The 72,089-nt window shown below is 35.4% G+C and overlaps 1 protein-coding gene, 1 long non-coding RNA gene and 5 other non-coding genes across 8 annotated transcripts; all 7 read left to right on the forward strand.

Annotated features, from left to right (window-relative positions):
- The first annotated feature begins 25,110 nt into the window (after positions 1 to 25,110).
- Positions 25,111 to 28,170, forward strand: LOC145086109 (uncharacterized). The gene is made up of 2 exons (XR_013700300.1): positions 25,111 to 25,244; positions 26,191 to 28,170. It is a non-coding gene; the product is annotated as an uncharacterized LOC145086109 (long non-coding RNA).
- On the forward strand, positions 25,292 to 25,397 carry LOC145090974 (small nucleolar RNA Z161/Z228). The gene has a single exon (XR_013701893.1). It is a non-coding gene; the product is annotated as a small nucleolar RNA Z161/Z228 (small nucleolar RNA).
- LOC145090940 (small nucleolar RNA Z105) lies at positions 25,464 to 25,535 on the forward strand. Its single transcript, XR_013701861.1, has one exon. It is a non-coding gene; the product is annotated as a small nucleolar RNA Z105 (small nucleolar RNA).
- On the forward strand, positions 25,615 to 25,687 carry LOC145090941 (small nucleolar RNA Z105). Its single transcript, XR_013701862.1, has one exon. It is a non-coding gene; the product is annotated as a small nucleolar RNA Z105 (small nucleolar RNA).
- On the forward strand, positions 26,319 to 26,423 carry LOC145090945 (small nucleolar RNA Z103). The gene has a single exon (XR_013701866.1). It is a non-coding gene; the product is annotated as a small nucleolar RNA Z103 (small nucleolar RNA).
- On the forward strand, positions 26,514 to 26,616 carry LOC145090944 (small nucleolar RNA Z103). The gene has a single exon (XR_013701865.1). It is a non-coding gene; the product is annotated as a small nucleolar RNA Z103 (small nucleolar RNA).
- Positions 28,171 to 47,334: 19,164 nt separating the features above from the next.
- On the forward strand, positions 47,335 to 54,596 carry LOC145086111 (protein PSK SIMULATOR 2-like). 2 transcript variants are annotated; one of them, XM_079023844.1, is made up of 12 exons: positions 47,339 to 48,054; positions 48,191 to 48,504; positions 48,567 to 48,659; positions 48,775 to 48,865; positions 49,735 to 49,828; positions 49,942 to 50,039; positions 50,195 to 50,264; positions 50,929 to 51,038; positions 51,260 to 51,376; positions 52,491 to 52,567; positions 52,861 to 52,905; positions 53,906 to 54,596. In XM_079023844.1, the coding sequence occupies exons 1-12, from the start codon at positions 47,767 to 47,769 to the stop codon at positions 54,336 to 54,338; spliced, it is 1,830 nt and encodes a 609-aa protein (XP_078879970.1). In that variant the 5' UTR covers positions 47,339 to 47,766; the 3' UTR covers positions 54,339 to 54,596. The 2 variants fall into 2 exon arrangements, with proteins under 2 accessions (XP_078879971.1, XP_078879970.1); XM_079023845.1 differs by lacking the exon at positions 51,260 to 51,376 and having other exon boundaries at positions 47,335 to 48,054.
- The last annotated feature ends 17,493 nt before the right edge of the window (positions 54,597 to 72,089 follow it).

The following is a 72,089-nucleotide window of genomic DNA, read 5'->3' on the forward strand; positions in this document are numbered from 1 at the left end:
AATTACGAAGGAGTGATATTTAGCCTTAACGATCTAAACGAAAGTCGTAGAGTTCGTTAACCGAGAGTGTGCATAAAAAGATCGTCCAAATCTGGCTTCGTATGAGGAAGTTATGATTTTTCGAAGTTTCAGCTTAGCTGTAGACAGCCCAAAAGTTCGAACTGAGATCGAGCGAGTTTTAGCCGAAACTTTCTAAACGAGAATCGAAGATCTCGTCGATAGTAGTCCAACGGTAAAAAGACAGACGAAAACGGACGTCGGATGAAGAAGTTATGAATTGCTAACGAAGTTTTTCTGTCCCGGCCTACTAAAAATAAATAATAAAAATAAAAGTCAAAATTAGCCGATGGAGTCTAAACGAAAGTTGTAGAGTATGGTCTGACCTACGCATGGATATAAAGAACGTCAAAAACGGAGCTCGTATGCGAAAGTTACGCAATTTAGAAGTTTGACGAGTCAAATTACGCCGAGCGTAATTTGAGTACGCCCAGCGTACTCAGAGGAGTGCAAATTGTCTGACCAATACTCGAGTGCCACCAAATGACGCATGCAGTGACGTCGAAGTACGCCCAGCGTACTTGGAAATTACGCCCAGCGTAATCCCAGACCCAGCAGCCTATAAATAGAAACCGAGATCAGCCATTTTCCTTGCCATTTTTCTTCCTTTCTCTCTAGTTTTTGCCTCGATTTGCGTGCCAATTATATCCCGAAGCCCCAGTATCATTCCCGAGTCCCGAAGCAAGTTCTGAAGTCCCGAAGATCCCGAGAAGTGAAATTTCCGAGTCGAAGCCCTGCGCGCGAGGAGCCCGATTTTTTGTGAAGATCTTCCAGATCTACCGAAGAATACTACTTCTGCAAGTCGTAGTGTTGCCTGATCATCTTCTGATCAAGTGAGTGTATAGTCCCTTTCAATACACGATATTATACAAGTAATCGTTGAATGTATTTAGGAATACGGGTTGTGTGAGGGTATTATTATTACCTTCTAACACATAGACTTATATGACTCTCCTTGAAATTTCTTGTTATGTGTTTATGTATTACTTGCTATTTGGATGGGGTATTGAAAGAGCATGCTATATAGTTTTTCTTTTAAAAATTATGTATAAAACATGTATAGTTTTATCTACTAATATGTTGGGTAGAACATGGGTAGACAGTTGGTGTGCAATGAAATAAATTGATGAGAGGCCTCGTTGTTGGTGTTATTCTAGTCATTCAGCAGAGTGTGGATGACGACCACAGACTATTCTAGACAGTCCTGTGGAACGCTAGCAGGCTTATAACCTGTAGGTGTTGTGAATGATGTGTTCACCGGTGTACTCTATCCCCCACATGGTTGCCTTTAGGACACTTATTGTAGAGGAAGCCCCTCTGCAGTAATGTCCATCCCGATGAAAACCCTAAATTAAGTTCCTTATAATAGATGTTGTTTTAGGGACGTAAAGTGAGGATAATGGGAATGGGTAATCGGGTTATTTTTTATTGTTAAAATTAAATATAATTATTTATTGTGGGTTGAAAACCCTATATGCTCACCAGGCTCCCAAGTCTGACCCACTCAGTTTATTTGTATCACAGGTAGTGGCGCGAGGGCATAAGATGGATGAATCATCAAGTTGTTTTGTTTACAAGTCTGTATATGTATATATTTGTTGAATGACTTGTAATGTTATCGTTTATGCTTTATGGTCTGTATCGGAACATGACATCCCGAGTTTTGATTATATAATGAAAATGCATCTCTTGATGAAATGCTTTGATAAATATTATTTTATCATATTTTGTTTTTGGGAACAAATTCTGCATCCCTTTTAAAATTAAAACGATTTACTCTGAAAATGTTTAAAAAGCATAAATGAAACTGGTCTTTTCTGGCCGAGATTTTGGGGATGTCACAGTTGGTATCAGAGCATTAATTTAAGCGAACTAGGAATTTGTAGGATTTCTAGACTTAAACTTAGAATGCTACGTGGAGATTGTGAGATGTGTGTATGTTATAATATAGACACGAGCACTAGTTTATTTTAGGAAAGTTGTCTAAAATGCTTTTATGTGCTAAATGTTATATGTTGCCATACATGATAATATTTGTTCGGATCTATGGTCTGTTGCCGACCGGATCTGGAAACCTTATGTGTGTAGGATTCTAAGCGTACGTCTACGGTATTAGATCTAGCATGTAAACGTTTCGGAGTGATAAAGATGATTTGAATATCTATCATGGATGAAGATCTAATGTCACCTTATTCAGTATATAGATCAAAAATGGTGAGAACAAGGAGTGGCGTTGGAAACGCGGATGAAAACAGGAATCAACCACCCGTGATTGAGCAAGCACCTGTTGTAGCAGCAGCACCATAACCAATAAGGATGGCTGGGGTGCAAGCCATGATTTGGGCTATGTTAGCCGAACAAAGGGATGAAATGCGACAGATGTTGCATGATAATAAGGACGAACCTATCATACCTATTGAGGAACCTGAATTGATTCCCGAGCAATCGGAGGAGGGGAACAATAATCGCATTATGAGTCAAGTTGGGACTCAAGGAGAACGAAGGAACGACCCGAAAATGAGAAACAACAAGGATGGGCGAATGTACAAGAACTTCTTGGGCGCCAAGCCGCCAAGTCTTTCTGGAAGCCCGAAGCCTGTTGAGATTATGGATTGGATCTCCGAAATGGAGATGGTATTTGAAAGTTGCGACTGTAGCAACAAACAGAAGACTGTCTTTGCAGTTAGACAACTGAAGACTGGAGTCTTGAGTTGGTGGAAGTTTTTGGCAGATACTATGCCACAAGGAGAAGCCCTGAAAATGTCATGGGAGGAGTTCTTGGAACAACTAAGGGTGCAGTATTGTTCAGAGATAGATCTGATTGATCTGAACAATGAGTTCCAAAACTTGAAGAAGGGGAGGATGAGCATAGATGATTATGCTACTGCATTCACTGAGAAAATGAAGTTATTTCCGTACCTAGTGCCAACGGAACTCTCCAAGATTGAGAGGTTCGCTAATGGACTGCCTGCCGACTTTGGCCCGACAGTCAAGATGGCAAACACTCTGAAAACAGCTGTTCGAGCAGCTAAGAATGTGGAGGCCCAGCAAAAGGAAAAGGGTCTGGAAAGGATAGAAGTTGGTGAAAAGAGGAAGTTTGATGGACCTTCAGGGTCCAACAAGAAAAACAAGTTCTCGAAGTCTAGTTCGAGAGGAGGAGGAGGCGAAGCGAAATGGTGCGACAAATGTAAGAAGAAGCATCATGGGAAATGTGAAGTGGTGGCCACATGTTTTAAATGTGGAAAGTCAGGGCACTATGCCAACGAATGCACCCCCACTAAGAAAGTTTGCTATGGTTGTGGTGAGGAGGGACACATGTCCGAGGGACTGCCCGAAAAAGAAGGAGGCAGCAAGACCCAACATTCCGCCAAAGCCGAAGGCGAGAGCATTCCAGATGACACTGGAAGCTGCTAAAGATGAAGTTGATGTCACTTCAGGTACCTTTCTCGTAAACAAATTGCCTGGCCAAATTTTATTTGATTCTGGAGCCAACTACTCCTTTATTTTGCATTGAATTTGGTAGAAAACTAGCTTTGCCTGTCGATAGACTAGATAATGCTTTATTAGTCGAAGTTGCTAGTGGCAAGTTTGTACCTGTTAGCCATCGTATGAAAAACATCTTAATTGACTTGAATGGGAATAAGTTCCACGAGGAATTATTGTCTATAGAACTTAACGGTTTCGACATCATGTTGGGAATGGATTGGCTTAGTGCCAATGACACCAAGATTTTGTGCAAAAAGAAGATAGTCAAGGTAAACCCACCCGAGAAAGAGTCATTTATGGTGTATGGGGACAAGCGCAGAGTTCTGGGATCATTTCTCTAATGAAAGCCAGAAAATGTTTGGCCAAAGGATGTACATCATATTTAGCATTCGTGATCGATGCTAAGAAGGAAAAGAAGGTGATGCAGAATATTCCTGTCGTGTGTGATTATCCGGAAGTATTTCCCGAAGATCTTCCTAGATTACCACCCGATCGGCAAGTAGAATTTTGTATCGACTTGTTGCCCGGAACGACGCCTATAGCAAAAGCACCTTACCGACTAGCATCGACAGAGATGAAGGAACTGATGATGCAACTTCAGGAGTTATTGGACAAAGGTTTCATAAGACCTAGTTCATCGCCCTGGGGAGCTCCGGTGTTATTCGTGAAGAAGAAAGATGGAAGTATGAGGATGTGCATCGATTACAGAGAGCTGAACAAGGCAACGATAAAGAATAGATATCCGTTGTCGAGGATTGATGACCTGTTCGATCAACTACAAGGTTCAAGTTATTTTTCAAAGATCGACCTAAGGTTAGGATATCATCAGCTAAAAGTAAGAGAGCAGGATATAGAGAAGACTGCATTCAGAACACGATATGGACACTATGAGTTTTTGGTTATGTCGTTTGGACTAACCAATGCTCCAGCAGCATTCATGGATTTAATGAACAGGGTTTGTAATTTGTTCCTAGATAAATCTGTGATAGTGTTCATAGATGACATTCTGATTTACTCGAAGAGCCAAGAGGAGCATGGCAGACACTTGCAAGAAGTGTTAGAAGTCTTAAAGAAGGAGAAGTTGTATGCTAAGTCCTCCAAATGTGATTTTTGCATTCGAGAAGTCCAATTCTTGGGTCATGTGGTCAACCAAGAAGGTATAATGGTTGATCCAGCAAAGATTCAAGCTGTAATGAAGTGGGAACAACCAAAAAGTCCCACGGAGATCTGAAGCTTTTTGGGATTATCCGGATATTACCGAAGGTTTATCCAAGGCTTTTCTTCGATCGTTAGTCCATTGACAGCTTTGACCCACAAAAGAGCTACTTATGCTTGGAGTGATAAGCATAAAGAAGCATTTGAGAAACTAAAGAAGAAGCTATGCGAGGCACCGATTCTTTCTCTACCCGATGGGGTTGAAGACTTCGCTGTTTATAGCGATGCGTCTGGTGTTGGATTGGGTTGTGTTTTGACCCAAAGAGATAAGGTGATCGCGTATGCATCTCGACAGCTAAAAGAGCATGAAAAGAACTACCCGACTCATGATTTGGAGTTGGCAGCGGTAGTTTTCGCTCTGAAAATTTGGAGGCATTACCTCTATGGCACGAAGTGCAAACTTTTCACCGATCATAAGAGTCTCCAATATCTCTTTAGTCAGAAGGAATTGAATATGAGACAACGACGCTGGCTAGAGTTACTTAAAGACTACGACTGTAAGATACTTTACCACCCTGGTAAAGCAAATGTTGTTGCTGATGCTCTCAGTCGGAAGGTCAATCTTGGAAGAAAAAGGCCAAGAGCGTTGAGAATAGAAGTTTTCTCGACAATCGTGGAGAGTATAAAGAAAGCTCAAAGCGAAGCTTCTGAAAAGAATGACTAGAAAGAGGAACGTTTGGGTAAAACGTTGGTGTTCAATATAAACAGTCATGGACTGAAGGTGTTCCAAGATCGTATTTGGGTACCTAAGTCAGGAGGAATAAGAGATCTTCTGATGGAAGAAGCTCACAAAACCATGTACTCCATTCATCCCGATAGCACAAAGATGTATAGGGAGCTAAAACCCTATTACTGGTGGCTGACGATGAAGCTCGACATTGCGAAGTATGTGGCGGAGTGTGTGACTTGTGCGAGTGTCAAGACACAACATCAGAAACCATATGGGAGTTTAGAACCTTTACCAGTACTTATGGGTAAGTGGGAAGACATTTCTATGGATTTTATCACTAAACTGCCCAGAACAAAAAGTGGTCACGACATGATTTGGGTGGTCGTTGATCGATTCACTAAGAGTACGCATTTCATAGCAGCCAACAAGAAATGGTCTATGGAGAAGCTTGCGAATTCTTATGTGAAGGAAATTGTAAGGCTTCACGGTGTTCCTCTAACGATTGTGTCGGATCGTGATAGCCGTTTCACCTCAAGGTTTTGGAAAAGTCTACAAGAGGAATTGGGTACCAAGTTGTGTTTAAGTACAGCTTACCATCCGCGAACTGATTGTCAGAGCGAACGAACGATACAAACACTTGAAGATATGCTAAGAGCATGTACCTTAGAATTCCAAGGTAACTGGGATGAACATTTACCATTGGTAGAATTTTCCTATAATAATAGTTTCCACTCGAGCATTAAGATGGCACCTTATCAAGCTTTGTACGGGCAGAAGTGTCGTACGTTGTCTTGTTGGCTTGAGGCTGGGGAAAAGCAATTTATGGGACCAGAGATAGTCCATCAAACTGCTGAAAAGTTGAAAATAATTAGGGGGGAGAGTGTTAGCAGCTCAGGATCGTCAAAAGAGCTATGCTGACAAAAAGCGAAGACCGATGACTTTTGAAGTTGGAGATTCGGTTTTGCTTAAAGGCTCGCCGTGGAAGGGACTTATAAGATTTGGTAAAAAGGGGAAAATTAAGTCCAAGGTTTATTGGACCGTATAAAGTTCTTCAGAGAATTGGGAACCAAGCTTACAAGCTCGAATTACCCGAAGAACTGAATGGAATTCATAACACTTTTCATGTGTGCTACTTGAGGAAATTCACGGGAGAAGTTCCCGACATGATTTCACTTTCGGAGTTAAGAATTGATGAAAACAAGAGATTGATCGAAGAACCGGAAGCAATCGTTGACCGAAAGACTAAGAAGTTGCGACGAAAGATGGTTGAGTTAGTGCTTGTCCGTTGGAAACACGCGAATGGGCCAAATCTCACCTGGGAGACGGAGAGTGACATGATGAGTCGCTATCTGCATTTGTTTGTTGATGTGTGATTCCGGGGACGGAATCATCCTAAGGTGGGGAGAATTGTAACGACCGTGTTTCTGGGCTTTCCATTTTTTTAGCAATGTAATAGTCTAGGTTAAACTTTGTAACCCAATTTGAAAAAATAAGAATGTATTATTTGTGAATTATGTGAATTATGTGAATTATATGAATTATGTGTTTATTTTCTTAATTATTATAACTTAATTGAATTAAGAATAAATATAAGCGTCAAAATGAAATGTTAGATAAAGTCGATATCTATGGATAATGTTGTAGTAGTTGAAACGAGGTTTCCGAATATATAAAAAATGCTGAAATCCGAGTTATAACGAAGAAGTTATGACCTGTCGAAGTTTCACGACAAAACCGGTGTGGCACAGCGTGACGTAAATAGTGAAATTACGAAGGAGTGATATTTAGCCTTAACGATCTAAACGAAAGTCGTAGAGTTCGTTAACCGAGAGTGTGCATAAAAAGATCGTCCAAATCTGGCTTCGTATGAGGAAGTTATGATTTTTCGAAGTTTCAGCTTAGCTGTAGACAGCCCAAAAGTTCGAATTGAGATCGAGCGAGTTTTAGCCGAAACTTTCTAAACGAGAATCGAAGATCTCGTCGATAGTAGTCCAACGGTAAAAAGACAGACGAAAACGGAGATGATTTTGGGGATGTCACATTTATTCACCACTTAAATCCTCCTTAATGGAAAAGGAGATGATTATATAGAACAAAGGCACTATTCCAGTTTTCAAGCCCTTCCATTTGATTGATTATCCAATGGGTGTTTTGATGAAAATAAATCAATGATAACTTTTCCAAGGACCGAAAACACTATGAATTCGGTGGTGATGGGACCGAAATCATTGAGTGATTTCGGTTGGGCTTTGGGTTGGGCCCTTGTAATAAGGTCTAGGTACATATATTGTATTGATTCAGCCGTGTTGAGAGTTAGTAATTCTAGTTGTTTATTTTTGAGATTTGAAAGAGACGGGGAGAACCGAGAGACATAGAGAGTCTTATGTACTAAACTATTGATTAAGATAATGTGCACTGAAGATTCAACATTGTGTTCTTATTTCATATTTAGGATTTGTATCATTCACTTGATTGAGATTCCGCACCAATTTAGTGATTTGGATTGATAACTAGATCGGGGTTTTACAATCAGTATCAGAGCAAGTATTGGTATCAATCGAATTGGAAAAATATTAAACATTTCTTGGAGTTTCTGGTGTTTTTGAGTTCTTTTTGACGAAAATTGTTGTTGTTGTTCTTCGTGTTCTTCACTACATTGGAGACTTCGATCGAAATTGGTCTTGATAAATTACCAATTTCATGTTTCTAGTGTTTGTGGGGGTATTCGTTTAGGTTTGGACGTTTTCGGCGACAAACTTCAAGTTCTCGGTTAGGTTTAGAAGTTTTCGGCGACCAGCTGATCAAATTCGGTTAGGGTTTTCATATTTGACTTCACATTTTCTCGGCTAGCTCCTCGGACTCAACTTCAGAGCTCTCGGTCACAGCCTCGGAGTTTTCGGCGGCGACTCTATGCTCTAGCTTAGGTCAGTTTCACTTCTCGGTACTCTTTGAGTCTTCGGTCAACGTATCTGGTCTGCATATTTGGCTCCGCATCTTCGGTTTAGCTTCTCGGTTATTGAGATTTCGGCTAAGGTTCTCGGTCAAGAAACCCCGTTCTCCGGGTGTTGACTATTGGTGTTTTCGGTCGAAGAGTATTTATTTTTGGTTTTCGGTCAAGATCAAATTGCACAATCAGATTTTTTTCTGTTAGTCAATAATGAGCTCTTACAACTGTTCAATCACAACTCCTGATACCAAAGAGGTAAGTAGAACCTCATACTCTCAATCTTGTGAAGATAAAATAAATAAATATTGTGAACAAAATGAATTATTTGTTAGAGAGGTTTTTGACCTTAAAAATGAAATTTATGAAATTAAGAAAGTCAGTAAACCTCTTAAAGAAAAACTAGAAGCACAAACTAAAGATTTAAGCAGGATTAAGGAAGAACATATCTCCAAATGTGTTCACCATCGTTATGATAAAGAGGAAATTACCAAATTAACTGCCGAAATTGATGCGTTAAACGCTAAATTTACAGATGTTGAATTTAACTTTAAGAAATTTGATGTGTCAAGTGAGATAGTTGAATCTATGATAGAAAAACAATTGAAATGGAAAGATAACCATAAAAATGGCTTAGGGTATCATAGTGTTCCACCTCCTTTTAATGATAATTATGTTTCTACCTCTGACACTATAGAAAGAGAAAAACCTTCCCAATATGGCCAGCCCCCTATATCAATTTCAGTTAAGGCTGAACAATATGGCCCCACTAAAAGTGCTGAGGTGATCTATACTGATGTCTCTGCCTCATGTACACATCAAGTATTAGTGGAAGATGAGGACAAGGAGGCATTAATAATGTTAGCTCTGTTGAAGACCTTTCAAAGACCAACTTTTCATTTTCTTCTGTTTCAAATAATTGTGTGAACAAAGATACTAAAAATGTTGTTTTAGATTCTTTTAAAAATTATGGTGATGTTGCTTTTAATTCAAATTCAAATAGTCTTGTTTTTGAAAAATTAAAGCCACATAAAGTTGTGAAACAATGTGTTAAATGTGCTTTGTACCAGTGGAAATTCAGTTGGACAGGGACCAAGTTCTAAACGTATTCCTTTTAAAAGACAAACCTGTTTTAACTGTGGAATTTCTGGTCACATTGCCAGAAATTGTCCAAAATGTGCATATATTCCCTATTATGCCCAAGGTAGGCAGAATGTATCTCGAGGAAGACCTTTCAAGAGAAACTCCTCTAGATCATGTGATGGTGACTGGAATACTACCAAGACCAAAAATAGACTCTCAAGTGGAAGGGGAACGAAGGAGAGAGCGTTTTACGGTGGGAGGGTTGTTTAAAGATGAAGTTTTTGGGTTTTAGGTTTCAACCATGTATATCTTTGCTTTAGGTGTTTTGTGATAATTGTATCAATTTTAAACCCAACTTCATTGCAGAGCTCATTATTTGAAAAAGTGGTGGAGATGAGTATGAAGATGATGAACTTGATGTTGGGAAAATGATAATGGCTAAAAGTGTTTGACTTTTTGTTCTTAAGGAAAAAGTGAACGGTGGAAGGGGTGGATAACATTTTTATTTTATTTTTTATTTTTTTATTATGAAAATATTAAAATAGATAGTAAAAATACAAAAAGGAATTAAAAGGGTATTATAGTCTTTTCAAGTCATTTTAACTTTATCAGGGACCAAAACAATAAAAACGATTCAATTTTGGACCAATGATACAAGTTGGAAACTTTTTTCGGACCTTATCCACATTTTTTGACAAACCATAGGAACCAAATTTATAGTTGACAAAACTTCAAAAATGGTCCCTGTGGTTTCCGAAAATCTGAAGTTTATTCCTAAATTTTTAAAAACCTCACAGATGGTCCCTGTGGTTTCAAAACCTGTAACAAATTGTCCTTTTCGCTAACTCTGTAGCTTTTGGCCGCTAAGTGAAGGTCATTTCTGTCATTTCATTACCACAGGGACCATTTATGAAGTTTTTCCTTATTTAAAATAATAAAAAAAAAACATATTTAATATTACAGGGTCCCACATCTCTCTCTCTCTCTCTCCTATCCTCGACAAAGCTCAATCCACATCTCCATTTCTGCTCTCCTCATCTTCCTGATCACTCTGCTCTTCTTCACCCTCTCCACTTTTGAAACCAATAAGAATTTCATCAGATCCTCTCATCATCATCATTATCGATGGCACTTCTCACAGGTCTAGTTTGCACATAAAATCAGACCTTCTCTTCATCTTTTCCTGTTAGTGATGGCTACAAATCTCACCCGCGTCAGTAGATATCTAATGTTAAAATTAGCATTAAAATGTATTTAAGAAGATATTTATCGCATTGTTTACACCATTCTATTTGAATCTGATGAGACCAATTATGTGGGTTTGTATGTATTCTTAAAGAACAGAGGTGTTGCCGTTCCCCCAAGAACTTCAAAAAATCAATAGAAAAACTTCACCCTTTTCTGAATCGTTCACCCAGAAGGCTAGGTCTGATCTTGAAATCTGATTCACAACAGGTGTGGTGATGGTTGGTGTTAGTGACTGCCTAGAAACGAAATTGAAATTGTGTGTGCCAGAAAATGAAATAAAAAACAATTACCCTAAAACCAGTCCAGAAACTCGATGAGGTGCCATTTGCTTGGTTCCTAAGCTCCGGTAACCAAAACAGCAAAGTCGATCGGAAATTTACATCATCCCATCATGAATCGCAATTGTTTCGGTTATACCTAGGAATTCCGGTAGAGGCAACTCATATCACCCGGTTCCAGTGTCTCTAACTCCGGCACCTCCTCTTCGTTCCCAGATAGAGGCCCTATTGTACTCCAGAACCATACCGAAGCAAAGTTATGGCCTCGAGGATGGTAATGACAACAAAAATCGAGAACTACGACACCTAATTCTACCAGAAAAATGAGCGACAAGAGAGGTTTTTTGGGGATATTCTGAATTTCTGAATGTTTTCTTCAAAATCACCGTCTGCTCTAGCGGAAACATGACGAGATGGAGTGAAAGCTTTAAATTTTGCTCGAGTAATGATTTATATGGAGTTTATTTGTGTTCCAAGAGAGAGAGAGAGAGAGAGAGAGATGTGGGACCTTGTAATATTAAATATGTTTTTTTATTATTTTAAATAAGGCAGAACTTCATAAATGGTCCTTGTGGTAGTGAAATGACAGAAATGCCCTTCACTTAACAGCCAAAAGCTAATGGAGTTAACGAAAATGACCATCTATTAAAAGTTTTGAAACCACATGGACCACATGTGAGGTTTTTAAAAAATAGGGACTAAACTTCAGATTTTTGGAAACCACAGGGACCATTTTTCAAGTTTTGTCTTTACAGTTTAGTCTAAATGGAATAATATTAACCGACAATGACAAAAGTACCCTTGTAACAGAAAATGTACATAGTTTATACATTTTACAACATAATTGAGTAAAAATATATCTTCTATCTTTTATCATAATAAATGCCTAATAAATAATTATATGTTACAATTACTACATTAACATAAAACATTATATAAAGGTCAATATTTTTTTGATAAAACATTTAAAAATATATATGTTCTATAAATGATATGTTAGCGTCTTCCTAAGATTAATAACAAACTTACAATATTTTATACACTTGTCAAACAAATGCACAGAAGAGGAAAGAGAAACATGAGAGAATTTGACATGATATCTAATAACATTGTGTGTTATGCAAAGAGAGTAGCATTATATCCACATCCACATGTACCAACATGGATAAACTTAACAAACAATCAAATCCATTATCATTGTCTAGTATAATATTACATTGAATAATTATTGTGGTTGTGGTTTCGTTTGCAAGTTTACCTTTTTATTGAACAATTCATTGTCTAGTATATTTTATCCCTTTGGAGATAAAATATTGGGATAATGACAAAAATGATCACCATATGATGGGAAATTTCATAAATTGTCATCCTTTTTTTTAACTAATAGCACAACTATTTCACAATGGCTCAATTGCAAATTTACCTTTTTATTGATAGAAACCTATAAATAAATTATGAAATCGCGTCATTCTTTTGCAAGTATATATAAATAGTTTCACAATAAAATAAGTAGGGACCCTTCTTAAAGAATGTTGCAATTCGAACTAACCAATTGCAAAATAGGTGTTATTTTGTGCTATTTGTCAAAAAGATGGTGTATTTGTTAAATGTAATCATATGTTGGTCATTTTTGTGATTATTCTGAAAATATAAGTTAAAGTTTAATTATATATAAATATTTTTTGTTTTTGTCTCTTCTTAGTGCACCATGGATGCAATCCAATTTAAAACCAAAGACTTGATTGGCAGACGCATCAAAGTTTGGTGGCCTATGGACAAAGTGTAAGTTTCTTTTCAAATTTTTATACAAAGTTTCATGAAAATGTGATATTTTTTTCCTACAAGAATTGTTATTGATGCATGAAAGTATAAATTAAAGGTTTTATGAGGGCTTGGTGAAGTCTTATGATCATGAAAATAACAAAGAGGTGGTGAGACGAGACTCCTTGTTTTTTAGTTAATTTGTCACATTTGCCTTATTACTCCATGGTCATAATAGTTGACTTATTGATATAGAATAGTTGACTTATTGATATGGATTGATGTGCATATCTAACAATCTTATCATGTTGAAGGTATTATATGATGATGGCGATATTGAAGTGCTATGTTTGGATAAGGAAAAGTGGAAACTTGTAAAGAGTGGGCACAAACTTGTAGAGGTATGTTTCCTTGTGTTTATGCGTAGGTTTTGTTTGGTTGGATGGAATGGAATGAACCATTCCATTCCTTTCCTGATTCCATTCTACCATACACTACAATTGATTTCTGATGATGTTTCACTCCAACCCTTTATAGAGGAAGCTCATGACATATATTCCACACCCTAAAGAAGGGTAAGTCGCTATACTCATGGTATTTCAAACTTGTAATAAAAAAATACTAATTCTATTTGTAGTTTATAACATACATTCAAGGATTTCACATGCTCTTAAGTCTTAATCTTTTCACTTCTCTTTTCTAGAGCATCTAAGAAACTTAAGTCATCGGGTATCTTCAAGCAAACTAAGGATTCAACTGACACATGAGTAGGATATAATGATATACTACATTTTCATTAATTTGTCTCTTTATAAAGTTTATTTATCGAAGTTTGTTGTAATGGTAGATCACCATCATCTGTTGTAAGAGGAAAAAGAACCCCAAGACAGAATTTGAACCAAGGGCAAAAAGGGGTATCACAAAGAAGTGCATATTTGGAAATTCGCAGAAGCAAAGATCCTGATGCATCCATGTCTGCACTACAAGAAAACAGACCTTTAATGACATGCAATTTATGACACGCAGTGGTTTTTGATACGCAAAAGCGTGTGACCTAAAAATAATGTCATCTTTTCATAAATTTTAAGGTTTAGGTTGCGCGTTTTTGCGTGCCCTAAAATTAGTGTCACAAAAAAACACAGAGGGCACTTATTATAAAATGTGTGTCATCTGAGCATGTCGCTTTATAATTTTTTTAATGAAACACGCGTTTTAATAGCCAAGGCAGGAAATGGAATCCCAAAAAATTAAAACCCCCGCCTGGTCGATCTCCTCTCTGTTTCCCTTGTTCCCTCTACTGATGCCATCGACACTGATCTTTGAATTAGCAACAAGAAGCCCTAGGGCCTCCGCCTTCACCCACCTCCGGCGCCTCCAACCTTTCTTCGTTTGATCTTCTCTATTTCCTCTCTCTCTCTCTCCTCATCATCATCATCCTCTCTCTCTCTCTCTAACCTAATATTTTAAAATGGGAAAAAGTTCCTTCATCTTATCCTTAAACTCATCCCCCTCAGCCCAACTAGTTCGTATCTAAAACACAATCGCATCCTCAATATTCTTGTTAACCAGAGTCAACTTCTCACCAAGATTCTCATCTCTCACCATGTTCCTCATGCTGTAAGTATAATTCTCCAAATCATTCTTCACCCCCAACTTCTTCTTGTGCTCCTCATCTTCAGACTCATACTTCCCATCTTCCTAAACCATTCTTCACCTCCAACTTCTTCTTTTTCTCTGTACCCTGCAACATTATCTTTCAAGAAGAGCATTCACAAGCTTTCCCGAATTGGAGCGATACTAGATGTAAGTTTGGACACCAAAAGCTGCCACTGTCCCCCTTCCATCGGTAGTACTTCATTTTTTCATCATTCGCCATTAATCAGAATCAATTCCAGTATTATTTGCTATATTCCCCTTTGCGGCTGTGTTGGACAATGATACAATCTTTGATTGATTCGTTTTTGTTAGAAAATGTCATTTGGTTTCGTTTCTTGTATTTATTTCTCAATTTTTTTAGGTTATGTGAGAGTTGAAAGGCAATGTATTCTGATCAACAGAATGTGCACCTTATGTGTTTGTTAAAATGTCTAAACCAAATTTTAAGCTTTATTAGACCACTTAACCTCAAATCGAAGCCAAGTTCATAATCTTTTACCAGGTTTGTTTTTTTGTTTTTTTTTTTTTGAGTTTTAGCCCTAAATAGGTTTGATTTTGTTGAAGTATGTTCTATTTTTATTGCTTAATGTAGTGCCTATGTCATGCTTAGACCTAAGTCGATTTGATTCACTTGAAACATGTTCAATTTTATGATATCTCATGTTTGATTTTTTTTTATATTTGAGGTTTGATTTTTGGTGATCCAACTGACAGTTAGTTGGGAGGCTTGGTGTAGTGGCTATATCATGTTTAGACCTAATTGGTAGGGCTTGTTTGAGAAGATTGCACCTTTTCAATATTGAACAGATTGATAATACTGCTCTCTTGGCATCATTATCAGCTTGCCCTTCTCTCATTGATCTGGAAATTGTTGGCCTGTAAGATCCTTTTCGTAATGCATGCTCTACTATAATTCTATTTCCCAAGGGCTTTAAGAGTATATTTACAAATAGGCATGTTCAATTGAGGCATACATTGGAATTAGTGAGCAAGAACTATCCCTTAATAGAGCGTTTGGTCTTTGAATCTTCAAAAACATATATCTTTCTGTTTCATCATTCATCTTTGCTACAAATCTTGCAAGATATTAGGATAATTATGATTACCATTTACAAGTACATATGATGGTTTGAAATATCCAACCTACAATGAATTTGTGCGCAACTGCCCTAGCATAACTACCTTGGCACTAAAGGGATTCAAGTTGCATGACTACAAGGCTCGAATATTGGTGAAGGTATATTTCTGGAATTATTTATGATCCATAAAATATTTATCTGAAACTATAATCAATGTTTCAAGGGATTCACAAATTGAAATATGTGGACTTCTCAACGTCTTACTCATTCATAGGTACTTTTTTAAGGTAAGAAGTGTCATAAAACTTACAGTCCAACTACTAAAAGTTATGTATGATTTACTTTTCTGATCATTGGCTGTAATCCTAACTACAAATTATTATTATTTTATTAAAAATAATTCAATACTTATAAGACAAATCATTACATTAGAGTAAATACAAAAAACCTGTATTACTTCAATACTTATAAGACAAATCATTAAATGAGAGTAAATACCAAGAACTTGTATTACTTCACTTTGAGATTCTAATTCTCCATTGGCGACCATATTAGTCGAGTCCTTTCACTTCATCTATTCCAGGATTGCCAAACAAGCAATGTTTGCTTCATAGTATATTAGAGAGAGAGAGAGAGAGAGTCAAGTCAACATGCTTTGCAGAGCTGGTTAATTATTGGTTGTAAAAGAGCATTGTTCTCTAATGGGACTTGTAGGTACACATAATCGGCTCCTCTTGGGTTCTGATATTTTGACATGAGAGATTGGAACTGTAAGTGCATCAACCAAACCACTATCATTATCCTCACCCTCAACCTGTTCTTCAGAAACTAAGCTTCTAGATGTTAATAATATTAGTGGAGATGATGATTTCTTCATTCCATCATCTATCATCATCATCATCTTCTTCTTTCTACTTGATTCCAACTCCACTATAGTTGATGTAGATGTTGTGGCTGTTATCAAATGTTGTTGCTTTGACTTTGACTTGAATGATAAAGACCTTAAATTGTGCTCCGTGTAGAATATAATCCATGGATGACTGAATGAAACAAAAGCAACCACCCTCATGAGTGTTATATATTGTATTTTGGGTTTTTTTTATTTAGTGAAAATTAAGAAGCTACTTACTTAGTACTTCCTCGGCTGATATTCTGGAATCAACATTCCGAGTGAGAATGCGTTCGAGCAAATCTTGTGCTTTGTGACAATAAAAGGTATTTTTCAAATACTTAATAAATTCATTTCCACATGCCTATTAATTGTAAATTTACATTTATGAATTATGATCAGGTACATGATGGGGTTCTTGTTCATGACCCGGGTTAATTTTCTATTAACACTGGTCGCAACAGTGTTATGTGTGTTTTCCGCACCTACTACAGCGGGGCTTGACATTCCCGAATTCAAAGCTTACTTGAACGGGGTGGATACTCCCAATATGTATGGGAAAAAAATACAATATATTGTGTTACTTTAGGTACTGGTTCTATAACTTTAAACACATTCAACTTTATGATAATTAATAAGATCAAATAATCATTTCACAATAATTTTTAGTATTTACTTTATTCTGGCAGCTAAGATTTGCAACAATTTGGCAATGGCTGTGAGTATGCTTGGTATTTCTAAAGACTTTGTTCTTGGCCAACCTTTAGGAATTACAACCATTAGTTTATCAAAAATATTCAACTCTTCACGTGCTCATTGTTGGAGTAGGTACTAATTTCTAATTACTGCTTTAAATTAGTGTAAAATTACGTAAAATCCATTATATTTTGGTCATTTTTGTGTCATTGATACGTATAATCTGGTACCTGGTGTGATGGATGGAGTACCCTCATCAAGAAATTATGATGGTGGATTTGCATCTACACTGATGGTAAGTGATCTGACCTGGTTTTCCTGAGAATCGGAATCGGAATCAGAATTGGAATTGGAATTCAATTCCATTCCAATCCCGTGTTTTGTTTAAGGCATATATAATTGATGTATGGTTGAAAGAATGTTATCTGAAAAAGACTTTGGATTACAAGAGTACAATCATTTAAGTGCCCTCCAGGTCTTAATGCAGGTTCTGAAAAAAAAAAGTAGTTAAAAATTGAAATAAGTCAATAACTGAATAAGTAGAATGAGACGATTGTCGTGTAATTTTAGGGAATCAATCTCACGTGTTATTCACACTAGATAAATTAATTTATAAACTTGCCAAACAGGTAATCTTACGTGTTATTCACTTTGGATAAATCAATCTTACGCACATGTGCTTCTTCATGATGAAAAGATCTCCAAATTTCAATGTGTGTTATTCACTTTGGATAAATCAATCTTACGCACATATATAATTGATGTATAGTTTTTTCTTTTCTTTTCTTTATTTGTTATTGACTTTGGATAATCATTTGGTTTGCTAAAAGAGAAGGGTCAAATTGTCCCTTGTGTATCCTAATTTATGACATAAATATAAAGAAGTATCAATCTATTTTCATGACATATATAGTTTCTTTTTACAAGTATAACAAAATGTCTGGAAGGAATCGAATGCCATGAAGCCCACGTGAGGGCCCAATACACCGGGCCCACGGGCCCTCCCTCCTCACCCGGTTGCACTTGAAGAAGAACTTGAACTCCAACATAGAGACATCCAACGAATCATGGCTGAAAATGGTCATGTAGTAAAAGAAATGTGACTCTTCAAAGGGAATTAGCTGCTGTGAAAGATGAGATTCATAGATTAGTCAAATCATCCCTAAATTACATGCTTAAAAAGATGCAAGAGCCACGAATTTAATTGACGGAGGAATGAACAGGTGGTTACACTTAAGACTGATATTGAATTCCAGAAATTGACTTCATTGAGGCAAGATCTATGTAGTTAAATCCAAGGTTTGACCAAAGATACAAGTATATTGAAGGCTGAAAATGAACAGGTGGTTGCACTTAAGACTGATATTGATGGTATGCATAAAGACCTAGCTTGTGGATATGAGGTATGAATTTGTACTTTGATGTATTCAAAATTGTTTTTATTTTGAGATTTCAATGAGATTTATTTAATTATTTATTTGTATATAGGAGAGATTATGAATTGCTGTTTTTGTTTCCTTGATGAGAATGTTGTTTTTGTTGAGATGTGTAGAGGACATGGAATCAACTTCATTGACCCAAATGTAAGTAACTTATTATTACTATTACTATTATCTAGATTATTTAATATTACTATTATCTAGATTATTTAATATGCTATAATCTGAACACCATTTTTGAACATCATTTAAGGACCAACATATAAGTTTCTATTAGTACTATTACTATTATTTAATATCATTTTTGGTTGAAATGATCAAGTAAACCTATCACCTACTTAACCAAAAAAAGAAGAAAAAAAAACTTTTTACATGTTCATATATTTCATGTTGCAGGTGTTTGTTTGTTGGTTTAATATATATCAAACATGCAGTATGCAGTCACCTTAGATGTTTTACACATGGTATATATGCAAAATTTTGTTTTTTCATATTTGAGCATGTGCTAATACATTTCATGTTGCAGGTGTTTGTAGTTATGTTTTTTTTTTTTTGCAGGCAATATAGATATTGTGAGCAAGTTCATAGATTTAGAGTCCTTGAGTGGTGTTACTAAGGAAGAGTGGAGACAAGTGAGGCACACATTTAAAAAAAATCAACACAAATCTTGTTTACTTAAAGGCACACATTAGGTTATTAGAACAATTAGTTTGTAAAATTTTGTTGCAACTTCTATTGATTTATTTTATCTTTCCATGGAACGATTATTTGTATTTTTTGTATATGATATTTTATTTTTTATTACGAGACATTAAATGCAAATTTAATTTGAAAATTAGTAAATCTATAAATAATATATTTTTTTAAACATTTAAAATTACGATACGCAATAAGGTGTGTCATCTTCATTTATGACATGGCCTTTCTTGACATGAGCTTTAATGATACGCAATGCAAGTCCTAAGGTTACGACACGCAAATGCATGTGGTCTGTATTTATGGCAGGGCCTTCCTTGATACGCATTGTGTGTCGTAAATGTGTGTCGTAAATGTGCATCTTCTATAGACGACGCACAAAAGCGTGTCGTCTCTCGTTATGACAGGGCCTTCCTTGACACGCATTTGTGCGTCGTCTGAGCGTTTTACGACACGCATTGCACGTCGTAAAAGGCTGTTTTTCTAGTAGTGCTGAGGCCATATCCTCTAAAATCAACAATTTGGGCGCAGTTAAAGGTATAACACGAATCCTCCATGTTTCTTGATTGTATATGGAATGAGGGTATTTTGGTCTTTTTGTAATATATGTCTCTTTGCTTGTTCAGACAAGTTAGAAAAGTCAAAATCCAAGGAGAACAAAACAACAGGAGATGCAGAGAGCAGCTCAAATGATTCCATATCTAAAAAACAGGTTTGGTAAATATATTGGGTTTGTTTTAAAAACCATTTTTGGTAAATATAAAAAATATATTTAAAAAAAATCACCTATACCGACAACCTTTTGTCGGTATATGTTTTAGCCATTCAAACCGTTAGGACCCTTTCCAGACGACTTATCATCGGTATAACCGAACCTTTACCGACGACGTATCGTCGGTAAAGGTATCATTTTTGCCGATGATTAGTCATTGGCATAAATTTATATTAAGACCTTTTTTCCCCTCGAAAATCAATCCCGCCGACTCTTTTCTAGACTACAAGTCGTCTGTATTGCTGAATCTGTACAGACGACATCTATCCCGACGACTTTTTTTACTTTTGCTGACGGAGCTATTATGACGACTTTGTACGGACGACAAGTCGTCGGTATAGCCTATGTCGACGACATGTCGGTATAGGGATATAAAAAGTCGTCGGTATAGGCATCGTTCCTTGTAGTGTTATCTTGACAAACTCTCCCGAGGGTTGTGAACTCCCCATGGTACATGGTGGGCGTTGAGGGTGGCAAAGTAGGCAGCTACACAGGGCCTATTTTTTTCATTATATATTTTTATTTAAAAATACAAAATTATAATAAAGATAAGGACCCTTTTTTCTTGTTCATCCTGGGCCTTTAAGAATATTTAATTTTTCAGGACTGACCCTGCCATGGTAGCACACAATGAAGGTTTCACCAAATCACCTTATCATATAATCTATCCCAGCTCATCCACCATATCGTAAGTTTTGACAAAATAAAGGTCATGAGAAGATCCGACATGTATTAGCAACTATGTAGAGAAAATGTGTGTACATACATTGTATATTATCCACCTCATTCATGAAAAAGCAAAGATATAATGGTACAACAAAATATCATCCTTCGATCCTAAAAGGAAATTCACTATGACATTTTATCAAACATATATGATCTGAATACAATTTAAAGAGGAGAAAAAACCAACCATCAATATTTTTGCACTTTCACAAACAAATTTAATATGAAATCACTAAATCGTAATATCAACAACTCAATAAACATGGCCTTTAATTGGAAAAAAAATCATTGAAGCAACTAAACACAATGTAAATTACATACATGTTCAAGAAAAAGTAAACACATTCCACTACTAGAAAAAGCGTAATATAATACGGTTGAAAGTTTGAATATAGTACATACATAGAGGGCGTATTAGTAGAGGGGTGTATTAGATTACATGCCTAATAGAGTACGGCTATTTAACCGTACTCTATATGTATCATATCTATAGTATTACAACCATCGCATAAAAGAATCTAATATTAGCATCTAATACACCATAAACAACCATACTTTATGTCACATTCCCCATTCCTGCAATCAATTCCTGATTGCATTCCAGCCTTATTCATCATCCAATTCCACTCCATGGATGCTGTTGTGGAACACATGAATCGCCATTCCAACTGAAAAGAACTCTTCAATTTTTGCAAAGCTTTAATTCTTTTCAAAGCTTTAAATTCCAAGAAATGTTTTAAAAGTACCTTCATCAATTGAAGTATTGGTCTCAACTCTAACAATTTCAAAGATCTCTATGGTCTCTATGGCACTAATTATGGTATGACTTGTATGACTAACTTTTACAAGCTGCAAAATTATTGTCAAACTCCTCCCGCTAACATGGACTGTTATATTCAGCACAAGAGCACTATTAATATCTCCACTCATTTTGACAATATCAATCTCTTGAAACATGTTATCACCATTTATATTGATGTCAAAAACTCATTGTCCCTCCCATGCGAGTTGTGACTGAAGGATCAATCTCTACAAATTACAAAGTAGTTGATAAATTTTTCAAAGGATAATGTCTAAAAAACAAAAAGAAAAATTGAAAGTACGATACTATAAACGGTAAATTTTGAAAAAATACAATGCCTTAATAAAATCTTGCACACAAGGTGCATTAAACAAGATAACATCGGTAGCATGCTATGGTTATGGTGATAAAATTCCTTATTTCCTATATATAAAATTTGTATTTTTAGTTTTTTACTTTAATCAAAAACTATAATCTTGAGGATGTGTCTATGATCTTCCATCAAAGTAATACTCTTAAGTATAGTGTAGAAATTAAGATATCAAAATCAGATGTTTACTTTGAACACAACCATCAAAATTTTTTGCTATAATATAGATCAACTTTTGTTCACGAAATTAATAAAGTTCCTCTTTAAACGTGTATATTAATTAAAGATAGCCTTCACCCTCCAAATTTATTAAGAATATATGATATTTACTCAAAAAAAGGTATGAAATGAAACCAAATAACTAGTTAATAAGAACATCACAATAGGAGCTTTTCATGTAGAAAAAAAAACTCATGAAAATTGAAGAAGTTATCGGCTGATCTTTTTCAAAGAGCTTGTTAATTAACAAGCTTTCAATGATTTGGTGGATCCATGGGTTTTCAACCAATTGTATATAGACAACATATACAAGGGTCCCACAAATAACAAACTAAAATAACGTTTCTATTGTGGAGATAAAATGAGCTTTTTCATTTAAAGTTTTATAATGAAAAAATTCCACCAAAAAGCTCTCTTGTTATAGATGTTAGGTAAAAATTTTACCTACCTACCAACATCATTGGCTTTAACTAAAACAGAATTAACTCTGAGACAAGGCAAAGAAGCTGTTGTCTTCAACATTTTAGGAGCTTCCACTATGATGGTTGTTGACCCAATCTTTAGTAATTCAAATGCTTTTGATGTGAGCCATGTTTCTGCTGGTGGCTCTTTTGATGAACACATGATTCTATGAACAAAACTCTAATTATTTTGGATGCTCCTACACTATTCAAGAAACCATAGCCATCATTCAGTTCTAGAATGTTGAAATCAACAGTCAAATTTTAGTTATGCACTAAGATAAACAAAGTTAACTCCAAGGGGTTTATACCACATTACCAACAACAATCTCCATTTTAACATTAATCAAATCCGATAAGGATATCAAACCTAGTGGCAGATGTAACATCAATCTCATTATCCATTGAAAATCATTAGAATGAGAATACTTTCATTTGTAATCAATATAATCAATTAATATTATCTATCAGATACGTAGATTCATACCAATCTCAGGTTGGCATCAGTTTGTTCGTTTCAATTAATTATTTCAATTTATAAAAATACATAGGTTATATTCAAACCATAGTGAAAACATGTAGCTAAAACCTAAAATTTTCAACTGGTTATGTAAAATGATGTTAAGAAAATCAAAAAATTAGGAAAAAAGTCAAGAATTAACACCTTCTTTCTCTTAGAAAATCCAATTGAAGAAATGTTGCTAAAGGAGAATGGATTTGAAGCTGAGGAGATTGGAATCGTTATTGGAAGGTGCAGAGATGAAGCTGACGCCATGGGAAATAGTTACGGAAGGTTCTCCGATGAAGGCCGGAGATGAGGGTGAGGAACTTGAGCTGCAAAGAACGAACCAGAGGAAGAAACGTAAGTTTCACGCATATACAGTTCCCAATGTACTCCAATAAACGGAAATCAGATGACCAAATATGCAATAGAATGAACAGTTTGAACACTGAATTAACTCTATCAATTGCTAATGTATTGTGACATTAATTAAACAATTCATTAGAAAGAATACATGGTTGTTCAATACTAAAGACTCAACGAATTTAATCTGAAATCGATTTTGAATCGGCAATGAAGAGACACTGAATTAGTTGGATTGACGATGAGTTTTGAAGAGGTGCTCGCCGGTGAAGAGAGGCAACGAAGTATGTCGAGTGTGTGTGTGTGTGTGAGAGAGAGAGAGAGAGTTTGTGTGTGTATATATGGGTGTAAAGAAAACCCGAACCCGATCAACCCGACCCAACCCGAACCCGAACCCGAATAAGGTAATTAGGGTCGGGTTTAATAGGGTTAGAACTCTTATTCGGGTTAGTCGGGTCAACCCGAATAACCCGATTAAGAATTTATTACCAAAAATTTTTTTACTACGTTGAATGACATGAATTCAAGATCCTATGAGATTTTACAACTAATACATATTTCTTATTTAAACAAACCAGATAGTAAAATTACTATGTATAGAGATGTATAAAATGACATAACTTTCCTCTCTTTTTAATGCAATATGGTTGTGTTGTAACAGTTTTACGAATTTTATTCACTGTTTACATTACTAATATGGTAAAAGAAACTCCAAAAATTCATACCAACTTTACAATTTAAGTCCCTATACATGTAAATTATGTATTAAAATAGCACAACATAAATTCATCTTACATTTCAACCTCAACCCGAGTAACCCGAAACCCAATTAACAACCCTAATGATGAGTGTTGAGTTTATGGTGGAAAGGATTTTTCAATTCTGTCCTTTTTTTTAATGAAAAAATCAAAAATATAGTAATTATATAAAATTATTAATGTTTATTATCAGAGTCAATTGTATCTACGTAAAATTACAAATTAATTACATTTTGACAAAAAAAAAAAGATAAAACTGTCAATTATTTACCGGTCAAGATAGCTATTTCGCCTTGATATGAACTTGCTGTAAAGTTGGTTCCCTCTCTCCTATTGCATTTTATAAAAGTCTTGTAATAAGTCGTGATAAATTATCAACAATTGTTAAAGAAATGATGTATTCTAGAATAAAATGAAAACTTAAATGTAGAGTACGAAAACTATAATTTACTCAAATTAAAATAAAAATTTCCCATAACATATTATTACCTCCTCCGCAACAGATATCTATAACTTATTTTTTTCCACTGAAGTGATCTCAATCTATTGCACCATCTACATGTGATTGAGACGAAAGCAATGACAAACGTAAAATAAAAGCACGTAACACCCATGTTACTGTTTTGATGCATCATCTGGACAATATGATGACGGAGAGTGAGAAAATAGCTTTGTAGATAGCATGGACAAAACTGTCAAGGCCAAAAATTAGTGTTTCTAACTTACACCTAGAATTAAATTAATTTCTCAATAACACTACTAAAATTTGTAAAATATAATAATTTTATAAATTAAATTAATTTCTCAATAATACTACTATACCTTGTAACAAGAAAATCATTATGTGTAAAGAGAAAAGATATTCGGTAGCATTATTGAGATGGGCCTTTGAGATTTGGGTCACGCAACAGAAAGTATTGTGGGCTTTAGTACGATTTCAGTTTAAAGGGGGGCGATGAAACCCTAACTACGACACCAATGCTCCCTTTATAAACAACCTCCTCCTAGTTCCTACCATCGTCAAAGCAATTCATCTCAGTCAATGCATATTTTAGGGTTTTTAAATCCAATCAGGTATTCCCAATTCATTCTTTCTTTCTGTTTTAAGCTTTTAGATTTCAAATCCAAATGACGATTTAGGATTACATCTCACGACGGTCGTCTGAAATCACGTCTTTTTGTAGGACTGTGATAAATTGATGTATTGATCCATTTTTTCTGATGGTTTTTCTATCATCTTCTCTGTTGCTTTTTCTATTTCAAAATTTCTACATGTGAATTCGATTACTTAGGCGAGCATGGTGATGATTGTTTAATTCTACCGATAATTCATGAATGGATTTACAAACCTCCTACTCATTCTGAATGTTCGCCATTTTTGTGATTGATTTCATGTCATTACTCTTTCCAATTTCCATATATTGTGTCCGAAGCTGTAGTTAGAAGAACATGTTGATGATTGTTTAATTATTCCGAAAAATTCATGAATGGAATAACAAACCTCCTACTCATTCTGAGTGTTCTTCTTTTATTGATTAATTGCTTCTTCATGTGTTATTTCGATTTCCACACTAGAAAAAGATCCTACACTTCTTAATGTTTAGCTGTATAATTATTTCGCACGATGATGAGTATGTTGTATCGAGATCGAAAGATCTTTGATTTTTTAAATCAACAAGTCCTTTTCATCCTGAGTGCTTGAATTATTCGCGTACTATAACATTCTTATTTTCTGTTTCCTTCAATTCAAACAAGCTTTTTGTGAATTGCTTTATGAATCATATGAAATACAAAGGGTCTGAAGTTTGACTCTTTGGCTTTAACTGTAATGCCATAGTGTTGAATCCAGCACCCAAAACTAAATTCCCCCTTTTTGTTTATCAAGTTAGGATTTTTTTTCATAGCCTATCTACATTCATTAAGGGTTACATGCATTTTATGTTATAAACTTTCATATTTTCAAAGGATTTAGTAATTTGCATCGAAAATACTGATTACCAGCTCTCTTTTATTGCAATAGGTGTTGTGTATGAGCCGATGCGATATTAATTTTTTCGTATTCTGAAATTTTTTGGTTTCAATTTTATCCAAATTTTATTCAGATGCGAAGAACATTTATTTATTGTCTTCTAATTTATATTTGAAGATATGGATATGATGAATATTTCCCCAGATGATCGAATTTGAAATAACTGAGCGCAATTTTAATTTTTCTCCTTTCGGAGTAGAATTCAAGCCAGAAATCTGATCCATGTCTTCGATTATTTTTTGCTATTTGAAATCTGTTAATTTTTTAAAGAAAATTTTTATTTATTTCTCTGTTTTATTACGATGAACATAAAATTGGAAGTGATGACTATTTCCCCAGATGATCGAAGTTGATTATACTGAGCGCAATTATTAAATTCTCTTTATCGAGAGAATCCAAGCCAGAAATCTGATCCAATTTCAATTTGCTTATTTATTTCCGATTTTGTTTGTTTATTTATATAAGTTTATGATTATTATATCTATCTGCTTTTTATTTTTGAAGTATAAAAATTTGAACCAAACTACAGTTCAAGTTTTTCTTTTAAAAGCATTAAAGATTTTTAAAAAAGATTGTAATGTTTTTTTGATAACAATAAAAAGACATTTAAAATGCAATCTATTTGAAATTCAATTCAATGTTATACTTATCAATAACGAAAAAACTATGATTAAAACCTAAGAAAATCAAAAACAAAAATATATAAGATCAAAAAGTTAAAGACTTTAAAAGTTGAATATTGTATTTAAAACATAACATAAATTTAATAATATTTGAGGCATGTATTCTGCTACTTAAAGTTTGTTTGTCAAGATATGAATTTCTAAGAGTTCAGAATTTTTAAGAGGTTCTGAACTTTTAAGAAATGTTAAGATCTAAGATCTAACTTTTAAGATCTGAATTTTTATAAATGATAGTTTGGTTTGAACATTTGAATTGAGGTGTTGAATCATAAAAATGTCAATTTTGCCTTTTTATGTTATTTTTTTTTGTTGTATTTAATGTTTTTGTTTATACAGTGACCAAAACAACTTCTTGAATAAATAAAATTCTATAGTAGAGTGCTTCAGGTTTCTGATGAAAACATTTGTTTGAGAAAGTATTTTTTGTTCCGATTGATGATTGAGATTTGACACTAAATTGAGATTGCAACCAAAACTTAACAATTAATTAACAATTAACATCAATTCCCAATCGTATTGTTACAATTGATTGATGAAGAAGAATGTTGGATAAATTATAGATGTGATCAAAAAACATAAGTTGGGTTTAAATTTATTACTATGCTACATGACAATAGAAACATACATACATGACAATGAACAAAAAAACATTCATAAATATTTACAACAAAGTTCTTCAACCTAAATGTCTTTGAATTCCTCGTTAGTGGACGAGGAAATAGTCATCAGAGACCATGAGATGTGAAATCAGCACACTAGAGAAATTGCCGATTTTATCCGATTTTGAGGAGAGCATTGCAACCTTATCGTCGATTGCAACAAAAATTAAGAGAAATCAGGGACTACAGAAGAACGAAGTGAAAATGTTGTAAATGAAGTTTCCTAGCTAAAGTCTGTCAAATTTTCAAGGTAAAGTTCCTTTTAAGTTTTTGTAAGTGAGACGTTTTGGGGGTTTGGAAGGATAAACAAAGATGGTTTGAGCTAGAAAATGATAATACCCTTATCAAAGATTGACCTCAAAGATCTTTTTCAAGTTTCGATTCCATCTATGAGGCGATATAAAACAAAAAAAGATCGAAGATTTTCAAAGTTTATCGAGGATGGAGATCCAATGTTTGGATTTTGGATAGTAACCTTAAAAGTTATTTTGGAGGTGCGAAGGGTTAGTAAAAGGAATTGTATGCTAATTATTTTTTAGAGAACGAAACAAATTTGTTCGAAAAGGTAAGTCTAATTGTGGCAAATGTAAATGACGACATCGCTGAAGAATATCGTTTCTGTTTTTTCATCTTCTTAAGCCTTCTGTATACACAACTAACTATACCTAAAATATCATATAATTTTTTTTCAAATATTAATTTTCATTAATTTAAAATACCAAATTATGTGATTGTTAAATATGTGGTTGTTCAAATTTAGTAAATTCTAATGTGAATGTTAAATATGTAATTGTTCATATATTCAGTGATCAATAATGTCATAAAGTTGTACATACAAAATTTTAATGTAACGTGTGATTGTTCGTATATTTGTTCATGAATAATGTTTTATAGTAACTTAAAGTAGTTTTTCACGTTCTCACATTAAAAAGTATTTTCATTTGAACTTAACCATATATATATATATATATATATATAGAAGCGGGGGCCACCAGAGTTATCTGCGTCGAGCGTGTCGATTGAAAGAAAGAAGAGAGACAACTCAAATGTTCAATGCAGAAATAGAAAGAGTCCTGCTGAATAAGTAGAATTCTTCTAAGATCTATTGCTCAATTTTTCTGCATGCTCTGCTTCCAAAATGCAGAGACTTGCGATGACAGATCCGGGTTGGTTGGTCCGGAAAGTCATGGGAGAGGCCGGCTATATATATATATATATATATATATATATATATATATATATATATATATATATATCCTTTTTGTGATTTTAAAATATCATTTATCTAAAAAAAATTTAACATTTTCCGATCATTTTATTTTATTATATTTTATCAATTGACTATTATATCCTTGTTATAAAAATTAAGTTTAAAATATCAATTGCGTATCATTCTTGTGATCGCATCTTCACAAAGTTCTGGTAATATACTTTTTCATGTTTAGGATATCTTGTTACTTCTCAAAAATTCTCACATCATTTATCATAAGTAGAAAACTGTGAGGTGTTCCAATATGGAGATTATGCTAGTGTTCATAGGAAGTCAAACTTAGGAACAGTTCCATAATAGAAAGTCGATATTACTTAGATTCAAACCTTGAGGATGGCGGACGACGACTATTGAAATCAGATTGAGCAATTATTGTCATTAGGTTACAACACCAATTTGTGTGTTAAACTAGTTCACGAACATCTCATTTACAAACCAATCAATAGTTCCAGTCTAAAGGATTACAGTTAAATTATGTGCATAGAACACCAAAATATAAACATATAACAACAATCAATCCAAATGATAAAACTTAATCTGCAAATTGTTATTTAAAAACAAAACCCAGATGAGGATGACCTCAATTGTTGAAAATCAAACAATATTTGAGATGATCATCCCTTTAATCAAAAAAGAAGCCACCACTGTTAGGATATACGATATAGTGAAGTGTGGGTGGGGGTGGTGGTAGGGAGGCAAATGTATACCGGTTAAATACAGAGAGAGGTGGACATAACGTAAGCATGGAGATTGAAAAGATTAGTGGCGATCGAACTATGAAAGACATGGTAATGAAGAAGATTAATTTGGGAAAAATGAGAAGGTGTTTCAGTCATTCTATATCTTTCTTATATTTAGAATAGTTATAAATAAAAAAAAATGATTATCAAAACGTTTAAAAATATTAAAAAATAAAATTTAGGCAAATATGATATTTTAAAAGCTTATAAAGGATAAATATGATATTTAAAGATTAGTTTGGGTAAATATGATATTTAACATTTGTCAAGTTTTGACATGTCTAAAACGTTGATGATTTGTGTTTTCATATTGCTCCATGGCCACATTAACCGGATCGATATCGGTTTCGTACTTTGTTTATAACAAAATTGTAAATTATATTCAACTCAGAACATTTTGCCCTAATATCGCGTCACTTCGAGCATATTTCATCAACATTTTGAATTGCACAATTCATTAAACCGTAGAAAACACTTTCAACATTTCTCCAAAAAGAACCGGAAGTGTCTTCTTCCGAAATCGTCATCCATGTTTGTGCTAATTTATCTTCTTCATCTTCTGACCATTTCTTATTTTTGGGAGGCACGGTTTTCAAAAGATCAAACAACAAAAATATATGATGACTATGAGTGGTAGTATTTATAGATAAATATTAAAGAAATTGAAAAATAACCGTTAGGAAGGAGGAAGAAAATGTCAAAAGAGATTTAATGCAAGAAATGAATTCATTGATCGTTTGAAATCGTTGTCCGGAGCAGTAAGGGTCACACTCACCACGAACCACGAGGATAGTTTGCACGGTCGTGGGTCATGGCCACCATGACCCACTTCGTGGCCACCATATCGGATGGTCTTATAGATTCATTATTAATTTGGGTTTTTACTTTTATGTTCATATTTTAACGGAGTGGTTTTATTTATTTATTTATTTATTATTATTATTATTATTTGTCTATGGTATTGCCGCCGGAGACATGATTGCGTAGGAAAGGAAGAACATGGTGACAAAAGGGTGGATTAGGTGGAATATGTAAAGTTGATGTTTGATTTCGATTTTCACATAGCCAAAGAATCGTACTATGTTTAATGTTTTTTCGTATCATAATTTCGCACACGATGAGTGTGTTGTATTGATTTTTTCTTTATATGAACAACCCTTTTCCATCTTGAGTGCTTTAATTATGGGAAATCTCCGGAAAAGTCCTAATATTTTACCCTAATTTACGAAAAAGTCTCAAACTAAAATTTGTTTATGAAAAAAATCATAATTACCGGTAAAAATGAGGATTTGACACTATTTTCCCGGTTTACCCGTTTCATTACTTAACCGGTTTTAATAAAGTTCTATTATTTTACCATAATTTACGAATAAGTCCCAAATTATGGTAAAATAATAGGACTTTAATGAAAATTATGGTAAAATAATGAGACTTTAATGTTTTCGTGTAAATAATGAAACCGGTAAACCGAGAAAATAGGGCTAAATCGTTATTTTTACCGGTTTTTGATACTTTTTCATAAACCAATTTTAGTTTGGGACTTTTTCGTAAATTAAGGTAAAATATTGGGACTTTTCCGGAGATTCCCCTTCAATTATCAACTTAATAACACATTTTTACTTTCTGTTTTCGTCAATTACAAACAAGATTTTCTTCAAATACAAACAAGTTTTTTTTATTAATGATTATCATATGAAATACAACGAGTATGATTTGAATCTTTGGCTTTAACGTTAATGTCATAGTGTTGAAACTAGCACCAAAAACAAGTTAATATTAGATTACCTAGATTTTTCAAGATATTGTTATAAAATTTACTATTTTTTTAACGGTGATTTTTTCTTAATTTTATAAACTTACGATTGGATGTTATGATTACTTCCCTAGATGATCGGAGTTGATTAATTTTTTTAGAAAATAAACCGATTAGCAAGAAACAAGCCAAACAAAAACATCAAGAAATAAGAAACAAGGGGTTTTGGAGTCAACCCATCCAGTATTACACCTAGGGATGAGCAAATGAACCGACCCAGCTGGAACCGGCCCGAATCGGACCCGACCTTGGAACCGAAGTTGGCCGAATTTAAGAACCGAACTGGACTGCTGGAACCGGTTCAAGTTTTTGCCCGGTCTTGGATGTATTATTATTTTAGGAACATGCACATAAACAAACGATTGCCAAATAATATATGAAAAACTACAAGTTTGATATTATAAAAACTAAGTCGGTTTTTCTCTTTCAAACAACCATTGCACCATCGTTAACTATCCAACATTCAAAATATACTTTCAAGTTTCCTAACAATTAAAAAAAAGTCTAATTTATATGTGGATTCCAACATCTATTTGGTATTTTGACTAATTTTTTTGATTTCTTCCCGGTTAGCTTCAAGTTGTAACAATGTCTATATAATACAAAAGAAAAATGTTATTACTTAATAAACTTTAACAATTACTAATAAGACGTTAAAAATAAAATGTAACAAGTATTAGTGTATTACCAACAACAAGGTCATCGTTAGCTAACACATCATGCACTTAGTCATAGGCAAACTACTTTCTTAGCCAATTTTGAGTGCATATCAATGCCTCCATAATCAAAAGGGATACATTAGTACGGTAGTCGGTAATTACTCGACGACCGTTATTGAATGTGGATTCGGATGCTATGGTGGAAATTTGCATCCCCAAAATATCTATTAGGAAACAAATTAGTGTATAATACATGACATGAATTTCTAAAATAAATATGAAAAGTTAAAGTAAAAGAAGGTCGATACCTCTTGCCATTCGAGCAAATCGGGTAGGGGTGAACAAAAACCAGACCAATAAAAGAAAAACCACAATAAACCGCAACCGAAAAACCGAAACCGACGCAAAACCGATGGTGCGGATTTTATTTTTTTGAAAAACCAAATTTATTGGTGCAGTGCGGTTTTTATCTAAAAACCAGACCACCAAAACCGAACCGCACCGCAAACTTATTAACAATAAAATAAATCACTAATTTATATTATACATGTAACATCCTGTTTCGGATCGCCCGTGATTAGGATTCGCGGGCTGCAACCCGGGCATGAGGAAGCCTCGGGGATGCGACGAGTTTCTAGAAGCGTAGGGCTTCTCGTCACCTTTCCATGGATATGAGGTTTATTGGAAACGGAGTTATATCGAGGACTCTATGGAAGTTTGAAGTTTTGTCAAGAAAGGTCCCTTATTTGAGAAAGGTGGCAGCTGAGTACGCTAGGCGTACGTGTGAGTACGCTTAGCATACTCATGTGTGTGACTTTTAAGCGGAGCCACCTAGTACACTGGGCATACCAGAGGGTACGTTGGACGTACTAGGCACATAGTGAAAACCCTAAATGAGGGGGTGTCCCTATAAAAAGAATAAGATGGCCTAATTCCTGGCCACCATCCTCAGATAATCAACCCTCTCAAACCCTAATCCTCGTTCTTGAGCTTGTGTGTGTCCATTTGAGAGCATTTAAGTGATAATGTGTGTTCTTGAAGTGAAGAAGGAGCTTTGAAGAAGAAGCAGTGGGAGTCCAGGCTATAGATCTGAGCATATCTGTGTTGGGAGCTTCATTTGGAGGTATAAAGCTCAAAGATTTCTCACTCTTTTGTTTTGTGCATCATGTTAGACCATTTTAGGTTTTTGGTCCTAAAGTTGCATGCTTTATGAGAAAATGAGCTCCAGAGATCATGAGCAGCTTCTTTGAGTGTCTTTAGGAGTATAGTGTCATAAAAATCGAGACTTGGATGTTTGAATCAACCCATGCATGAGATATGAACATTTAGAGATAAGAGAATGAGAGTTTTGGGTGTTTGTGACTTTATCAGCCATGCAAAGGCTTAAAGTCACAAACTTTATGGAGTAAGCGCCTTTAGGGAGTCCAGATCTGTGATATGAGCTAAGGTCTTAACAGGTTAAGACCAAGAAAGTGAGAAAATCCATACTAGGCGTACGCCGAGCGTTATCCTAGTACGCCCCGTGTACTGGGTTGGTGTCCCCGATCAGATTTCGTCCATGCTTGTGTACGCTGAGCGTACCAAGGGAGGTAAGCCCCGCGTAACCTCGACGTGGACTTTTTGGGCTAAATCTTATTTTGGGCCTTAAGGGTTGGGCCTGGATCTTTGGGCTTGTGTACTAAAGCTTTTTTGCAGAGAAATATTATATATATGCCTTGGACCCTTGTGTTGGGCTTGTCTCTTGGACTTGAGAGTTGGGCCTTAGGAGAGCTCATTCATTATTGGGCCTTGGTGAGCCTAATGTGTTTTAGGTTATTGGTGGGCTAGTTTGTGGACTACAGTAACACTCTAAAAATTCCAACCAATTAAAATTTTTCAAAACATCCCAATTTCATAAAGTTATTACAAAAAGGTTTTCAATACAATTATTTATCAGAGTCTTCCCAGAACCATATCATAAAACATAATCATGAGGAGCGGTACGATCACGCATTTGCCTTGCCACGGTCTCCTGAAGTACCTGAAACATTTAAACCACAATTGTAAGCCCAAAAGCTTAGTGAGATACCCCCAAAATACCAACACCATACAAACATAACCATATCATATAACCGATACAGAACAGCCATGCACTTCGGGTCTACTGTGTGACTAGTCCGCCGCACCAACCTACAGTCCACCTGGTCCACCCTCCGAGTCTACCATATACATCGAGTCTACAGTGTGATTGGTCCGCCCGCACCGGGCCTTCAATCCACCTGGTCCACTCTCTAAGTCTACAGTATGACTGGTCCGCCCGTACCGGGCCTTCAGTCGGCCTGGTCCACTCACCGAGCCTCGACACGTCTGGTCCGCCCTTATTTGATTATGGTGCCTCAGAATCTACTGTGTCTCGTGAATATGCGCATTCCTTTCAAATTGCTTGTTATGCACTCGCGCAACCATTTCACATAGATACCGTGGGAAATATATCATTACTTGCTGATAAAATATATATATGAATTGTGTCATAGAAATCGCAGGCTATAATTTTCTTTCTAATCTGGTTCCTATCTCCTTGCCCAACTTTGATATTATTTTCGGCATGGATTGGTTGTCAAAGAACCATGCAGAACTCTTGTGCTATGACAAGATAGTACGTATTCCCATTGAAGGGGAGAATCCTATATATGTCTACGGTGAACAAATAATCTTAAAAATAATCTCTTTCCTCAAAGCTCGTAAATTCATATCAAAAGGATGTTCTATTTATCTGGCCTATACCGTCGATATCTCAAAAAAAGGAAAAGAAAATGGTAGATGATGTTCCCATTGTTAACGAATATCCTGATGTTTTCCCCGATGATTTGTCTGGACTTCCTCCAGATAGGCAAGTAGAATTCCGAATTGATCTTGTGTCTGGTGCTGCTCCGATTGCAAAGACTCATTATCGCCTTGCGCCAGCTGATATGAAGGAAATGATGATCCAACTGCAGGAATTAATTGACAAAGGCTTTATTCGACCAAGTACTTCTCCTTTGGGTGCTCTAGTGTTGTTTTTCAAGAAGAAAGATGGTTTGATGCGAATGTGTATTGATTACCGTGAGCTAAATAAAGTAACTATCAAGAACAAATACCCACTACCTCACATTGACGATTTGTTTGATCAAATTCAGGGTGTTAGCTATTTCTCGAAAATTGATTTGAGATCTGGTTATCATTAGTTGAAAGTACATGAATAGGATGTACTGAAGACTGCTTTTCGTACTCGATATGGGCATTATGAATTCATTGTCATGTTGTTTGGTCTGACAAATGCTCCTGCTGTATTTATGGATATGATGAATCCCGTATGTCGTCCGATGCTCGATAAATCTGTCACCGTATTCATTGATGATATTCTAATCTATTATAAGTCTGAAACTGGTCATGCCATTCATATTCACGAAGTATTAGAACTTCTTCGAAAGGATAAACTATATGCTAAATTCTCGAAATGTGAATTTTGGCTTCGCCAAGTTCAATTTCACGGCCATGTGATTTCTGGTGATGGTATATCCGTAGATCCTACCAAAATCGAATCCATTCAGAATTGGGAAGCGCCCCGTAATGCTTCTGAAATTCGTAGTTTCTTGGGTCTCATGGGATATTACCGGAGATTCATTATAGATTTTTCGCGTATAGCCGTACCTCTCACGAGCCTTACACGAAAGGAAGTAAAGTTCGAATGGGGTGAAGCCCAAGAAAAAGCTTTCTCAACTCTAAAATATCTTTTGACACATGCTCCGATCTTATCACTTCCAGAAGGTGATAATGATTTTTCTGTGTAAAGCGACGCTTCAAGATTGGGACTCGGTTGTATGTTGATGCAACGTGGTAAAGTGATAGCCTATGCCTCGAGACAATTGAAAGATTATGAAAGGAATTATTCCACCCATGACCTCGAACTCGCTGCAGTGGTATCTGCCTTAAAACTTTGGAGACATTATCTTTTTGGTACAAAATGCCAATTGTTTACCGACCACAAAAGTCTCAAGTACATATTCAGTCAGCAAACTTTGAATATGAGACAACAACGAGCCATGGAGCTAATCAAAGACTATGACTGTGAAATCCTGTATCATCCTGGAAAGGCCAATGTAGTTGTCGATGCACTTAGCAGAAAAGTTTATCATAATAGTGTGTGCTATGCTATTACCCATACTACCGTAAAATTCACTATTCTTGATGAACTAAAGAAATAGAAAGAAGAAGCCTTAAAGCCAGAAAATGTGAAGAAGGAAGGGATGGTACATTATACTGATGTTTTACTTGATGATCCACGAGGATTGAAGGTATTCAAGAATCGGCTATGGATTCCAAAGATTGGTGGATTAAGACAAAAGATTTTAGATGAAGCCCATAAGTCTAAGCTGTCAATACATCCTGGTACAAGTAAAATGTACTATGATATAAAAGCTGATTATTGGTGGCCTGGATTAAAGAGAGACATTGGAAGATATATGCAAGAATTCTTAGTATGCTTACAAGCAAAAAAAGAGCACCAAAAGCCTTACGGAACTCCATAAAGTCTTAGTGCTCCTGTGTGGAAATCGGAAGAGTTGTCCATGGATTTTATTATGTAACATCTCCCTCTGGCACGTATCACAATATTGTCAGCTTTGGGCCACTCGGCACGAAGACTTCCCAGGGGGTCACCCATCCCGGTACTACTCTCTCCCGAGCACACTTAACTGCAGAGTTCTTATGGGATCTACTGCCCTCACGACTTTAAAACGCGTTGTGACAAGGAAGGTATCCACACCCCTTATAAGGAATGTTTAGTTCTCCTTCCAAGCCGATGTGGGATCAGGTCTAACCCACTTTCATCCCCAAAAATCACGCCAGAAAAGACCGATTTTGTTTATGCTTTGTTTAAAAATCAGAGTAACATTTTAAATAAAAGTGTTGCGGAATTTGTCCCAAAAAAAATATGATAGAGATTTATCAAAAGCATTTCCGTAGAAATGTATTTCATTAAAAAGAATCAGGATGTCATGTTCGATATAGATCATAAGCATAAACAATACAACATAGGCCTTACTACATTATTCCGTATTTACAGGCCTAAAATCCATTAATCTCTCATTCCAAGATATCACATCTATGCTCATGCGCCACTACCTGTAATATAAGAAACTGAGTGGGTCAGGCTTGGGAGCCTAGTGAGCACATAGGGTTTTCAACCCACAATAAATAAGTTTATTAATTTCCTCAACCAACAATAACCCGATTACCCGTTCCCGTTATCCTCACATTACGTCCCTAAGCATCTATCATAAGGGACCTATCCTAAGGATTATCATCGGGACGGACACTACTGCTAAGGGGATTCCTCAGCAATAAATGTCCTTAAGGCAACCATGTGGGGGATGGAGTACATCTGGTGAGCACACAGTTCAAACAAACACAATTCAATACCGGTTGGAGTTTGTGTAACATCGGTCTCCATCATTTGCCTCAAAGTTCTTTCGGGAACTTCTCCTCCGTCCGCCATTGCAATTGGTTCAATAATGGGTGGATTTTGTTGTAGGGGTGGTGTTTCGGGAATTTCTTGGCGAGGGTCAGGACTAGAATTGGGTTCTATATCACTTAATGAAGCGGTTTCAACCTCCGGGTCCCCGTGGGGGTTAGAAGTTTGACCACGTTCAACTCGTTTTTCCTTCGCCAAACGCCTTGCTTCTTTTTCGATTTTCCGGATTGTAAATCAAGTCACCTGTACGCTGAGATCTGGGCATAGAGAAACAAATTGATTAAAAATAAACCAATCCCCGGCAACGACGCCAAAAATTTGGTGGTTGTCGAGACCAACACAAATAATAACCCTAAATATTACACACTAAAATAGTGTATAGTGGTAAAGGGATCGAATCCACGGAGATTGGTTCAATTTATAACTCTATGAAAAATCTCTTTGTAAAAATACTTGTAAAATGACAATAAAAATAAAATGGGGGGGGGGGGGGGGGTTGGTGTTTTGAAATACTTGAAACAAACTAGAGTTAACTATGATTTAAATAGACAAATGCAACAAAAATAAGAGTTTGATGTAAAATCAATAAAGGAGAGATGGTTGACTTAAAGTTTCCTCACTTTGACTTTTGATGAACATATCATTAGAATCCAATGGTGCAATACTTTGATTTAAATCCTTAATTTGGCTATAGCAATCCAAGGAGCTTGAGATTACCTAGACTTTTCTTAATTGTTGAAATGGCTAGAGAAGCTCATAACAATTTCCTTAGTCGAAGTCACTAATTCCAAATAGCATGTAATTAGTAAAAGTCAACTAGCATTAAGAACCAAAAAGTCACCAAATCCAAGAGGGGTCAAATGCTTTCACCACCATGTTGGAGGAAATGTTTTTATGATTGTGTGAAGCAAAAACAACACAAAAATCATTTGTTGCTTGCTAATTTGAGGATCATTTACTTAATCAAGAAATTAGCCAACTAATCACCACAAACATATTTAAACTCATGAATAAAAACATACTAGTAGTGATAATATGATAAAACACAAAACAATTCCATAAAGATTTAAGATCAAGTTCTTGGATTCTTCAACATCCAACAAAAGTTCAAAAGATTCAACAAAAAGTCAACCAAGATTTGCTTAGCCAAGCATGGCTAAACTCAAATCAACAAAGTTAGATGAGATTGTACCAAACACTTGACAAGATTCAAGAGATGAAAAGAAGATATTCTTCAAGTGTTATTGGCCTCCAAAAGTGCTCCAAACTCCAGAGAGAAAGTCTCCAAATCGGACCTTCAAGATAAGGCTAAAGAGGCACACCAAACTTCCCAAAATAGAGCTCTTAGCAAAATCCCGAAATTGCCCTAGTTAGGAACCCACGTGGGCCGTGGGGCATCTTACGCGGGCCGCGGGCTCTGACGGGTAATTTTGGGCTTCTTCAAGTTTTGGGCCCCCACAGCTAATCCATTGGCCAAGTTCGAATCCAATCAACTCCTAGCCCATTTTTCTTCAATATATCTTCAATTAAAGCCCAATCTGTCTATCCACATCACTCTAAACTTCCGCAAACTCCCAAATATTGATCTTGCACACTCAAGAATTCTCCCACGTCTTTCAAATTCCAAGTCTTCAAGCAATTGACAGGTCCACCCCATGAGTCACCTTCATAGCCATCAAGCACGAAATCCCCAATTCCTTTCAAGACCAATCGCCTCCCAAGAGTGCCGCCCCGCTAGTTTCCAAGAAAATCTGCAATAATGCTCAAGAAACTAGAAAGTACCCCGAAATGGTCATAAAAATAACAAAAGGGAAAATATGCATGGAAGTTAACTAAAATGCGAATGAAATGTACTAAAATAAACTATAAAAAGAAGTAAATAAAATGAAGCTATCACCATCCTCACTCCTGATTCCTTGCATCGTCAGCTGCTTCGTCTAGGATCATATGGAATGCTCTTGCCTTTGGTTTTGGCGGAATGTTTGGTCTTGCCGCCTATTTCTTTTTTCGGGCAATCCTTGGCAACATGCCCTTCTTCACGGCATTCATAACACACCCTTTTGCTGGCGGTGCACTCGTTGGTGTAATGTATGGTCTTCCCACACTTGTAGCAAATCACTTCTTCACTACATTTCCCAAAGTGATTCTTCTTGCACTTCTCGCACCATTTCACTTTGTTTCCTCCTCCGCTAAACTCCTTTGAACCAGACTTGATCTTCTTATTGGGCCTCGTAGACTCCTCAAACTTCCTTTTTTCGCCAACCTCAATCTTGTTGGCAGCTCTTCCCTTAATCATATCTTCCACAGACTTGGCGGCCCAGATAGTTGCCTCTAGAGTAGGTGTCTGGCATACTGGCACCGCGTACTCCCATGGAAGTCCCTTTGCGTACTTGTCGATTTTCGTCAGCTCATCCGGAACAAGGCGCAAGGCGAACTCCATCTTCTCTGTGAAGTTGTTGGTGTATTCATCAATTGACATGCTTCCTTTCTTCAAGGTCAGGAACTGGTTCTCTAGCTCGAGTAAGTTTTGAGCTGAGCAGTACTTTCGTTTAAATTGTACCAGAAACTCTGCCCATGCCAGTTGCAGGGGCTCATTGGGGCTCAAAGTCTTCCCTAGGGTATTCCACCAGCGAACAACGCCTCCTCTGAATTGACGTACTGCAAACGTGGTTTGTAGCTTGCCTTTGCAACCAGATGTCATGAAGGCCAATTCCATCTCTGAGATCCAATCCATGACCCCGATCGGATCTTCCTTCCCAGTGAAAGTCGATGACTTGCAAGTTAGAAAATCTTTGTACTTGCATCCATTCCTCTCGACTCCTTCATCATGATTGTTCCTCCTAATCACCGGGGGATCAGCTTGACCAACGGTCCTGCTGTCGTTCCCTTCCTCAGACTGCCCGTCATTTAGCTCGGGCTGTGCATCGTAATTTCCTCTCGAGCTTGTTGAAGTAAACGCCTTGTTTCCTCCATTTGACGACCCAACATCATCTGGATCAATGCTTGCACTCCGACCATCGTGATTGGCTCGGGTGCAACTTCTACTACGACTGGTATTTGTTGTATCACTGGGGGCTGATCTCGGTTCCCATTTGCGTTCACGTTTCCGCTACGGGTCCTTGCCATCTTGATTTATACACCGAATAAGGTGAATCTAGATCTTTATTTAGGATTGACGTTTAAATCATCCTTATCAATCCGAAACATTTATATGCTAGTTCTAATATCGTAGTTAAACGCTTAGAATCCTAAACACATAAGGTTTCCAAATCCGGTCGGCAACAGACCATAGATCCGAACAAATAATAGCATGTCAGGCACAAAGTATTTTAGGCATAATTCCTAAAATAAGCTAGTGCTCACACCTCACAATCATCGCTTAGCATTCTAAGTTTAAGTCTAGAAATCCTACAAATTCCTAGTTCGCTTAAACTAATGCTCTGATACCAACTGTGACATCCCCAAAAATCACGGCCAGAAAAGACCGATTTTGTTTATGCTTTGTTTAAAAATCAGAGTAACATTTTAAATAAAAGTGTTGCGGAATTTGTCCCAAAACAAAATATGATAGAGATTTATCAAAAGCATTTCCGTAGAAATGTATTTCATTAAAAAGACTCGGGATGTCATGTTCGATACAGATCATAAGCATAAACAATACAACATAGGCCTTACTACATTATTCCGTATTTACAGGCCTAACATCCATTAATCTCTCATTCCAAGATATCACATCTATGCTCATGCGCCACTACCTGTAATACAAGAAACTGAGTGGGTCAGGCTTGGGAGCCTGGTGAGCACATAGGGTTTTCAACCCACAATAAATAAGTTTATTAATTTCCTCAACCAACAATAACCCGATTACCCGTTCCCGTTATCTTCACATTACGTCCCTAAGCATCTATCATAAGGGACCTATCCTAAGGATTATCATCGGGACGGACACTACTGCTAAGGAGATTCCTCAGCAATAAATGTCCTTAAGGCAACCATGTGGGGGATGGAGTACATCTGGTGAGCACACAATTCAAACAAACACAGTTCAAATAAACACCTACAGGTTACGAGCCTGCTAGTGTTCCACTGGACTGTCTAAAATAGTCTGTGGTCGTCATCTATACTCCGCTAGATGACTGGATCATCAATAACATCTATAACGAGGCCTCTCATTATTTTATTTTGTCACACAGCAACTATTACATCTACCCATGTTTTACCCAACACATTTTGTAGATATAAAATACATATACAGTTTAAATCATTGAAAACATGTATAAAACGTTCATCCAGCATAGATAGCAAGTATTCAGATAATATGCACACATAGCACGTAATTTATATAAAATACTTCATATCTATGTGTAAGCTGAAAGTAACTATGCACTCACTTGAAAAGGTGGTGAATCCGAACTCGGACAGCGCTTCGCTTCTTAAAAATAATTTCCTTCGACGAAACCTAGTATCATTACCACTAGAGTTTAGTCTATTATTCGCCGAGACTAATTAATAGTCTAGCTATTATTACTATTATATAAGCGTCAAACAATACTTATATAGCCCATAATAATAGCCTAAGTACTTATTATAAGTTCCTAATAACGTTACTATAATTAAATAAACGATATATTAAAAATAGCGTAAGCGTAGCTCACTTACAACGGGTTTTATAGAAAACCGGGCTTTGCTTGGAGCAGCATTCCCGAGCCGAAAAGCTCTTCATCTCGGAGCCTCCGAGCACTCCGGGGCTTCCGCCTCGTGCTAGGGAGGTTCCCTAGGCTTTTCGGGGGGTTTCGGGGTTAGAGAGAGGTTCTAGAGAGAGAGTAAAGAGAAGAAAGAATGAGAAATGTGTGAAGAAAATGAGGGTGGGAGAGGTTCTATTTATAGGGTGAAAATTGGCTGAACTTGGTGCCACATATCACCATCTAGTGGCAAGACTTGGGGAGAAAGCAATGGCCAAGATTGTGCCACATCACCCATTTTCGCACAGCACACTTCCGACTTCTAAAATCCGTAACTTTCACATACGACCTCCGTTTTTGACGTTCTTTATATCCACGCTTAGGTAAAAATAATATCTACGACTTTCATTTTTACTCCGTCGGCTAATTCTCGACCGATCTTAAATTTAACAGTACAAGGAGATTATACCGTTAAACGTCCGCGTAAAATTCATAACTTCTACATACAGACTCTGTTTTCTTCTGTCTTTTTACCGTTGAGTTCCTATTAATGAGATCTTCAACTCTCATTTAGGTCGCGTAAGTCAAAAACCGCTCGAACTAAAATTCGAGTTTCGGGTCGTGCACTGCTAAGCCGAATCTTAGAAAAATCATAACTTCCTCATACGAAGTCGGATTTGGGCGTTCTTTTTATGGATGTTATCGATTTAACATATACTACAACTTTAGTTTAGATCACTAAGGCTAAAAAGTCCTCCATCGTAAATTCACTATTTATGTCTCCCAATGCCGTGCCGGTTTTGCCGTAAAACTTCGACGGGTCATAACTTCTTCGTTATAACTCGGATTTCGACGCTCTTTATATGTACGGAAACCTTGTAACATATACTAAAACTTGGTTGAGATTATTTATTCTTAATAATCTTTTGTCGAAAAGTCATTTTCGACCCCTATTGCCTCTAAATTGACTAGCCAGGATCTACGGGCGTTTGGTGGTAACTGGGACAAATACTTACCTTTTGTTCCGTGCATGTGTCTTGCAATTTGGTGGTAACTGGGACAAATACTTACCTTTTGTTGAATTTTCATATAATAACAGTTACCACGCTTCAATCAAAATGCCACCATATGATGCACTATATGGATGTAGATGCCGTACTCCATTATGTTGGCGTGAAATAGGACAGAAAATCCTTGGAGGCCCTGAGATAATTCAAGACACCGTTGAAAAGATTCAAATTGTACGAGAAAAAATGAAAGCGACCCAGGATCGACAGAAGTCCTATGCATAGAATTCCAGGTGGGTGATTTCGTAATGCTGAAGGTATCCCCGTGGAAATGCATTATGCGATTTAGGAAGAAAGGAAAACTAAGTCCTAGATTTGTTGGTCCTTTCAAAATCACCCAGAGGATCGACAAACAAGCATACCACTTGGAGTTACCGGAAGATTTGGCAGGTATTCATGATGTGTTTCATGTGAGTTATCTGCGTAAATGTTTAAGCATATATGATGAAGTGGTTCCGTTATCCGAGGTGAAACTGGATAACAAGTTAACATATGTAGAAGAGCCTGAAGAGATCGTAAACGAAAGAACGATTAATCTACATAATAAAGAAGTGGAGTTGGTGTTTGTCAAGTGGAAACACTATCGAGGCCCAATATACTTGGGAAAATAAGAATGAAATAAGAGCGAAATATCCCCATTTGTTTAAATCGTTGTAATTTCGGGGACGAAATCCTCAAAAAGAGGAGGTATTTGTAATATACACATTTAGTTATCGTGTTATGTAATTTAAAAAAAATGAATAATATTATGAAATATTATATGAATTTGAGCGTTGAGTTCTAACATATAGTTTTTACTAGAAATGAAGTAAAACTATGTTTAGAATCACTCGGAAAATATTGTAAGTCTTATGAGATTCCAATTAAAAGTCAAATATTGAAATTTAACGAAAATATAAAAATTTGAAATAAGTATAATTTTATTATTGAAAGTTGTAAATAATTTCGTTAGAAACATTTAGGCGAAAACCTCATCGAAATCCGAGTTATAATGAAGAAGTTATGACTAATTAAAGTTTCGCGACAGAACCGACACGACGCCATATAACGTAAAAAGTGAGTTTTCGATAAACTACTTTTTAGCCCTTACGATCTAAATGAAAGTTGTAGTATTCGTTAAACCGAAAATTTTCATAAAAAGAACGTCCAAATCTGACTTCATATGAGGAAGTTATGATTTTTCTAAATTTCGGAATAGCAGTAGACAACTAAAAACTCGAAATAAAAGTCGATTGATTTTTAGCCGACGCAACCTAAACGAGAATCGAAGGTCTCATCAATAGTAGTACAACGGTAAAACTACAGACGAAAACGGACATCAGATGAAGAAGTTATGAATTTTTAACGGACTTTTCCTGTCCCGGAGTCTAAACAAAATTTGTAGAGTATAATCTCACCTACATGTGGATATAAAGAACGTCAAAAACGAAGCTCGTACGCAAAAGATATGAATTTTTGAAGTTTTTAAATAAAAATAAATGAAAATTCGAAAACTTATCCGAGGAGGTACGCCCCGCGTAGAGGCTTACGCCCAACATTCACATGGCAGGACCTCAGATTTGACCACGTCTCCGGTCTTTGCATGATGGCCACGTAGCAGACATGTCCAAGCCACATGCCCTCCCTTCCGAGAATCGGACACATAGCCTTGTACGCCCCGCGTACAACGAGACTACACCCCGCGTCGTGAGCTGCTTCGGACCCTATAAAAAGGATGCGAGGCTGCCTGTATTTTGGTGTCCATTTTCAATCTCCTTCACTCTAAAAACCCTCTCTAGCCACTTTTAACCCCTCGAAGCCCCGATATCATTCCCGACACCCGAAGCAAGTCCCGACGCCCCGAAGTTCCCGAGAAAATTATATTTTCAAGTCGAAACTCTGTCTGAGTAAGGCCGGTTTTCAACTAAAATCCCCGGTTTCGTCACAGAAAGTCATATTTAGAGCCGAAGTGCTGCCCAAATTATCATTTTATCCCCGGTTATTTCACGGTGAGTTCAATATAAGGACATTTGTATGTTATGTGTTATATATTCAATGTACTTTCCTGTGTTATATCGGATTTATGCCTTTGGCCATGTAGCGCATGACTCGTATTATTTTCTGGTATTGGCTTTGTGCCTTTGGCCATGTAGAGCATGACTCGTATAACTTTTGGTATTGACATAGGGTTATGTAGGGCTGAAAAGCCTGTATATTCTAGCAAAATGATAATCTGAAATTGTATTTTCTGTGCCATTTGGGCTGAAGCTTTATTGATGTATATCAAGGATTGAAATTATCATGTCTCATTGATTGTAAATCATTGAATCAGATTGTTGGTTGATATGGAAAGTTTGTCATATGATACACATATGCCTTTGTTGTTCTTTGTCCCTCTTTGCTTCTGTCATATTGATATGTATATGGCATAGCGTTATATTGTAACTATTATTGAACTCATTAAGCGTCACATGCTTATCCCTCTCAATGTTTAAATTATTGCAGGTGATAAGCATCGAGTATAGTCATGTACTGATAGAAGACGTAGAATAGATAATATTATAGCTTTTGTATTGTATTCCTCGGAAAGTATGTAATATATAAAACTTTGTAAAAGTATTAATAGTCGGTTTGTATTCAGTCTATGTAAATAAACTATCAATGTAAAATATTGTTTTATAAATATGCATATAACATGTTTTGGAGTAACAATGTCTTTAGTATGAAAGTTTTGGGTCTTTCAATGTATCATTTTTCGAAATGATAAAGCTCAAGGGAATAAAACCAAAGATTTTGCCCAAATAGAAGAAGTTGCAAACATTACAGAATAATATGAACAAATAGAAGATGGTTTTAAGAACAAACCACAGAAAATGAAGAATATCCAAACATAGACTCAAAGAAGAGAAAAAGAGTTGATGTTGGAAAATCAGCAAACCAAACAAAAAACAGATTACATTTTATGTCAACCAAATACATTTAAGTTTCTAGTATATTCAAATTCCAATTCTTTTGACAAATTCTATTCCTTTCAAAAATATTTTGCGAAACAAACACAACCTTAGGATTTACTTCAGATGAATTGGGACCGACCAATGCGTGGGTCACATATGTCACACCTATATATGAGTGTGAATCACGCCTTTAAAAGCTTGGTATGCTTGTGCTCCTTGTCGAGCATTATGTTAAATGAGGATCACATCCAAAGTTGTCAAGATCGGGATCCTACGTTGAATCGTTTTTGGGTTTGTAAGATCGTGATCGTAAAATTGTGATCGGGATCCTAAGATCCCACAAAATAAACCATAATCTTAATTTATAATTTTAAAACATCAAAAATATTTCAAACATTCAATTTTTAGTTCAAAAGGTATAAAAACTTCAAAATATTAGTCATAAGTTACAGCACAAAATGATAAACAATAAATTAGTGAAATGTAAAGGAAATAAAGTGGTTAAAAAAATCAAGGGAAGGTAGGGTCGGATCGAATCCCGATCTTATAATCTTATGATCCTACCTTAAATAGGATCCGAATTGCTTTTTATACATAAGATCGTACGATCTTACAATCAGGATCACGATTTTAACAATCTTGATCACATCCTTTAATTTATATATTCTATTATAAATCTATTTTTTTTAAAAAAAAAAACAATGGGTATATTAGGAACCAAACTGAAACCATAATATAAATCAGTTCCAAATGGTGAAACAGTCATATCGGTTCCGATTTCAAAACTAACAGTTATCAAGCATCCTGTTCTAAAAGCGAGCAATTAGTCTGGATACACACCCCTAGTTGTAGATGTGACATCAATGTGTTTTTGAAGACAAAAGATAAAGAATAAATAAAAAGATAATAAGTTTATTGTATAAAATCAAAACATAAAATAACTTTATTATATAAAATAATAATTTAATAGTTTTTTCGTGCATTTTGAGTATAGATCGAGCAAAACTAAACCAAATAAAATCATTTAAGGTACGATTTTTAAACCCAAAGTCAAACGAAACTACTGAAAAGTATATAGTGTGAAACTGTGAAGGGGTAAAAGAATAGAAAAAAAGTGGTCCTTCAATCTCCATCAAAGAAGCAATCGAGACCAAAAGAGGGTTTAGACCTTAACAATGGAGTAAACAGTAAACTGACAGTGACTTCAACCCACCACCAGCAATTCAGCAAACACCTCTGAAAAGCAGACGACTTTCTATCATCTAAACCACAGTCAAACCCTACACCTTTTTCTAATCCGTGTTCTTCAAATTCCCCCCCTTTTGTCTGTTTCCCCATCATCAATTTCCGAATCTCATTTCCCCAATCTGCAAGCAAGAAAAAACCTCAATCAACGCGTTTGTCACACTCAGTTTTGTTCATACTCACGGATCGTGATTGATATATTCCCATTTCTTTATATGGCTTGCAGTTCTTTCGTGTCCGTGAACTGTTGCGAACTCTGGATTTGGTTTGTTAGATTATCTGGTTGAACGCGATTCACCGGATCTTTCGATTTAGGGTGAGAAAAATGGGTGGGGTTTGTACGGGAGGGACGTTGAAGCGGAGCACGGCGGCGGATTACGGCAGTGATAAGAGTAGTACTGGGTTTTCAGGGAAATTGAGGTCTGTTAAGAGCTTTAATCATCAACAGAAGAAGAATGATTATGATAATGGTAATGATGATTCCGTTTTATCTTCTTCTTACACACAAGATAACGATGTATACCATCGGAAAACCACATCGTATGATTCCGGCGAACTGTTCTCGATTTCAAGAGAACTCAAACCCTCTACCCCTGCTAGGGTAGCTAGCAAGGTATATATCCAATTCCTTTCTCTTTTCTCCATCAAATCCACTCCAATTTCTCTATTTTCAACGAAGATCCTTGTATTCTTCAGTATAAAATCACAATGGAACTGATTTGATTATGTTAATCTTCCATTTTTGGTAGGTTCCTCATGTAACGACGTTTCTTGGTAAAGCTGGAAACGTAGGTCTTGAAGTGCTGGACACTTTAGGAAGCAGCATGACGAATTTCAATTCTCATAGCGGATTTGTATCAAATTCGGCTTTAAGAGGGAATAAAGTATCGATTTTGGCATTTGAAGTTGCTAATACGATTGTCAAAGGCTCCAATTTGATGCAATCCCTTTCAGAAGAAAACATTCAGATTCTTAAAAAGGAAATATTGCATTCACAAGGTGTTCAATTGTTGGTTTCTACTGATATGAAAGAGTTGTTAAGTATTGCAGCAGCTGACAAAAGGTAATTCGATTCTTACAAAACATTCAAGAAATATTAATTAATTTGATTTGGTTTTTTCATAGGGAGGAATTTGAAGTGTTTTCAAGAGAAGTGGTGAGATTTGGAGATATGTGTAAGGATCCACAATGGCATAATTTGGATCGTTTCTTTGTAAGGTAAAGCTGAAATTTTTTTAACTACTTATATATAATTAATAATATTAAATATGATTACAAAAACTATATTGTTAAAATAATAATCAGATTTGAATGAAATGCTTTTATGAATCAGGTTGGATTCGGATCCAATAACAAACAAGCAGCTTAGAGAAGAGGCTGAGATTACAATGCAAGAACTTGCTAATCTTGCACAACATACTTCTGTAAGTCACTTATAAAAAAATTAATATATTAAATATAGAATTATAAAAACTATATTGTTAAAATAATAATCTATTTCTTAACGTTAAAATACAATTCGTGTGAGTGGATTTTATGAAGTATAGTATTGTAAAAAGAATAAAATTGAAAGTACAATGCTATATAATTAGATAGATTTTTTAAGGGTTAATCTCATAAAAGACCTTATATTTTGTGTTTTTTTTTTCGGATTAAACCGAAACTTTATTCTTTTCATGAAAAAGACCTTGTATTTTTTCAGATTTTCCGATTTGACCCTTTTAGTCATTTTTCTCCAAAAAACGTAAAATGTCAGGGCTTTTTCAGAAAAAACTAAAAAAGTTGAGGGTTTATTTGGAAACATTTACAAGCTTGAGTTTTTTTTTTGAAAAAAAAAAGACAAAGTTGAGGGTTTTTTCGGAAAAAATGAAAAATATAAGGTGTTTTTCATGAAAAAAGTAAAGATGAGGTTTAATCCGGAAAAAACCACAAAGTATAAGGTTTTCTTATGAGATTAACCCATTTTTTAAAGTATAATGTTGTAATAGAAAGAAATAAAAGTAGGATGCTATAATAAAAGGGAAATCTACAGAAAAGTCCTAAACTTTTAGGAAAAGTTTCAATAAAGTCCTAAAAGTTTTTTTTTTTTTTTAACAGAAAAGTCCCGATTATTTAACATTTTGCCCAAATTAACGAAAAAGTCCTTTTTCATATTTGAATAGCAAATGACTAATGAGACTTTTATGTTCAAAAGAAAAAAAAAGGGTTTTTTTGAAACTTTCTCAAAAGTTTGGGACTTTTTTGTAGATTTCCCATAATAAAATAATAATAATATATATATATTTTTTTGCAGGAATTGTATCATGAGTATCATGCTTTGGATAGATTTGAAGTAGATTATAGGCGTAAGATTGAAGAAGTAGAATCTTTACATCTTCCACGAAAAGGTTAGGCAAAACTAAAATCATTTTTGAAATTTTAATTTTTTTTTAAATAAAATATTGTAAATATTTTATGTTTGTAAGTTGTTTGATTAACATTTGATTGTTTGTTATAATAGGAGAGAGTCTCATGATATTACAAAGTGAGTTAAAGCATCAAAGAAAACTTGTGAGGAACTTGAAAAAGAAATCTCTTTGGTCCAAAAATTTAGAAGAGGTACAAACTAATATAATGAGGGCCCACATGAGGGCAAATTTGTAAAAAGTAATGACTTAATTGGGAAAGACATTTTTTTTTCTTCTTTTAAGTGAAAAAGAAATATAAATGTATATTATCATTTGACTTTTTCATTTTGCATTTCTTGTTAGTAGGTTGTGGAGAAGCTTGTAGATGTTGTCACCTTTATTCATCAAGCAATTGTGGATGCTTTTGAAGAGAATGGTATTGCAAAATACTTCAAATTTAAATATTATTTTAAGGGCAAAATACAGAAAAACACAATGTACTTATATAGTGAATTAAATCATTATACGTTTTCTAAGTGTTGAAAAAAACTATTTTTCTCGATTACACAATTTACAAAAAAAGGTAAAACTAGAAAAAATCACGTAACTTCATCGTTTTATGTATTTAGCAATTGAACGATTATCTTTTATTAATATTTAGTAATTATTCAGTGGTTAAATAAATAAAAAAGATAGTTGGGTGTTATACTTTATTGGGTTTTTATGCGAATAATTCCCATTATTTTGGGAAATTTTTTGATTAAGTCCTATTTTTTTTTTGAATGCAAAACTCTCGATTATTTAATATTTTGCCCAAATTAACGAAAAAGTCCTTATAAGCATGACTTTATAAAACCCTACTTTATATCCTCTTATATATCAAAACTAGTTTTTTTGAATGTTTAAAAAAGTAAAATGATTTAATCGCCATAGAAAATAATTAAATAGTGAAAGTACAAGTGCTTTTTTTTTTTTTTTTTTTTTTTTTTTTTTGGTAATTTTTCGTACCTATCAACATACAAAAAATAACCAAAGGAGTTAGTTCGATGTTATTTTGTGATTTTTCATGTTTTATTTATTTATTTATTTTTTAATTTCAGCTGCAAATTCAATAAAGAATGGCAAAGATGTAAATAAAAAAACCGAAAGATTAGGTGGTGCGGGTCTTGCCTTACACTATGCCAACTTAATCACTCAGATGGATAACATCGTAAGTTATTCTCTATTTTATTTATTTTTAATCTAATAAAAAAATTAATGCATTCAATATGATTACAAAAACTATGAGGGTGTTTGGGAATCCTTTTAAAATGACTTTTAGGATTTTCAAAAAGCTAAAAGTCAAAAAAGATGTTTGGCCCGTTTGTAAAATTTACCGTTTTACCCTTTTGGAGGTAAAACATATAACTCAAATTTAACCATTTTTTATAGGCATCTCGTCCAACTTGCTTGCCGCCTAACATGAGGGACACGTTATACAACGGTTTGCCCGCCAGTGTAAAAGCAGGCTTACGGTCTCGATTACAAGCTCTTGATTCAAAAGAAGTTGTAAGTAATTTTTTGAAGGTTGAATTACATAAAATACCTTTTTTATATTTTGTGTTTTTTCCGGATTAAACCTCAAATTTATTTTTTTCCTGAAAAAGACCTTGCATTTATTTATTTATTTTTTCCGAAAAAGCCCTCAACTTTGTATTTTTTTCCGGAAAAAACCTTCAACCTTCTAAATGATTCCAAATAAACCCTTAACTTTTTTAGTTTAACCCTCACATTTTACAATTCTTTTTTGGCAAAAAATGACTAAAAGGGCCAAATCGGGAAAAATGAAAAAATACAAGGTTTTTTTTTCAGGCAAAATTTTTTTGAGGTTTAATCCGGAAAAAACACAAAACATAAGGCCTTTTTTGAGATTAACAATTTTTTTTTTGGAAAATCTCTGATAACGTCCTAATATTTTGGGTCAGTTTACGGTTTAATCCCAGTATTTATTTTTTGAACAGAAAAGTCTTGATTATCTAATTTTATACGACAATTTGTCATTTTTGTTGAAAAGGAATATTTCGTTAATTTGGGCAAAATATAAAATAATCGGATTTTTTTGTTCAAAAAATAAAAGTTGGGATTACACCGTAAACTGACCCGAATTATTGGGATTTTATTGGAGATTTCCATTTTTTTTTTCCGAAAAAAACTCTCAACCTTCTAAATGCTTCCAAATAAACACTCAACTCTTTTAGTTTTTCTTGAAAAAACCCTCGCATTTTAGAATTATTTTTGGAAAAAAATGACTAAGGACCAGATCGGAACAAAAAAAAACAAGTTTTTTTTAAGGAAAAAAATAAAGTTGAGATTTAATATGGAAAAAAACACAAAATATAAAGTCTTTTATGAGATCAACCCATTTTTGAAATCTCAATAAATGTTTTCAATTGTTTGGAGTAAACAATCACTAATTATGATTAAGATTTTTCTTATTGTTGAGATAAATGTAAAATTACTCGACTTTTAAACAACTAATTATTTAATTCTTCAATTCATTGTAATCAAATTGAAAAACACACGTCCAAAGTCCAAACACCGCCTTATTTTTAGTGGTATAAGGGACAAGGGTAAATTAGTAAATATTGTTTTAACATTATAAAATTTTATTGGTTGGTTTCAGATGACGATGCCTCAAATTAAAGCGGAAATGGAAAAAACTCTTCATTGGCTCATTCCCGTAGCTACCGACACCACCAAGTATGCTTTTATAAATAGAAATCTGACTGACAGACTTGTACTGTGTTTGACCTGCATTATAGACTGTGTCAAGACTTATGTCAATAAGACAAAAATCACAAATGTATTGTCCTACCCATAAAAGTATAACGTGGGCCAAATAGCGAATCTGTACAAAAGACGTAAATACCCTCCTCATCTTTATATTAAAAACTAGCTCTAGAAAGCTTGTCCTGTCCTGTCTTGTCCAATATTACAAAAGACGTAAATACCCTCATCATCCTTTTACACTTGTCATTTTCTTGTGTCTACAGAGCACATCAAGGTTTTGGTTGGGTTGGAGAGTGGGCAAATACCGGGTAAGTCACCAATTTATATATATTTTAAGACTTTTTTTATCAACAAAAAAAGGAAGCGCCTTTAAATATTTATCTTCATCAACTCCTATAAGTAAAAAACAAGAGAAAAAAAGACAAAAATAACTATCTTTCTTAAGCTTTTTCCTAAAAGTTGGCCAAAATTTAAAAAAATGTTCTCAATAACCACAATTTTTGCATTTAATTAGCTTTGGCACTTCAAAACTAATTAAACGACGTTTTTTGATATTTTGAAGAAAAATAAAAATAAAAGATTGTATTGCGAAATTCACTCTGCATGCTGCGGAATTCTTCATATTTTTTTGAAAATCATGATTTTTTATGGGTTAATCTCATAAACAATCTTATATTTTGTGTTTTTTTTTCTCGCTTAAACCTCAACTTTATTTTTTTTTTCCTGAAAAAGACCTTGTATTATTTTCATTTTTTTGATCCGGACCTTTTATTTGTTTTTTTTTTTTCTGAAAAAACTTGTAAAATGTGAGGGTTTTATTCGGAAAAAACTAAAAAAATTGAGGGTTTATTAGGAAACAGTTAGAAGTTTGAGGGTTTTTTTTTGGAAAAAAAACTAAGTTGAGGGTTTTTACGAAAAAGATGAAAAAAATACAATTTTTTTTCAAGAAAATAATAAAGTTGAGGTTTAATTAAAAAAAAACACAAAATATAAGGTATTTTATGAGATTAACTCTTTTTTATTAATCAAGAAACATTTTTTTTGTAGTTTTTTGTGGTAGGGAAAAATAGTTCAAAAACAAGGAAAAGTGAAAACAAATAGCATGACAAAATTGGTTGTGTGTGTGTGTGTGTGTTTAATAATAAATGTTGGCAAATTTTGGAAAAAGCTTAAGAGAAACGGCTAAATTTGTCTTTCCTCAAAATGACACAAAATCAACATACAATTTTTAAAAAGTTCGGACTTAAAATTTTCTCTGACTTTCTTTCTGTATTAAATCGTTCTTTCTGTATTAAATCTAAACAACAGATCCGATTTCGGAAAAAAGACATCAACAAGCAACAACATAATCCGCCTACAAACATTATACCACGCGGACAAACAAAAAATGGATCGATACATACTCGATTTAATCATCTATCTTCACCGTTTAATAAGCCTCGTGAGATATCGCGACAAAATACCAAAATACACACCCACCCGATCTCCAAATTCAAATCCGAATCCAAATCCTAAACGGGTTGAAATCTCATCAGAGGACAAGAATTTGTTGGAAGAAGTGACAAAAAGAAAAACGGGTGTTCGTGGAGTGAGTAAAAGTCAAGAACTTGTTATGGTGAAGAAGAAGAGAGGGGAGGTTTTTGTGTCGAGTAGAAGTATGGGGAGTTCACCAAGGAGAGATTTGAAGTTTGAGAATGCTAATATGCTTGATGTGTTAGATGGGCTAGGTACAACTTTTTGAGCTATGAGTACAAGAATTTAAAGATTTTTTTGATTTATAAATGTTTGTTATAGTAACTTTCTTATTGAATAAGAAAGTTGTATGTGTATGTGTATGTATGTATGTATAAATTGTTGTTATGAGAGGCGTTAGGCGTGTAGTTGAGTGGGGAAATTGTAGTTGGTTGGAACTACCGGTGTTTGAAATAACCGGGTTTAATTGGATATATAGTGTCACCAAAATGATTATTATTCTTAATTTTATTTAACAATTTTACTATCTTTTTGAGAGTTGGGAACTTAATTATTGGCAGTCCCACATATTTGAAGTGTGAAGACACAGACACACAAACATATACATGGTATCATCTTCACATCTCAACATCTAGTGTTGTAAAACTTGTTGAGTTGGTCGATTACTCCCGGGTACTTGTTATTCGGCCTCTTACCGAGGCGAGTTACAGAATCCCAAGTACTCCCCGATTGATTCCTTACTGAACTGAGTAGTGTTATAAAACTTGGTCAACTCAGTAATTAATATGTATAATGTACTTAATGATTTATTATTTAACACTACACACATGCGATTATATATATATATATATATATATATATATATATATATATATATATATATCTTAAATTTTCAGTAATTATTCATGAAGTGAGAGCATTATGTGTTTTTTTAGTTTTTGTATATTCACATGCATCTAATTTTATTATATATTTCAATCAAGGTATGATTTTGACATATATAATTTCTCTAAAAATATTTCTACATGAATTATCAAATCTGAATACTCCTCGAGTACTCCTGAGTACTCCCGAGTACTTGCTACTCGGTAGTCGGCCGAACAGGTACCGAGTAACGAGTTTTACAACCTTGGTTCATATTATGTTTTCTCAGAAGAATATGTGTTTTTTGAAAGAGCTCTCAGGAGAATATGTTGATGAATATATTATAAGGAGATTAACTAGACTAACTGTGATGTGTATTTAAAGAAAATAATCAATTTTTTTTAACAAAATAACCATCAAGTTTGCAATGAGGCATTCCAGACGAATAAAAACATTTTTTCTTACAAAAATATATATTTTGGATTTCGGATTGAAATTTCGAGGTTCGAAAAAAACACTTTAGAATTTGAATAACAACTAAGAAATCCGATGAACAATTCCAGAATTTTAAGAATAATTTTTTCGCTTTTTTACTAAAGTCTAATAAAAAGTTAAACATCCATAGTAAATGGGATGTAAATACGATACTAAGGTATATAGCATGGGCGGGTCTACTATGGTGCTAGAAGTGGCACCGACAACACCTCGTTTTTTCGGATGCAATCCAAAAGTTTTTGAATTTTTTATCTACTATCGTGACGTTACTAAAATTTCATGTTACACCCCTACTATGAAACCATGCGTCGCCCCCGATATATAGTCAAACATTTGATTGAAAAATAGTGATATCAATAGTTTGAAATGGACATTTTTGACATAAATATAGTGGTCATTTTGAAAAAAAAAAAGTTCTACCACAAAACTTCGAAATTTAAAGAACAGGTCTAGAATGAAACTTATAAAAAAGGGTTATTTGTAAAAAAAACTCATTCATAAGGGTTTAATAAATTTCCTATCTATATTCAGCTGTTTTATGTCGTCATTAACTCATTATCGTTTAAGTAAATTACACGATTTTTCCATGGTGCAAGTATCAAAATGTGCATTTAGTCCATATTTTCCAAAATTCAAACTGTCACTTATATAAAAGTTATATGCTTAATCCATGATAGACCTAAAATCACCATAATGCCCTTCTTTAGAAGGGCTAACACACAACAACTAAATCCTACTCTTAAATCTACTTATTTTGTCCACAAATAGACTTGAACCCTCAACCTCTTGGGAAGGAACACATTTCCCACACCTGATACCACCAGACTACAAGCCCTTTGGTAATGCCGTAATCTATTTTTTTTATTTGTTTATTATTTATAGGTAAAAGAATATGCTCACTCTCAACCCTACCCTTACCCTAACCCTTCATCTTGAATGCCCCTCTCTCTCTCTCTCTCTCCAAATTTGTTGAAGAACCCTAATCTGGACCATGACCATTATCACAAACTGTTGAAAAACCCTAATATAGAACCCTAATGCGGACCATGACCACAATAACAAGTTATGTAACTAAAATTTACATTTCTCCAAGTCCAAAAGGAATATGGATTGTACATAAGATGCACTACCATGGCACCTAAAGGCTTTTTTTTCAGGGCTAAGCATTTTTGACGATGTAATAGTCTAGGTCAACTATTGTAACTTTTTTTTAATAAAGATGAAATATTTGAGTATTATGTGAATTATGTGAATTTTTATGCTTATTATGTATTTATAAATATTTAATAAATAAAAGATAAAAATAAGCGTCAAAATTAAAGTGTGAGATAAGTCCTATATCTCTACATAAAGTCGTAGTGGTCGAAACAAGGATTCCGAGGATATAAAGAACGCCGAAATCCGAGTTATAACGAGGAAGTTATGACCCGCCGAAGTTTTACGGCAAAACCGGCACGACACCGGGAGATGTAAATAGTGAATTTACGATGGAGGACTTTTTAGCTTTAGTGATCTAAACTAAAATTGTAGTATATGTTAAATCGAGAACATCCATAAAAAGAACGCCCAAATCCAACTTCGTATGAGGAAGTTATGATTTTTCTAAGATTCGGCTTAGCAGTGCACGACCCGAAACTCGAATTTTAGTTCGAGCGGTTTTTGACTTACGCGACCTAAATGAGAGTTGAAGATCTCATTAATAGGAACTCAACGGTAAAAAGACAGAAGAAAACAGAGTCCGTATGTAGAAGTTATGAATTTTACGCGGACGTTTAACAACATAATCTCCTTGTACTGTTAAATTTAAGATCGATCGAGAATTAGCCGACGAAGTAAAAATGAAAGTTGTAGATATTATTTTTACCTACGCGTGGATATAAAGAATGTCAAAAAAGGAGGTCGTATGTGAAAGTTACGGATTTTAGAAGTCGGAAGTATGCTGTGCGAAAATGGGTGATGTGGCACAATCTTGGCCATTGCTTTCTCCCCAAGTCTTGTCACTAGATGGTGACATGTGGCACCAAGTTCAGCCAATTTTTACCTTATAAATAGAACCTCTCACATTCTCATTTTCTTCACACCTTTCTCATTCTTTCTCATCTTTACTCTCTCTCTAGAACCTCTCTCTAGCCCCGAAACCCCCCGAAAATCCTAAGGAACCTCCCTAGCTCGAGGCGGAAGCCCCGGAGTGCTCGAAGGCTCCGAGAAGAAGAGATTTTTGGCTCGGGAACGCTGCTCCAAGCAAAGCCCGGTTTTCTATAAAACCCGCTGTAAGTGAGCTACGCCTACGCTATTTTTAATATATCGTTTATTTAATTATAGTAACGTTATTAGGAACTTATAATAAGTACTTGGGCTATTATTATGGGCTATATAAGTATTGTTTGAAGCTTATATAATAGTAATAATAGCTAGACTATTAATTAGTCTCGGCGAATAATAGATTAAACTCTTGTGGTAATAATACTAGGTTTCGTCGAAGGAAATTATTTTTAAGAAGCGAAGCGCTGTCTGAGATCGAATTCACCACCTTTTCAAGTGAGTGCATAGTTACTTTCAGCTTACACATAGATATGAAGTATTTTATATAAATTACGTGCTATGTGTGCATATTACCTGAATACTTGCTATCTATGCTGGATGAACATTTTTATACATGTTTTCAATGATTTAAACTGTATATTTATTTTATATCTACGAAAATGTTGGGGTAAAACATGGGTAGATGTATTAGTTGCTGTGTGATAAAATGAAATATTAGGAGGCCTCGTTATAGATGTTATTGATGATCCGGTCATCTAGCGGAGTATAGATGATGACCATGGATTATTCTAGACAGTCCAGTGGAACACTAGCAGGCTCGCAACCTGTAGGTGTTTATTTGAACTGTGTGTTTATTTGAACTGTGTGCTCACCAGATGTACTCCATCCCCCACATGGTTGCCTTAAGGACATTTATTGCTGAGGAATCCCCTTAGCAATAGTGTCTGTCCCGATGATAATCCTTAGGATAGGTCCCTTATGATAGATGCTTAGGGACATAATGTGAGGATAATGGGAACGGGTAATCAGGTTATTATTGGTTGAGGAAATTAATAAACTCATTTATTGTGGGTTGAAAACCCTATGTGCTCACCAGGCTCCCAAGCCTGACCCATTCAGTTTCTTGTACTACAGGTAGTGGCGCATGAGCATAGATGTGATGTCTTGGGATGAGAGATTAATGGATTTTAGGCCTGTAAATATGGAATAATGTAGTAAGGCCTATGTTGTATTGTTTATGCTTATGATTTGTATCGAACATGACATCCCGAGTCTTTTTAATGAAATACATTTCTACGGAAATGCTTTTGATAAATCTCTATCATATTTTGTTTTGGGACAAATTCCACAACACTTTTATTTAAAATGTTACTCTGATTTTTAAACAAAGCATAAACAAAATCGGTCTTTTCTGGCTGTGATTTTGGGGATGTCACAGTTGGTATCAGAGCATTAGTTTAAACGAACTAGGAGTTTGTAGGATTTCTAGACTTAAACTTAGAATGCTAAGCGATGATTGTGAGGTGTGAGCACTAGCTTATTTTAGGAACTATGCCTAAAATGCTTTTACGTGCTAAATGCTTTGTGCCTGATATGCTACTATTTGTTCAGATCTATGGTCTGTTGCCGACCGGATCTGGAAACCTTATGTGTTTAGGATTCTAAACGTACGACTACGATATTAGAACTAGCATATAAACGTTTCGAAGAGATAAGGATGATTTGAACATCAGTCCTAAATAAAGATCTAAATTCACCTTATTCGATGTATAGATCAAGATGGCAAGGACCCGTAACGGAAACGAATTCCACGAAGAGCTATTACCCATAGAGTTAAACGGTTTCGACATCGTTTTGGGTATGGATTGGCTAAGCGCCGACGATGCCGAGATATTATGCTGAAAGAAGATAGTTAGGATTAATCCCCCTGGAAAGGAGTCATTTATGGTGTACGGGGACAAACATTGAGTGAATTCTGGAATCATCTCCTTGATGAAAGCCAGAAAATGTTTGTCCAAAGGATGTGCATTGATGGGATATGGTCCACTGGCGTGACCCAGACTGCTCTAGCGCACCAGCCTGGCTTGGCGCGCTCCTGCCAGCCTTGCCTGGCGCTCCCTTGCCAGCCTTGCTGGGGACTCCCTTACCAGCCCTGCTGGGGACTCTCCTGCCGGCTCGGCCAGGCGCTCCCTCGCCATATCTCATCATGCATCATACTTGGCATTGGTAATCGATGCTAAGAAGGAAAAGAAAGAGGTGCAAAATATACCGGTCGTATGTGATTATCCGGAAGTCTTTCCCGAAGATCTTCCCGGATTACCACCTGATAGACATGTGGAGTTTCATATAGACTTGTTACCAGGAACAACACCAATAGCAAAGGCACCTTACCGACTAGCACCAACGGAGATGAAGGAGCTTATGACGCAACTCCAGGAGCTGTTGGACAACGGTTTCATTTGACCTAGTTCATCACCGTGGGGAGCTCCGATGTTATTCGTGAAGAAGAAGGATGGAAGCATGAGGATGTGCATAGACTACCGAGAGCTGAATAAGGCAACAGTGAAGAACAAGTATCCATTGCCGAGGATTGATGACCTATTCGATCAACTGCAAGGTTCGAGCTACTTCTCAAAGATCGATCTTAGGTCAGGATATCATCAGCTAAAGGTAAGAGAGTAGGATATTGAGAAGACTGCATTCAGAACTAGATATGGACACTACGAGTTCTTGGTTATGTCATTCAGACTAACCAATGCTCCCGCAACATTCATGGATTTGATGAACAGGGTTTGTAAACCATTCCTTGATAAATTCGTGATAGTGTTCATCGACGACATTCTGACTACTCAAAAAGCCAGGAGGAGCATGGCAAGCATCTACGGGAAGTGTTGGAAGTGTTAACGAAGGAGAAGCTTTACGCTAAGTTCTCCAAATGCGACTTTTGGATACGAGAAGTCCAGTTCTTGGGTCACGTGGTTAACCAAGGAGGGATAATGGTTGACCCCGCAAAGATCGACGCTGTGATGAAGTGGGAACGTCCGAAAAGTCACACGGAGGTTCGGAGCTTTCTAGGATTAGTCAGATATTACCGACAATTTATCCAAGGCTTTTCTTCGATAGCTGCTCCATTAACAGCTTTGACCCATAAAGGAGCTACGTATACATGGAGTGAGAAACACGAAGAGGCATTCGAGAAACTAAAGAAGAAGTTATGCGAAGCACCAATACTTTCTCTACCCGATGGAGTTGATGATGGGTTTTGATCATAAGAACATCCTATGTGCTCATACAAACCCTAATGCTTGGATCTAGGTTTCTCTATTGTACATGGAATTTATCCAAGACTATAAACCCTAGATCTAGCATATGATAATGAATGTAACATATAATTAGGGTTTAGATCATACCTTGACTATTATGTAGTAATAACAATCTCAAATCCTCCTTGTAATGACTTTAGAAAGCTTAGAGTCACAAATGTCACTCCTCTAATGGTTCACAAACACCAAGAGCAAGAAGATGAAGAAGATAAGAGAAGGAGGCTCTCAAAAACGTGTAGAAACCCTAGATAATTTTTTCACCACGTTTTTGGAGCATAAGGGTTCTATATATAGTGAGGCTATTAGGGTTATCTAACAAGGAAACCCTAATTTGGATGCTTAAGCCCTAAGCAACCCATGGACTCCTTTCCTTAAAGGCCTTGGACGATTTCCAATGGGTTTCCCCATAGAATTCGTCCAACCTTATAATATAAGGCAATCCATAGCCCAATTGCAATTATCTTATAATTACAATTCCAGTCCCTTAAGTTTAATTAATCTCTTTTAGTCACAAACTTAATTCTTGACTAATATTAATTAAACAATATGATTTCTCCTTTAATATATTATTCCCATAATATATTAATAAATCATATTTAATCATTTCTCTCCATAATTCATCCTATCAAGTTGCTTTGGTGAAGGCAACCCAAAAGGACCATGCACCATCGGGTCAAGTACATACCAAAATAGTTATGGACTTAGACACTAATCCAACAGTCTCCTACTTGGATAAGTCTAATAACTATTCTGCGTATGACTTCAGATCCTGATTTGCAATCGTAGCTTTCCAAAGCCGCTGTCAACTCTGATCCTATCAGATACGCATGTCCTTTAGATAAGGGATCATATATTCCTCCGTTATAGATATCGTATAAGACATGATTTCTAATCATTCTCACTGTACCATTTCTCGACTTCCGATTTATGACGACTGACTAATTAAACAAATCAAATTAGCCCTAGCCCGGCCGAGCATTTACGTTTGGCATCACTAAATCATCGAGGGGCCCAAAGATATCGCTTTTATCCTACTTTGGATAAAAGGAACGGATAAACTTTGATTCAATGCTCGCTTGCACTTACTCACCGAATCACACACAACAATATGTTTTATAACACCAAGTTAATGGTGCGTTTACATATTATCAATGTGCGACCGATTTGCAAGATACAACTCACACATCTCAGTTTCAAGTATATAAGATGTTATCGTCTCACCAATCACTCGTGATACAATTCATGGAGTGATCCAAGTGAGCGTGGGTTTATTCCAATGCTCAAATCACATTCATAAGCACTCATGAACGTTGCATCAAACATTTGCTTATGTCTAATGCTCTTTAGACAATCCACACACCAATTCACGACAGTCTTTATTCATACCTACTTCCAACATATGAACGACTGTGGCTCGTTCGAATAATTTGATTGTTCTAAACCAATTAAATTATCCAGGAAGTCAAAACATGCAAAGTGAAACACAAGGATAATACTAATCCCATATGGCCTCAAACCTTTGAGTATAAATAAAACACCTTTTATTTATCACCATATCGATTACTCATTATTTGTTGTTTCGGGTAATCAACTTTTTACTTGAATTATTACAACACTTGTCCCATGCTCTTAGCATGCACACAATGTTTACCTATGGTTCTTACTTTTTGAAATAGATCAAATGAACACATTTCCAATCATACTCATTTCACAACTCCAAATCCTTTTTCATAAGTGAAAAAATATCAAATTCTTGCCACTTATAGAATATGTTAGATTCTAACATTTTATGTAATGATCCTTTTCGTAATGTCATAGCACAAAAAGTCACAAAGACTATTGCCAATGATATTACAAAGTCCTCTATTGGACATTGTTACAATACAATTCCTTAGATATGATGTCTCTCACTCAAAGTACATTCCTTTGAACATCCTTTTGCATAAAAGTTTCTAATCTAGACAGAGATCTTCAATATGCAATTCCCAATATGGACACGTTTCCATATTTTCCATATGAAAACTCATTCTTAATAGAATCTTATCTATTCATAATAATGTCAATATGGTCCATTCAATACTATACTCCCAACTACTCACAAGTGACCAATCCTCGGCGAATTTTGGATTGTCCTTTGATAGTTGTTTAATTATCTTAGTCAAAACCGATTCTTGTCCTTCTTCCTTCTAAATGCGCTAGACATTTGGAAAATTTTAGAATGGTCAAATATTATAGCCTTTGCAATCGATCCTATATCCGAAGCGTATGAGACACGATGCATAACGTCTTACATAAAGATTTGATACTTTATCAATCTTCTGCCATAATATTTTATGTGCTACGTTCTCAAAATTCGAACTATGAAGAGGAATGCCGTAATCATAATCGAAATTTGTGAACACACTATGTTTCCTTGACTAAATTATTATTAACATTCCACAACCTAAGCCTTTAGATTTGAAATGAAGCATAATATTCTCTCCCTTAATTATAGCAAAACAACTTTTCAACTATTGTGACTCTACAAAGTATAACTCTTGTTTTCTATAATTAATATTGCTAACTTGCAATACTTTCCATAATAATCGTACAATCATAAAATTTATGCTCCCACTATCATGATGATTATTATAAACATAACACTTATGCTCCCACTAGCTTTGACATGTATTCAGAAACCTGCTTAACTTCCAGAAAAACAATACTTGTTGAATTCCTTAAGTTCATGTTTCTAATACCTAATGCTTTGATAATCCTTTATCTAAGCTTATACATTACCTTTAGATAGCTCATATGTGTGTCTAAACAATTCAGACTAATTGCCAAATCTCACAATTCGAATCATGGAAAGGGATACCGTAACCATACTCGAATTCGAGAATTCAATTTCACAATCACTATCTTCTTAAAATATTTCTTAGTGAAAAAATTTCCTCACAGTCACTTTCATGAAGGAGGGAATCTTATGACACATAGATTTTAATGGTGTATGTGTTCCTATCCATGTGAATTTGTCAAAACCAAAGTTTGCGACAAATTCAAACTCATATGGACCGAACTTTCTTAATCTTGATTTCTTGCCTTATGGTAGCACAACTGCCCACCATGTCTTCCAAGTAGTTAAGCAGCTCACTTTTTTCCTATCAATTCACTTTTCATTGATCAAGGTCCTTGCCTTTTATGCATTCATATGAGAACTCATAGGGCTCACATGCATAATGAACTCAATTGGAACGACACAGAAACAATATAGTGTCAACACGATAGGTTGTAAACCTCAACTCGTGTGCTAGTGATGATCAATAAGGTCTATTTTGATTTGTTCTTTAAACCTTTCAAGACCATTAAGACTCCCACTGACTCCTCGACATATAAGATTCTCCTGTCAATAAACATTTTTTGACAAATATTCAAGAGTTAGTGTAGTTTTTATCAAAACACTTCATAAGTAGGTCCTAGTTGGTCTTTGTATCATCCAAGACATCACAACTTTCCTCATTTGATGAATGTTATAAACCTTCTTAATACTTATCACTCACAATCTTAACTCTAAGACTTGTTTTGGAACGAAGTATGATTGACTTCTTGATTTAACCATTTCTTCAATTCTTGATTCCTCTTCTTAGACATACAATTGTACTAAGACTCACTTAGAGGATCAATTGAGATATGGTTCTTAATCATTAAGACCTATCATAAAGCGTAAAAGGTACTCTCCCTTCTTATTAGAATGGAGAAACTCTTATCTTTCTGCCTACTTTATTTTTCTTATTCGTTCTGCTATTGATTTAAACCTTTTCAATCAATTCAGAATTACACTTAATCTTATAAGTATAATCATATTTACTAAACCTTTAGTAAATCATGACGAATATCTTTGTTACTCTTATGGTGGACTTTGATCAACACACAACTTTGTGTACTCGATCTCCTAGCCCTTCACTTGACACTTTGTCAATGAATTAGTCTAATTTCCAAATATGAAATTTCTCATTCATCGTGCAACCAAGTTGCATGATTCCAACTTTCTGTCCAATTGAAACTTGGGCGATGAGAAACTCTCCTATTTGGTAAATTCTCGACATTTCCACAAACAACATAACTAAGAATCAAATCCATTATTGCTAATATTAGAAACCTTCAAACATCAATTTTCATGCATGCCATTGCAAGGATAAATAAATAATATAAAATCAAAATTTATTTTATTGCGGAAAAATTTTGTCCATACAATGCAATTCATTGAAAAACTATGCTAAAACATATTTCTTAGCAATCTAATTCTAACTCTAAGTAGTAGCTTAAGAATCTAATCTTCAAGTAATGCGATCGAAATCCATTCCTTCACGGTTAGATTCTGCTCACTTCTTCCCTTAAGCTTCCTTTCTTTTCTTCGATCCTACAAAACATCAATTGTAATCTTATCACATTATGTATTAAGAATCTAGAATATGAGCTTAAAAGAGTTAGTCAATGGATTTTACCTAAAGCAGAGCCATACGTTTTGACTCTCCATCTTTTAGATCTCTTAGGTAAATAGGGCAGCTTCGTCTCCAATGCCCCTTCTCTTGGCAATAAAAGCAAATTGACTCTTTTGGAACAGGACGTGGAACTACTTCAGACATTGCCTTTCTCTTATGATCAAAATTTTCGATTGTAGCATGTCTTTCGTTGCCATTGTCTATATCCATAGAGGTCTTGAAGGCAGATTCACCAATCAACTTTGCTTTTCTATTGCGCCAAACCATTGCTGATTCAGCAGCAATAAGCATATAGGTGAGATCTATAAGGGTCACGTCGCAATTCATCATATAGTACTCTCTTACGAACTCACTATACGAGTTAGGAAGTGACTGAAGAACCCAATCAACAACCATCTCCTCACAGACAATGGATCCCAACATTCTTAACCTATCAATGTGTGACTTCATCCCTAGGACGTGTGCACACACCGACTTTCCCTCTTCATGTTTACTTGCCAAAAGGGCTTGAGTGAGCTTGAACTTTTCAAGCCTTCGAACTTGTGGGTTAGGGAGAATAATTGGAGGAGGTGGAGGAAGTGAAGCATGATTTCTTGTTCCTCGATCGAATCGTGGAATATCATCTTCATGTGGAAAGCTTGTTCCACAGGAGTTGGGAAGACCATAGTTGTCGAACTTTGACATCTACAAAACGGGAGAAAACAAATTCAAGTTAGTTGATTGATTGAGTCCTTAGTAAATCACCCAAATGAGATACTAAGGCTAGGACCCAACACAATACGCTACAACCTAGAAAAGGGATGCCGTAATCTAGTTGCAGAATATTTGAAGGTAAGTGAATGACGATTCACTAATTTCCACCACGATAAACGAAAAAGAAATTTAAGTTTTAAATTTATGAAAACTCCTAGATCCTTTGAGATTCATTGAAAATTTCAATGGAATGTTTAAATCTCGATATGCCCCTCTAGTTTGTGACTAGGATGCCGAGGATCACAAAGTGGGTGTGAATAACCATGCAAACTTACATGGTGCCCTCACATGTTACAGTCACCTATTCGATGTGCCGGTAAACCACACACGCTCCACCGAACTATGACAAACATTGAGTCACCCTTTGCTATCTTTGCTTAGAACCATTTAGTGTGCCGATAAACCACACACGCTCCACTAACGTCTTCGCAAGGGCACAAAGTGTAATTTCATGGAATTGCATCAATTCACTTTTGCCTAAGTAACTAAGATTGGGAATTTGTAAAACATTTAGTTACTTTTGTACTTCATTATACTTATAATGGAAGGTTTTGTCCTATCCTACCCGTTCGGCTAACGACCTTCCACTAGTCAAGAGTGCGGTGGGTAAGAGTGGATACCCATTCAATCGCCATTTTATAGGCAATTTCCTTAAACACCCCTTATAGACCAACTTTGTGAATGAGGCCTACTAACGGTAAGACTGACTTTTACTCATACATATATATAATGTTAGACTTTTAATGTTATATATAGTATAGGGTGTATTTTACACTTTTAAAATACTAGGTTGTCAAATTTAACAATTATACTTTTAATTCAATTAAATTGTAAACCAAAACTTTTATGGATTTATTAAACCTCTTTAATTATACACCATAATTAATTAATAAAACCATAAGGGTGTGATTTGAACTTTTCAAAACAATACTAGGGTTTTAGAATTTAACATTCCTAGATTAAACTTTTAATCAAGTTATAAATTCCAAAACTTGAGGGCAAGTTTTGAAACATTTCAAAACATTTAGGTTTAGAATTTAAATATACATTAAACTTTTAATCAAAATTTAAATTCCAAAACTTGAGGGCAAGTTTTGAAACATTTTCAAAACATTAGGGTTTCAACTATTTAAATTTCAAAACTAAACCTTTGAGTTCAAATTTAAACTATAAAACCTAAAGGGGAAAATTGAAACTATTCATAACACAAGGATCAAATAACAAATCATATAAATTAAATATTAATTTCATCATTATCTATATTTGACCTAATTTCAATTTCTTGCAAAATAAGTTACCCGATTAATACAAATAATCCAATCTTTATCATATAAGGAAGTTATTATCGAATCAATTGGTAATTATCTTGTGTTTTGGCAAGGATATTCTTTTAGAAACAATAAAATTCATATTTTATAGGTTTAAAACGAATATGGTAATTATCCTTAAGCAAAATAGCAACAAAATCCGAAATTTCCTCTGTCTGACACTCCGACTCGCCGAGTAGGGCTGACTCGCCGAGTCCAAGTAGTGACTCGCCGAGTCAGGTCGAACAGTAAGCTAGATTTCGATTTTCAGCTACATAATGCATCAATACAATAGAAACCAATCTAGGCTTTGATACCACTGATGGGTTTTGGTCATAAGAACATCCTGTGTGCTCATACAAACCCTAATGCTTGGATCTAGGTTTCTCTATTGTACATGCAATTTATCCAAGACTATAAACCCTAGATCTAGCATATGCTAATCAATGTAACATATAATTAGGGTTTAGATCGTACCTTGACTGTTATGTAGTAATAACAATCTCAAATCCTACTTGTAATGACTTTAGAAAGCTTAGAGTCACAAATGTCACTCCTCTAATGGTTCACAAACACCAAGAGCAAGAGGATGAAGAAGAGAAGAGAAGGAGGCTCTCAAAAACATGTAGAAACCCTAGATAATTTGTTCACCACGTTTTTGAAGCATAAGGGTTCTATATATAGTGAGGCTATTAGGGTTATCTAACAAGGAAACCCTAATTTGGATGCTTAAGCCCTAAGCAACCCATGGACTCCTTTCCTTAAAGGCCTTGGATGATTTCCAATGGGTTTCCCCATAAAATTCGTCCAACCTTATAATATAAGGCAATCCATAGCCCAATTGCAATTATCTTATAATTACAATTCCAATCCCTTAAGTTTAATTAATCTCTTTTAGTCACAAACTTAATTCTTGACTAATATTAATTAAACAATATGATTTCTCCTTTAATATATTATTCCCATAATATATTAATAAATCATATTTAATCATTTCTCTCCATAATTCATCCTATCAAGTTGGTTTGGTGAAGGTAACCCAAAAGGACCATGCACCATCGGGTCAAGTACATACCAAAATAGTTATGGACTTAGACTCTAATCCAATAGTTGAAGACTTCGCGGTATACAGTGACGCATCTGGAGTCGAGTTGGGTTGTGTTCTGATCCAAAGAGAAAAGGTGATAGCGTACACATCTCGACAATTGAATGAACATGAAAAGAACTACCCCACTCATGATCTGGAGTTGGCAACAATAGTATTTGCCTTAAAAATATGGAGGCATTACCTCTACGGCACGAAGTGCAAGCTTTTCACTGATCATAAGAGTCTCCAGTATCTCTTTAATCAGAAAGAATTGAACATGAGGCAACGACGCTGGCTAGAGTTACTCAAGGACTACGACTGTGAGATACTTTTCCACCCTGGTAAAGCAAATGTTGTTGCTGATGCTCTCAGTCGGAAAGTCAACCTTGAGAGGAAGAGGCCAAGAGCATTGAGAATCGAAGTCATATCGACAATTGTGGAAAGTATCAGGAAAGCCCAAGAAGAAGCTTTAGGGAAGAATGACCGAAAGGAAGAACGTTTGTGCAAAACATTAGTATTACAGTCGAGGACTGAAGGTATTCCAAGATCGGATTTGGGTACCTAAGACGGAAGGAATAAGAGATCTTCTGATGGAAGAAGCACACAAGACCATGTACTCGATTTATCCCGGTAGCACTAAAATGTATAGGGACCTAAAACCCTACTACTGGTGGCCGACGATGAAGCTCGATGTTGCGAAGTACGTGGCCGAGTGTGTAACATGTGCAAGATTTAAGGCACAACATCAGAAACCGTATGAGAGTTTAGAACCTTTACCTGTACCCATGGGTAAATGGGAAGACATCACCATGGATTTTGTGACTAAAATACCCAGGACAAAGAACGGACACGACATGATTTGGGTGGTCGTGGATCATTTCACCAAGACTGCACACTTCATAGCAGCCAACGAGAAGTGGTCTATGGATAAGCTCGCAAATGCTTACGTGAAGGAAATTGCAAGACTTCACGGTGTTCGTCTTACGATTGTATCAGATCGTGATAGTCGTTTCACGTCGAGGTTTTGAAGGAGTCTACAAGAGGAGTTGGGTACAAAGTTGTGTTTGAGTATTGCTTACCATCCACAAACTGATGGCCAGAGCGAAAGAACGATTCAAACACTGGAAGATATGCTGAGAGCATGTACCCTCGAGTTCCAAGGGAACTGGGACGAGCACTTACCTCTGGTAGAATTTTCATACAACAACAATTTCCACTCGAGCCTCAAGAGGGAACCTTATAAAGCCTTGTATGGACAGAAGTGTCGTACGCCGTCTTGTTGGCTTGAAGCTGGAGAAAAGCAGTTTATGGGCCCCGAGATAGTCCATGAGACTGCTGAGAAACTAAAGGTGATTAGGGAAAGGATGTTAGTAGCTCAGGATCGTCAGAAGAGCTATGCTGACAAGAAAAGACGATCGATGACCTTCAAAGTTGGGGATTCGGTTTTGCTAAAAGTCTCACCATGGAAGGGACTTATAAGATTCGGAAAACGAAGAAAGCTAAGTCCAAGGTTTATTGGACTGTTCAAAGTTCTTCAGAAGATAGGGAACCAAGCTTACAAGTTGGAATTTCCCAAAGAACTCGATGGTATTCATAACACCTTCCATGTGTCTTATTTGAGGAAATTCACGGGAGATGTTCCCGACATAATTCCAATCTCAGAGTTAAGGATGGATGAGAATAAGAGGCTGATCGAAGAACCTGAGGCAATTATTGACCGTAAGACTAAGAAGTTACGACGCAAGATGGTCAACTTAGTGCTAGTCCGATGGAAACATTCGAATGGACCGAATCTCACTTGGGAAACAGAGGATGACATGATGAGTCGCTATCCACATTTGTTTGCTGATGCATGATTCTGGGACGGAATCATCCTAAGGGGGAGAGAATTGTAACGCCATGTTTTCAGGGCTAAGCATTTTTTACGATGTAATATTCTAGGTCAACTATTGTAACTTTTTTTTTAATAAAGATGAAATATTTGAGTATTATGTGAATTATGTGAATTTTTATGCTTATTATGTATTTATAAATATTTAATAAATAAAAGATAAAAATAAGCGTCAAAATTAAAGTGTGAGATAATTATGATATCTCTACATAAAGTCGTAGTGGTCGAAACAAGGATTCCGAGGATATAAAGAACGCCGAAATCCGAGTTATAACGAGGAAGTTATGACCCGCCGAAGTTTTACGGCAAAACCGGCACTTCACTAGGAGACGTAAATAGTGAATTTACGATGGAGGACTTTTTAGCTTTAGTGATCTAAACTAAAATTGTAGTATATGTTAAATCGAGAACATCCATAAAAAGAACGCCCAAATCCAACTTCGTATGAGGAAGTTATGATTTTTCTAAGATTCGGCTTAGCAGTGCACGACCCGAAACTCGAATTTTAGTTCGAGCGGTTTTTGACTTACGCGACCTAAATGAGAGTTGAAGATCTCATTAATAGGAACTCAACGGTAAAAAGACAGAAGAAAACAGAGTCCGTATGTAGAAGTTATGAATTTTACGCGGACGTTTAACAACATAATCTCCTTGTACTGTTAAATTTAAGATCGATCGAGAATTAGCCGACGAAGTAAAAATGAAAGTTGTAGATATTATTTTTACCTACGCGTGGATATAAAGAATGTCAAAAAAGGAGGTCGTATGTGAAAGTTACGGATTTTAGAAGTCGGAAGTATGCTGTGCGAAAATGGGTGATGTGGCACAATCTTGGCCATTGCTTTCTCCCCAAGTCTTGTCACTAGATGGTGACATGTGGCACCAAGTTCAGCCAATTTTTACCTTATAAATAGAACCTCTCACATTCTCATTTTCTTCACACCTTTCTCATTCTTTCTCATCTTTACTCTCTCTCTAGAACCTCTCTCTAGCCCCGAAACCCCCCGAAAAGCCTAAGGAACCTCCCTAGCTCGAGGCGGAAGCCCCGGAGTGCTCGAAGGCTCCGAGAAGAAGAGATTTTTGGCTCGGGAACGCTGCTCCAAGCAAAGCCCGGTTTTCTATAAAACCCGCTGTAAGTGAGCTACGCCTACGCTATTTTTAATATATCGTTTATTTAATTATAGTAACGTTATTAAGAACTTATAATAAGTACTTGGGCTATTATTATGGGCTATATAAGTATTGTTTTAAGCTTATATAATAGTAATAATAGCTAGACTATTAGTTAGTCTCGGCGAATAATAGATTAAACTCTTGTGGTAATAATACTAGGTTTCGTCGAAGGAAATTATTTTTAAGAAACGAAGCGCTGTCTGAGATCGAATTCACCACCTTTTCAAGTGAGTGCATAGTTACTTTCAGCTTACACATAGATATGAAGTATTTTATATAAATTATGTGCTATGTGTGCATATTACCTGAATACTTGCTATCTATGATGGATGAACATCTTTATACATGTTTTCAATGATTTAAACTGTATATTTATTTTATATCTACGAAAATGTTGGGGTAAAATATGGGTAGATGTATTAGTTGTTGTGTGATAAAATGACCTCCTGAGGTCAGATCCGTTCCTCTAGTCCATAGATCTGGCCTCCCTAAGCAATATAAACACGTAAAGTCGGGATCTTGATGCCCATGCAACGACCCAATGGCTCTAATTGAAGAAATGGCCTCAATATGTCACCCTAAGCTCATATTACCCAATGTCA

The sequence above is a fragment of the Lactuca serriola genome, chromosome 2 (genome assembly GCF_051521515.1).
Source record: "Lactuca serriola cultivar US96UC23 chromosome 2, Lser_US96UC23_V15, whole genome shotgun sequence".
Classification (NCBI taxonomy): Eukaryota; Viridiplantae; Streptophyta; class Magnoliopsida; order Asterales; family Asteraceae; genus Lactuca; species Lactuca serriola.

Coding starts and splice junctions, on each gene's coding strand:
- LOC145086111 (XM_079023844.1), top strand. CDS start 47,767: ATGGGTGGGGTTTGTACGGGAGGGACGTTGAAGCGGAGCACGGCGGCG. Junction 48,660..48,774: donor TTGGATCGTTTCTTTGTAAG/GTAAAGCTGAAA, acceptor TTTATGAATCAG/GTTGGATTCGGATCCAATAA. Junction 52,568..52,860: donor GTAGCTACCGACACCACCAA/GTATGCTTTTAT, acceptor TTGTGTCTACAG/AGCACATCAAGGTTTTGGTT.